Genomic DNA, 71,689 nt, shown 5'->3' on the forward strand with positions numbered 1-71,689 from the left:
GAAGCACTAACAGGAGGCTTTAAAATTTTCATTCTAGTGTCCTTCGTTTGGGAGAAAAATGCAAAGGTACAATACAGCTTTTCCTTGCCAATATCTCTCTTTTGCAAAGAGCTAGGCATTGGAAAATTCAGGGCTATAACGTGTAGATGAAGCACTAACAGGAGGCTTTAAAATTTTCATTCTAGTGTCTTTCGTTTGGGAGAAAAATGCAAAGGTACAATACAGCTTTTCCTTGCCGATATCTCTCTTTTGCAAAGAGATAGGCATTTGAAAATTCAGGGCTATAACGTGTAGATGAAGCATTAACAGAAGGCTTTAAAATTTTCATTCTAGTGTCCTTCGTTTGGGAGAAAAATGCAAAGGTACAATACAGCTTTTCCTTGCCGATATCTCTCTTTTGCAAAGAGATAGGCATTGGAAAATTCAGGGCTATAACGTGTAGATGAAGCACTAATAGGAGGCTTTAAAATTTTAATTCTAGTGTCCTTCGTTTGGGAGAAACATGCAAAGGTACAATACAGCTTTTCCTTGCCGATATCTCTCTTTTGCAAAGAGATAGGCATTGGAAAATTCAGGGCTATAACGTGTAGATGAAGCACTAACAGGAGGCTTTAAAATTTTCATTCTAGTGTCTTTCGTTTGGGAGAAAAATGCAAAGGTACAATACAGCTTTTCCTTGCCAATATCTCTCTTTTGCAAAGAGCTAGGCATTGGAAAATTCAGGGCTATAACGTGTAGATGAAGCACTAACAGGAGGCTTTAAAATTTTCATTCTAGTGTATTTCGTTTGGGAGAAAAATGCAAAGGTACAATACAGCATTTCCTTGCCGATATCTCTCTTTTGCAAAGAGATAGGCTTTGGAAAATTCAGGGCTATTACGTGTAGATGAAGCACTAAAAGGAGGCTTTAAAATTTTCATTCTAGTGTCTTTCGTTTGGGAGAAAAATGTAAAAGTACAATGCAGCTTTTCCTTGCCGATATCTCTCTTTTGCAAAGAGATAGGCATGAGAAAATTCAGGGCTATAACGTGTATATGAAGCACTAACAGGAGGCTTTAAAATTTTCATTCTAGTGTCTTTCGTTTGGGAGAAAAATGCAAAGGTACAATACAGCTTTTCCTTGCCGATATCTCTCTTTTGCTAAGAGATAGGCATTGGAAAATTCAGGGCTATAACGTGTAGATGAAGCACTAACAGGAGGCTTTAAAATTTTCATTCTAGTGTCCTTCGTTTGGGAGAAAAATGCAAAGGTACAATACAGCTTTTCCTTGCCGATATCTCTCTTTTGCAAAGAGATAGGCATTGGAAAATTCAGGGCAATAACGTGTAGATGAAGCACTAATAGGAGGCTTTAAAATTTTCATTCTAGTGTCCTTCGTTTGGGAGAAAAATGCAAAGGTACAATACAGCTTTTCCTTGCCGATATCTCTCTTTTGCAAAGAGATAGGCATTGGAAAATTCAGGGCTATAACGTGTAGATGAAGCACTAACAGGAGGCTTTAAAATTTTCATTCTAGTGTCTTTCGTTTGGGAGAAAAATGCAAAGGTACAATACAGCTTTTCCTTGCCGATATCTCTCTTTTGCAAAGAGCTAGGCATTGGAAAATTCAGGGCTATAACGTGTAGATGAAGCACTAACAGCAGACTTTAAAATTTTCATTCTAGTGTCTTTCGTTTGGGAGAAAACTGCAAAGGTACAATACAGCTTTTCCTTGCCAATATCTCTCTTTTGCAAAGAGCTAGGCATTGGAAAATTCAGGGCTATAACGTGTAGATGAAGCACTAACAGGAGGCTTTAAAATTTTCATTCTAGTGTCTTTCGTTTGGGAGAAAAATGCAAAGGTACAATACAGTTTTTCCTTGCCGATATCTCTCTTTTGCAAAGAGATAGGCATTGGAAAATTCAGGGCTATAACGTTTAGATGAAGCACTAACAGGAGGCTTTAAAATTTTCATTCAAGTGTCTTTCGTTTGGGAGAAAAATGCAAAGGTACAATACAGCTTTTCCTTGCCGATATCTCTCTTTTGCAAAGAGATAGGCATTTGAAAATTCAGGGCTATAACGTGTAGATGAAGCACTAACAGGAGGCTTTAAAATTTTCATTCTAGTGTCCTTCGTTTGGGAGAAAAATGCAAAGGTACATTACAGCTTTTCCTTGCCGATATCTCTCTTTTGCAAAGAGATAGGCATTGGAAAATTCAGGGCTATAACGTGTAGATGAAGCACTAACAGGAGGCTTTAAAATTTTCATTCTAGTGTCTTTCGTTTGGGAGAAAAATGCAAAGGTACAATACAGCTTTTCCTTGCCAATATCTCTCTTTTGCAAAGAGCTAGGCATTGGAAAATTCAGGGCTATAACGTGTAGATGAAGCACTAACAGGAGGCTTTAAAATTTTCATTCTAGTGTCTTTCGTTTGGGAGAAAAATGCAAAAGTACAATGCTGCTTTTCCTTGCCGATATCTCTCTTTTGCAAAGAGATAGGCATTGGAAAATTCAGGGCTATAACGTGTAGATGAAGCACTAACAGGAGGCTTTAAAATTTTCATTCTAGTGTCTTTCGTTTGGGAGAAAAATGCAAAAGTACAATGCTGCTTTTCCTTGCCGATATCTCTCTTTTGCAAAGAGATAGGCATTGGAAAATGCAGAGCTATAACATGTAGATGAAGCACTAACAGGAGGCTTTAAAATTTTCATTCTAGTGTCTTTCGTTTGGGAGAAAAATGCAAAAGTACAATGCTGCTTTTCCTTGCCGATATCTCTCTTTTGCAAAGAGATAGGCATTGGAAAATGCAGGGCTATAACGTGCAGATGAAGCACTAACAGGAGGCTTTAACATTTTCATTCTAGTGTCTTTCGTTTGGGAGAAAAATGCAAAGGTACAATACAGCTTTTCCTTGCCAATATCTCTCTTTTGCAAAGAGCTAGGCATTGGAAAATGCAGGGCTATAACGTGTAGATGAAGCACTAACAGGAGGCTTTACAATTTTCATTCTAGTGTCTTTCGTTTGGGAGAAAAATGCAAAGGTACAATGCTGCTTTTCCTTGCCGTTATCTCTCTTTTGCAAAGAGATAGGCATTGGAAAATGCAGGGCTATAACGTGTAGATGAAGCACTAACAGGAGGCTTTTAAATTTTCATTCTAGTGTCCTTCGTTTGGGAGAAAAATGCAAAGGTACAATACAGTTTTTCCTTGCCGATATCTCTCTTTTGAAAAGAGATAGGCATTGGAAAATTCAGGGCTATAACGTGTAGATGAAGCACTAACAGGAGGCTTTAAAATTTTCATTCTAGTGTCTTTCGTTTGGGAGAAAAATGCAAAGGTACAATACAGCTTTTCCTTACCAATATCTCTCTTTTGCAAAGAGCTAGGCATTGGAAAATTCAGGGCTATAACGTGTAGATGAAGCACTAACAGGAGGCTTTAAAATTTTCATTCTAGTGTCTTTCGTTTGGGAGAAAAATGCAAAAGTACAATGCAGCTTTTCCTTGCCGATATCTCTCTTTTGCAAAGAGATAGGCATTGGAAAATGCAGGGCTATAACGTGTAGATGAAGCACTAACAGTAGGCTTTAAAAATTTCATTCTAGTGTCTTTCGTTTGGGAGAAAAATGCAAAAGTACAATGCAGCTTTTCCTTGAAGATATCTCTCTTTTGCAAAGAGATAGGCATTGGAAAATGCAGGGCTATAACGTGTAGATGAAGCACTAACAGTAGGCTTTAAAAATTTCATTCTAGTGTCTTTCGTTTGGGAGAAAAATGCAAAGGTACAATACAGCTTTTCCTTGCCGATATCTCTCTTTTGCAAAGAGATAGGCATTGGAAAATTCAGGGCTATAACGTGTAGATGAAGCACTAACAGGAGGCTTTAAATTTTTCATTCTAGTGTCTTTCGTTTGGGAGAAAAATGCAAAGGTACAATACAGTTTTTCCTTGCCGATATCTCTCTTTTGCAAAGAGATAGGCATTGGAAAATTCAGGGCTATAACGTGTAGATGAAGCACTAACAGGAGGCTTTAAAATTTTCATTCTAGTGTCTTTCGTTTGGGAGAAAAATGCAAAGGTACAATACAGCATTTCCTTGCCGATATCTCTCTTTTGCAAAGAGATAGGCATTGGAAAATTCAGGGCTATTACGTGTAGATGAAGCACTAAAAGGAGGCTTTAAAATTTTCATTCTAGTGTCTTTCGTTTGGGAGAAAAATGTAAAAGTACAATGCAGCTTTTCCTTGCCGATATCTCTCTTTTGCAAAGAGATAGGCATTGGAAAATTCAGGGCTATAACGTGTAGATGAAGCACAAACAGGAGGCTTTAAAATTTTCATTCTAGTGTCTTTCGTTTGGGAGAAAAATGCAAAAGTACAATGCAGCTTTTCCTTGCCGATATCTCTCTTTTGCAAAGAGATAGGCATTGGAAAATTCAGGGCTATAACGTGTATATGAAGCACTAACAGGAGGCTTTAAAATTTTCATTCTAGTGTCTTTCGTTTGGGAGAAAAATGCAAAGGTACAATACAGCTTTTCCTTGCCGATATCTCTCTTTTGCTAAGAGATAGGCATTGGAAAATTCAGGGCTATAACGTGTAGATGAAGCACTAAAAGGAGGCTTTAAAATTTTCATTCTAGTGTCCTTCGTTTGGGAGAAAAATGCAATGGTACAATACATCTTTTCCTTGCCGATATCTCTCTTTTGCAAAGAGATAGGCATTGGAAAATTCAGGGCTATAACGTGTAGATGAAGCACTAACAGGAGGCTTTAAAATTTTCATTCTAGTGTCTTTCGTTTGGGAGAAAAATGCAAAGGTACAATACAGCATTTCCTTGCCGATATCTCTCTTTTGCAAAGAGATAGGCATTGGAAAATTCAGGGGTATTACGTGTAGATGAAGCACTAAAAGGAGGCTTTAAAATTTTCATTCTAGTGTCTTTCGTTTGGGAGAAAAATGTAAAAGTACAATGCAGCTTTTCCTTGCCGATATCTCTCTTTTGCAAAGAGATATGCATTGGAAAATTCAGGGCTATAACGTGTAGATGAAGCACTAACAGGAGGCTTTAAAATTTTCATTCTAGTGTCTTTCGTTTGGGAGAAAAATGTAAAAGTACAATGCAGCTTTTCCTTGCCGATATCTCTCTTTTGCAAAGAGATAGGCATTGGAAAATTCAGGGCTATAACGTGTATATGAAGCACTAACAGGAGGCTTTAAAATTTTCATTCTAGTGTCTTTCGTTTGGGAGAAAAATGCAAAGGTACAATACAGCTTTTCCTTGCCAATATCTCTCTTTTGCAAAGAGCTAGGCATTGGAAAATTCAGGGCTATAACGTGTAGATGAAGCACTAACAGGAGGCTTTAAAATTTTCATTCTAGTGTCTTTCGTTTGGGAGAAAAATGCAAAGGTACAATACAGCATTTCCTTGCCGATATCTCTCTTTTGCAAAGAGATAGGCATTGGAAAATTCAGGGCTATTACGTGTAGATGAAGCACTAAAAGGAGGCTTTAAAATTTTCATTCTAGTGTCTTTCGTTTGGGAGAAAAATGTAAAAGTACAATGCAGCTTTTCCTTGCCGATATCTCTCTTTTGCAAAGAGATAGGCATTGGAAAATTCAGGGCTATAACGTGTAGATGAAGCACTAACAGGAGGCTTTAAAATTTTCATTCTAGTGTCCTTCGTTTGGGAGAAAAATGCAAAGGTACAATACAGCTTTTCCTTGCCAATATCTCTCTTTTGCAAAGAGCTAGGCATTGGAAAATTCAGGGCTATAACGTGTAGATGAAGCACTAACAGGAGGCTTTAAAATTTTCATTCTAGTGTCTTTCGTTTGGGAGAAAAATGCAAAGGTACAATACAGCATTTCCTTGCCGATATCTCTCTTTTGCAAAGAGATAGGCATTGGAAAATTCAGGGCTATTACGTTTAGATGAAGCACTAAAAGGAGGCTTTAAAATTTTCATTCTAGTGTCTTTCGTTTGGGAGAAAAATGTAAAAGTACAATGCAGCTTTTCCTTGCCGATATCTCTCTTTTGCAAAGAGATAGGCATTGGAAAATTCAGGGCTATAACGTGTAGATGAAGCACTAACAGGAGGCTTTAAAATTTTCATTCTAGTGTCTTTCGTTTGGGAGAAAAATGCAAAGGTACAATACAGCTTTTCCTTGCCAATATCTCTCTTTTGCAAAGAGCTAGGCATTGGAAAATGCAGGGCTATAACGTGTAGATGAAGCACTAACAGGAGGCTTTACAATTTTCATTCTAGTGTCTTTCGTTTGGGAGAAAAATGCAAAGGTACAATGCTGCTTTTCCTTGCCGATATCTCTCTTTTGCAAAGAGATAGGCATTGGAAAATGCAGGGCTATAACGTGTAGATGAAGCACTAACAGGAGGCTTTAAAATTTTCATTCTAGTGTCTTTCGTTTGGGAGAAAAATGCAAAGGTACAATACAGCTTTTCCTTGCCAATATCTCTCTTTTGCAAAGAGCTAGGCATTGGAAAATTCAGGGCTATAACGTGTAGATGAAGCACTAACAGGAGGCTTTAAAATTTTCATTCTAGTGTCTTTCGTTTGGGAGAAAAATGCAAAAGTACAATGCAGCTTTTCCTTGCCGATATCTCTCTTTTGCAAAGAGATAGGCATTGGAAAATTCAGGGCTATAACGTGTAGATGAAGCACTAATAGGAGGCTTTAAAATTTTCATTCTAATGTCCTTCGTTTGGGAGAAAAATGCAAAGGTACAATACAGCTTTTCCTTGCCGATATCTCTCTTTTGCAAAGAGATAGGCATTGGAAAATTCAGGGCTATAACATGTAGATGAAGCACTAACAGGAGGCTTTAAAATTTTCATTCTAGTGTCTTTCGTTTGGGAGAAAAATGCAAAGGTACAATACAGCTTTTCCTTGCCGATATCTCTCTTTTGCAAAGAGATAGGCATTGGAAAATTCAGGGCTATAACGTGTAGATGAAGCACTAACAGGAGGCTTTAAAATTTTCATTCTAGTGTCCTTCGTTTGGGAGAAAAATGCAAAGGTACAATACAGCTTTTCCTTGCCGATATCTCTCTTTTGCAAAGAGATAGGCATTGGACAAATTCAGGGCTATAACGTGTAGATGAAGCACTAACAGGAGGCTTTAAAATTTTCATTCTAGTGTCTTTCGTTTGGGAGAAAAATGCAAAGGTACAATACAGCTTTTCCTTGCCAATATCTCTCTTTTGCAAAGAGCTAGGCATTGGAAAATTCAGGGCTATAACGTGTAGATGAAGCACTAACAGGAGGCTTTAAAATTTTCATTCTAGTGTCTTTCGTTTGGGAGAAAAATGCAAAGGTACAATACAGCTTTTCCTTGCCAATATCTCTCTTTTGCAAAGAGCTAGGCATTGGAAAATTCAGGGCTATAACGTGTAGATGAAGCACTAACAGGAGGCTTTAAAATTTTCATTCTAGTGTCTTTCGTTTGGGAGAAAAATGCAAAAGTACAATGCAGCTTTTCCTTGCCGATATCTCTCTTTTGCAAAGAGATAGGCATTGGAAAATGCAGGGCTATAACGTGTAGATGAAGCACTAACAGTAGGCTTTAAAAATTTCATTCTAGTGTCTTTCGTTTGGGAGAAAAATGCAAAAGTACAATGCAGCTTTTCCTTGCCGATATCTCTCTTTCGCAAAGAGATAGGCATTGGAAAATTCAGGGCTATACCGTGTAGATGAAGCACTAACAGGAGGCTTTTACATTTTCATTCTAGTGTCCTTCGTTTGGGAGAAAAATGCAAAGGTACAATACAGCTTTTCCTTGCCGATATCTCTCTTTTGCAAAGAGCTAGGCATTGGAAAATTCAGGGCTATAACGTGTAGATGAAGCACTAACAGGAGGCTTTAAAATTTTCATTCTAGTGTCTTTCGTTTGGGAGAAAAATGCAAAGGTACAATACAGTTTTTCCTTGCCGATATCTCTCTTTTGCAAAGAGATAGGCATTGGAAAATTCAGGGCTATAACGTGTAGATGAAGCACTAACAGGAGGCTTTAAAATTTTCATTCTAGTGTCCTTCGTTTGGGAGAAAAATGCAAAGGTACAATACAGCTTTTCCTTGCCAATATCTCTCTTTTGCAAAGAGCTAGGCATTGGAAAATTCAGGGCTATACCGTGTAGATGAAGCACTAACAGGAGGCTTTTACATTTTCATTCTAGTGTCCTTCGTTTGGGAGAAAAATGCAAAGGTACAATACAGCTTTTCCTTGCCGATATCTCTCTTTTGCAAAGAGATAGGCATTGGAAAATTCAGGGCTATAACGTGTAGATGAAGCACTAACAGGAGGCTTTAAAATTTTCATTCTAGTGTCTTTCGTTTGGGAGAAAAATGCAAAGGTACAATACAGCTTTTCCTTACCGATATCTCTCTTTTGCAAAGAGATAGGCATTTGAAAATTCAGGGCTATAACGTATAGATGAAGCACTAACAGGAGGCTTTAAAATTTTCATTCTAGTGTCCTTCGTTTGGGAGAAAAATGCAAAGGTACAATACAGCTTTTCCTTGCCGATATCTCTCTTTTGCAAAGAGATAGGCATTGGAAAATTCAGGGCTATAACGTGTAGATGAAGCACTAATAGGAGGCTTTAAAATTTTCATTCTAGTGTCCTTCGTTTGGGAGAAAAATGCAAAGGTACAATACAGCTTTTCCTTGCCGATATCTCTCTTTTGCAAAGAGATAGGCATTGGAAAATTCAGGGCTATAACGTGTAGATGAAGCACTAACAGGAGGCTTTAAAATTTTCATTCTAGTGTCTTTCGTTTGGGAGAAAAATGCAAAGGTACAATACAGCTTTTCCTTGCCGATATCTCTCTTTTGCAACGAGCTAGGCATTGGAAAATTCAGGGCTATAACGTGTAGATGAAGCACTAATAGGAGGCTTTAAAATTTTCATTCTAATGTCCTTCGTTTGGGAGAAAAATGCAAAGGTACAATACAGCTTTTCCTTGTCGATATCTCTCTTTTGCAAAGAGATAGGCATTGGAAAATTCAGGGCTATAACGTGTATATGAAGCACTAACAGGAGGCTTTAAAATTTTCATTCTAGTGTCTTTCGTTTGGGAGAAAAATGCAAAGGTACAATACAGCTTTTCCTTGCCGATATCTCTCTTTTGCAAAGAGCTAGGCATTGGAAAATTCAGGGCTATAACGTGTAGATGAAGCACTAACAGTAGACTTTAAAATTTTCATTCTAGTGTCTTTCGTTTGGGAGAAAAATGCAAAGGTACAATACAGCTTTTCCTTGCCAATATCTCTCTTTTGCAAAGAGCTAGGCATTGGAAAATTCAGGGCTATAACGTGTAGATGAAGCACTAACAGGAGGCTTTAAAATTTTCATTCTAGTGTCTTTCGTTTGGGAGAAAAATGCAAAGGTACAATACAGCTTTTCCTTGCCGATATCTCTCTTTTGCAAAGAGATAGGCATTGGAAAATTCAGGGCTATAACGTGTAGATGAAGCACTAACAGGAGGCTTTAAAATTTTCATTCTAGTGTCTTTCGTTTGGGAGAAAAATCAGCTTGAATGCTTCAGGGGCTGGGGCATAGCCAACATGAGCCCCACACCGAAGGAGGGTGGAGGTGTTTAATGCAAACTAGGGGTCAGACAAGCGCCGCAAAAGGCCACCATGCCCTGCACGCCCCTTTTCTGTTTTCATATGCAGACGAGGGTTGAAGCCAACTTTGACCCACTGCTTGGATGACATCACCATATGCAAATCCATCTGCGGCAGGCCTTCCCCCAGGAATGCTTGCACTAGTTGTTGCATTTGGTTTGTTGTTTGGGGGTGCTTCAGTATTAGGCAGCCTTCTGCCCTCCCATGTTCATCTGAAAATGTGTTCTCCCTGCAGTTGTTGTCCCCAGATGAGAGTTCCCTTGTGCTGCCTCAGTTGAATCTCCTTAACTTGACAGAGATGTGCCTGAGCAGCGGCCCTCCCCAGCTCTATCCCAAATCATACTTATTTTGCATAGGAGATACCATGGTCATAAGGATTATTCTCCCAGGGTGAGGTTCATTCATTGCATTCTGGGTATGCTGACCCCTGTGATTTCCCCAAATGTGGGAAACTCGACTGCTTTATTTGTGGTAGTGGGGGACTGTGTTTGTGTTTTCTTCTGGTCAGCTCTGGTAAAAGTCAGATTTCTTTGTTTCAGAGCCTTGTTCTTCTTTTGAGAGTTCCCTTGTGCTAGTTCTTCAGAACGAACAAATCTTTTGCCTTTTACTAAAGATTTCCGTGGAGAGGAGCAAAACTGAGTTTTATCTCAATTTTTGCATGCCCCGTCTTATTGGGGTTTCTTTTATCAGTTTAAAGATAGAACGAGTGTGCTTTAATGTAAGCTCATTTGCGTAGAAATGACAGTAAATGTTTGTTTCTTTTCAAACAGAACTTTCTTGACTATACTAATTGCTTGAAAGATCTGGGAGCACATGGAAAAGAGTACAAACCATGTTTATAGCAAGGGGAAGCCTGGTGAGAAATCTGCTTTCTTTCTTTCAAATTGGGTGCTCACTTTGAGCTGAATGAGGACTGCTGGCATGGCACTCAGGCGACAGGTAGAATCTTGGTCATGCTGTGGTTTCTCTTCAGAACGAACAAATCTTTCGCCTTTTACTAAAGATTTCCGTGGAGAGGAGCAAAACTGAGTTTTATCTCAATTTTTACATGCCCCATCTTATTGGGGTTTTATTTTATTGGTTTAAAGATAGAACGAGTGTGCTTTAATGTAAGCTCATTTGCATAGAAATGACAGTAAATGTTTGTTTCTTTTCAAACAGAACTTTCTTGACCACACTAATTGTTTGAAAGATCTGGGAGCACATGGAAAAGAGTACAAACCATGTTTATAGCAAGGGGAAGCCTGGTGAGAAATCTGCTTTCTTTCATTCAAATTGGGTGCTCACTTTGAGCTGAATGAGAACTGCTGGCATGGCACTCAGGCGACAGGTGGAATCTTGGTCATGCTCTGGTTTCTCTTCAGAACTAACAAATATTTCGCCTTTTATTAAAGATTTCCGTGGAGAGGAGCAAAACTGAGTTTTATCTCAATTTTTGCATGCCCCATATTATTGGGGTTTCTTTTATCAGTTTAAAGACAGAACGAGTGTGCTTTCTTGTTAGCTTTAATGTAAGTTTATTTGCATAACAATGACAGTAAATGTTTGTTTCTTTTCAAACAGAACTTTCTTGACCATGCTACTTGCTTGAAAGATCTGGGAGCACATGGAAAACAGTACAAACCATGCAGTATCACAAGAGCCTTTATTTGATCTTTCATGAAGATAGAGCAGAATTGAGGACACGTCAACAATTTCTGCCGAAGGTGGTTCATCTTTCCACATGGTGCCTTTGGCCACTGACACCTTCGTTGAGTCAAAGTCTCTGGCTGTGGTCAGAACTTTGAAAATTTATGTCACCAGAACGGTTCAGATTAGGAAAACAGAGGCTCTGTTTGTCCTGTATGCTCCCAACATGATTGGGTGTCCTGCTTCCATGCAGACCATTATGCGCTGGATCTGTGGTAAAATTCAGCATGCTCATTCCACGGCAGGATTGCCGTTACTGAATTAGGTGAAGACCCATTCTACTAGAAAGGTGGGTTCATCCTGGGCAGCTGGTCGGGGAGTCTCGGCATTGCAACTTTGCCGAGCAGCTATTTAGTAAACACTTTTGCTAAGTTTTACAAGTTTGATACCTTGGCTGATGATAACCTCAAGTTGGGTCATTCGGTGCTGCAGAGTCGTACGCACTCTCCCACCCGTTCAAGAGCTTTGGTATAACCCCATGGTTCTTAATGTGACCCCAGCATCCTCTAGGTCGTATGAGAAAATAGGATTTTAATACCTACCGGTAAATCCTTTTCTCTTAGTACGTAGAGGATGCTGGGCACCCGTCCCAGTCCATACTGTGTCTGCAGTTATTACTTGTGGTTATACACATGTTGTGTTACGGTTCTGGTCAGCTTTTTGCTGCAATTGTTCATGCCGTTGGCTTGTGTTCTGTTGAATGCCACGTTCTGCGGCATGCTTAAGGTGTGAGCTGGTAAGATGCTCACCTTAGTTTAACAATAAATCCTTTCCTCGAAATGTCCGTCTCCCTGGGCACAGTTCCTATAACTGGAGTCTGGAGGAGGGGCATAGAGGGAGGAGCCAGTTCACACCCTTTGAAAGTCTTAAAGTGCCCATGTCTCTTGCGGATCCCGTCTATACCCCATGGTTCTTAATGTGACCCCAGCATCCTCTACGGACTAAGAGAAAAGGATGCCCTTGTGTACTATCCTGACTTCTCCTCCCGTCTGCTTACTTTGTGCCTTCCAACGCACAATGCGAACTACAGGTGGTGCTGCAGGGCCCACACCCTTTTACTTGCCTTACAGAGTAGCTCTGGAGCTGTTACAGTGCCCAGCTGCTGCAAGAAATCAGCATGAATGCTTCAGGGGATGGGGCATGGCCAACATGAGCCCCACACCAAAGGAGGGTGGGGGTGTTTAATGCGAACTAGGGGTCATCCAAGCACTGCAAAAGGCCGCCATGCCCTGCATGCCCCTTTTCTCTTTTTATATGCAGATGAGGGTTCCAGCCAACTTTGGCCCACTGCTTGGATGACATCACCGTATGCAAATCCGTCTGCTGCAGACCTTCCCCCAGGAATGCTGTTACTAGTTGTTGGATATGGTTTGATATTTGATGGTGCTTCAGTATTAGGCAGCCTTCCGCCATCCCATGTTCATCTGAAAAGATGTGGTCTCCCTGCAGTTGTTGTCCCCAGACGAGAGTTCCCTTGTGCTTCCTCAGTTGAATCTCCTTAACTTGACGGGGGAGGGGCTGCCCGAGCTGCCACCCTCCCCAGCCCTATCCCAACTCATACTTATTTTACATATTAGATCTCTTGATCATGAAGATTGTTCTCACAGGGTGAGGTTCATCCATTATATTTTAAAATAGGAAGGTACAAATTACATATTTGAATTGCATCTATGTGCTGGATTCAAATGTCCCCCCCCCTTCCTTTCTCAATTGTGCCCGTCAGCAGCTATTCTAAGGTTGCTGCCAATGGGTGTGACACATTAATTTCTTCTGTGGGGTACACTGGACTCCACAAGGATTCACATTGGGGTGTAGAGTAGGATCTTGATCTGAGGCACCAACCGGCTCAAAGCTTTTGACTGTTCCCAAGAAGCTCAGTGCATTCTCCTCTATAACCCCGCTTCCATGAACAGGGAGCTCAGTTTGTAGTTGGTGCCTTCAGTAGCAGGCCAATTAACAGGGGCCTGCCTCAGGCAGCCTATTCTTAGCTATTAATTTTGACAAGAAAAGAAGAACTTGTTTTATGAGAATCTACAAGGGCTGCAGCAGGCTAGGTCTAATAGACATCTTTACTGCAGCTTCATCACTCCCAGCGGCGCTATATACTCCCGTGCCCTGGTTGCTGGGTCACTGCAGCGGAGGCTCCGGTTTCATCCTAAGGTCAGTCACACACACACCACCCTTCCGGATCACGAGGCCGCTGATGAAGGGGAGCGAGGCCGTAGGGGGTGGGCCGTGTGCGCACTGCGGTGGACACTGATTACTGGGCAGCCGCTCCACTAGCCACCAGGTACAGTTAAGGAGCACAGGTCTGGGGGTTTTTCTCCTATATTAACCCAATTTTGTACTGCCCGCAGCGCATTGTGATAGGTAATAGGGCCTGATTCAGGTTGGATTGCAATCACAATAAGCGATCCAACTGCAAAAATTGCTAAGAGCATACGCATGTGCCTGCATTTTCTGCGGCACCCCGCAGAGAATGTGATCGCCTCTGCCTGTCAATCGGGGTGGGGAAGGGGGGGAGAGGTGGGTCAGCAACACTCCATTTCCAAGTCAGGGATGGAGCGGTGCGGGGGCAAGGCTTCAAAATGGGGTCTGCAACGGAGGAGACACAGGGGGCGTGGTCACAGCGGCTGTATGACATCACATTCAGCCGCTGTGATCACAAAAATGGTGGCGGCTTCCTGCGCGCACATACAGTCTGCACCAGCAGGAGCCTACACCATTTTTTATGATCACGCTGAACTGCAGTGCGACTGCAATTACAGCATGGTCAAGAAGGGAGGCGTCATGCTGGGTGGCCATGCCCTGTCACTGTGCAGGAGCCAGCACCGCTCACACACTAGTCCCCGGGTGCAGCCCCCAACCCCCGGGACACCCGGAGCAACAAAATGTAGATTCAGGCCACCAGGCCACGCCCCTACCTATGAAACCATGCCTCCTTTTTACCATTGCGCTGCTTATCTGCGCGCACTGCATTACAATCTCCCTCGCCACCTCTCTGTGTGTCACCAGTGATAGTGACACCTCTGCCATGCTTGTAGCAGCTGGTCCTAAGATCTACGCCTCAAACCCTGAGTGTTTGCCCTTGTGACTTGTTAATCATCATAGCGAAGCAGATGCTTACAGAAAACTGCAGGGGCTTAGATTGAAAATAAAAAAATTGATGGGTATAAGGTAGAGAGGAGCGGGTTCGGTTCTCCGAGAACCGAATTCCCCACGAACTCCACGTGGTTTACACTGGTCCGAGGCAGGCTCGGTTGTTCCCGCCTGACTCGGAAAACCTGAACAAGGGAAAATGTCATCATCCCGCTGTCGGATTCTCGCGAGATTCGGATTCCATATAAAGAGCTGCGCGTTGCTGCCATTTTTACTCGTGCATTGAAGAGAGAGCGGAGAGGACGTGGCTATGTTCTCTCAGTGGAAATCTCAATATCAGTGCTCAGTATCAGTGGTTACTTATTGCTGCTCAGTAATACTAGTAGTGTGTCTCTCCTGCTCAGTGTCAGTTCTCAGTAGTATCCTCATCAGTGCTCAGTATCACTGCTCATTGTCTTGTGCTGCATTGTGGTGCTCAGCATACTACAGTACATTACTAATAGTCCAGTGCTGCATCTTGCTGCTCAGTGTCAGTTCTAGTATCCTCATCAGTGCTCACTATCACTGCTCATTGCATTGTGGTGTTCTGTATACTACAATAACATAGTAATATAGTAACATAGTTTTTGAGGTTGATTAGAGGCAAATTGCCCATCGTGTTCAACCTGTTTTAAGTTGTGATGATTCTACATACTTGCTGAATAATGTTTTATGACTAGTTAGCTACTATAACTCATGTTACCCCCGGATTAACCATGTTGATATTTTAAGTATTATAACCTTGGATAGCTTTTTCATTCAGAAATGTATCCATTCCTTTTTTAAATCCAATTACAGAGTCCGCCATTACCACCTTCCCTGGCAGGGAATTCCACATCCTGATTGCCCTAACAGTGAAGAAACCTTTCCTCCATTGCGTTCTGAACTTTCCTCCAGTCGCAGCGAGTGACCACGTGTTCTTTTAATAAATAATTCCTCTGATAACTCTTTGTTATGTATCTTTACATATTTGAAGATATTAATAATATCTCCTCTTAGGCACCTCTTTTCTAGTGTATAAATATTCAGCCTAGTAAGTCTTTCCTTATAGTCCAGTACTTTTAGGCCTTTAATCAATTTAGTCTTCAGGATCTCTTACACTTCCATGAGCAGCAGAGTAGTGCAATGGAAGCATGCTGGGCCCATAACCCAGAGGTCGATTGATCGAAACTATCCTCTGCTATGTGCATTTTTTTTTTTTATAATTAAAGTAATCAAAAACTGGGATTGATATTTTGGCTCTTTTATTTTTACTTAAAGTACAATAACTTTTATCATTTTAATTTGTTTTAATAGTATATTGACAGCATTGTTTTCTTTAAAAAATCCACTTAATTTTCTTTACCCTATTACTGAAATGGTAATTGACAAAAACAAACTACATTGTCACCAGAAGAGCAATGCAAAATGTACAAGTGATATATGAAAATCATCTTCCATCTTGAATTTCAATGATGCATTGGGACAACAATTTGTGAGAAACATCTTCACCCACAAAGAAAGATTTTCTTAATTCCTTACCTGTGTGCTGATTAGATATCACCTTGTTTTCACATTAAACAGACTTCCCCGTGAGGAAGCAGCAAGGATGCAGTGACGTTTCCTGGTGTCAACCTGTATTATTTCAGTAGACATTGAAATGAGGATGCATCTTTGATGCCTTTCCAATGAAGCAAGTTTATTTCAGTAATAGGTGAAAAACCATTCCTACAAAGGTGTTAATCAGAGACTTGGCTTTGTGGACACTTTTCAGAGAGCAAATTTGTTAGCATAAACATAAAATCAGAAAATGAAGAGCTGTTTAATCACTCAATTGGACTTTTCTGCCAGCATATTTTTTTTCTCTGCAACCCACTGCTAAATTGTGCTTCCTAGCTGTTTTTTTATAAAATCACTTAATCAAATCTAACTCTGATTACATCAGAGAAGGCCAGGTACCCTACACCATAAGGGGGGTTTTTGAAATTTTGACTTGTCTACTTAAAGATCACCAAAATCTGATTACAAGGTCAATTACATCCCTGGGTGGGATTGAACCACCAACCTTTTGGTTAATAGCCAAACATGCTAACCGATTGCGCCACAGAGACACCTTGCAAAAGTCAATACTGACAAAGGCTAATAATCATTCATCTAGAACGTTTCCTAGAAAAACTTTAAAAAGTCAATAATCTGGAGAATTTTTGTAAGAAACACATTGGTACTTTCCCATGATGAGTGAGTGCTTCAGGATTTCTTGCACTTACATGGGCTATTAACCAAAAGGTTGGTGGTTCAATCCCACCCAGGGATGTAATTGACCTTGTCATCAGATTTTGGTGATCTTTAAGTAGACAAGTCAAAATTTCAAACCCCCTCTTATGGTGTAGGGTACCTGGCCTTCTCTGACGTAATCAGAGTTAGATTTAATTAAGTGATTTTATAAAAAACAGCTAGGAAGCACAATTTAGCAGTGGGTTGCAGAGAAAAAAATAACATTTTAAACCTACCGGTAATTTTTTTTTCTCGTAGTCCGTAGAGGATGATGGGGACTCCGTAAGGACCATGGGGGATAGACGGGCTCCGCAGCAGACATGGGCACTTTAAGAAAGACTTTAGATCTGGGTGTGCACTGGCTCCTCCCTCTATGCCCCTCCTCCATACCTCAGTTAGAGAAACTGTGCCCAGAGGAGACAGACAGTTCGAGGAAAGGATTTTTGTTAATCCAAGGTCAAGATTCATACCAGCCACACCAATCACACCGTATAACTTGTGATATACTACCCAGTTAACAGTATGAATCAAATCTAACTCTGATTACATCAGAGAAGGCCAGGTACCCTACACCATAACAGGGGTTTTCGAAATTTTGACTTGTCTACTTAAAGATCAACAAAATCTGATTACAAGTTCAATTACGTCCCTGGGTGGGATTGAACCACCAACCTTTTGGTTAATAGCCGTACACACTAACTGATTGCGCCACAGCGAAACTTTGCAAAAGTACATACTGACAAAGGCTAATAAGCATTCATCTAGAACGATTCCTAGAAAAACTTTAAAAAGTCAATAATCTGGAGAGTTTTTGTAAGATGTTTCTTCCAGCAACCAATGAAGAAACACATTGGTACTTTCGCATGATGAGTGAGTGCTTCAGGATCTCTTGCACTTACATGTGCAGCAGAGTACTGTAATGGAAGCATGCTGGGTCCATAACCCAGAGGTAGGCAGATTGAAACTATCCTCTGCTATATGACTTGTCTACTTAAATATTACCAAAATTTGATGACAAGGTCAATTACGTCCCTGGATGGGATTGAACCACCAACCTTTTGATTAATAGCTGAACACACTAACCGATTGCGCCACAGAGACACTTTGCAAAAAGTACATACTGACAAAGACTAATAAGCATTCATCTAGAACGTTTCCTAGAAAAACTTTAAAAAGTCAATAATCTGGAGAGTTTTTGTAAGATGTTTCTTCCAGCAACCAATGAAGAAACACATTGGTACTTTCCCATGATGAGTGAGTGCTTCAGGATCTCTTGCACTTACATGTGCAGCAGAGTACTGCAATGGAAGCATGCTGGGCCCATAACCCAGAGGTAGGCAGATTGAAACTATCCTTTGCTATATGCATTTTTTTTTTGTTCATTAAAGTAATCCAAAACTGGGATTGATATTTTAGCTTTTATTTTTACTTAAAGTACAATAACTTTTACCATTTTAATTTGTTTTAATAGTATATTGACAGTGTTGTTTTCTTTCAAAAATCCAATTAATTTTCTTTACCCGATTATTAAAATGGTAATTGACAAAAACAAACTACATTGTCACCAGAAGAGCAATACAAAATGTACAAGTGATATATTAAAATCATCTTTCCAGCTTGAATTTCAATGATGCATTGGGGCAACGATTTTGTGAGAAACATCTTCACCCTTAAATAAAGATTTTCTTTATTCCTTACCTGTGTGCTAATTAGATATCACCTTGTTTTCACATTAAACAGACTTCCACATGAGAAAGCAGCAAGGATGCAGTGGCGTTAATGTTTCCTGGTGTCAACCTGTATTATTTCAGTAGATATTGAAATGAGGATGCATCTTGCTGCCTTTCCAATGAAGCAAGTTTAATTTAGTAATAGGTGAAAAACCATCCCTACAAATATGTTAATCAGATACTTGGCTTTGTGGACACTTTTCAGAGAACAAATTAGTTAGCATAAAAATAAAGCCAGAAAATGAAGAGCTGTTTAATCACTCAATTGGATTTTTCTGCCAGCATATTTCTTTTTCTCTGCAACCCACTGCTAAATTGTGCTTCCTAGCTGTTTTTTTATAAAATCACTGATTCAAATCTAACTCTGATTACATCAGAGTAGGCCAGGTACCCTACACCATAAGAAGGGGGTTTGAAATTTTGACTTGTCTACTTAAAGATCACCAAAATCTGATAACAAGGTCAATTACATCGTTGGGTGGGATTGAACCACCAACCCTTTGATTAATAACCAAACACACTAACCGATTGCGCCACAGAGACACTTTACAAACATACATACTGACAAAGGCTAATAAGCATTCATCTAGAACGTTTCCTAGAAAAACTTTAAAAAGTCAATAATCTGGAGAGTTTTTGTAAGATGTTTCTTCCATCAACCAACGAAGAAACACATTGGTACTTTCCCATGATGAGTGAGTGCTTCAGGATCTCTTGCACTTACATGTGCAGCAGAGTACTGCAATGGAAACATGCTGGGCCCATAACCCAGAGGTAGGCAGATTGAAACTATCCTCTGCTATATGCATTTTTTTTTGTTAATTAAAGTAATCCAAAACTGGGATTGATATTTTTGCTCTTTTATTTTTACTTAAAGTACAATAACTTTTACCATTTTAATTTGTTTTAATAGTATATTGACAGTATTGTTTTCTTTCAAAAATCCACTTAATTTTCTTTACCCTATTATTAAAATGGTAATTGACAAAAACAAACTACATTGTCACCAGAAGAGCAATACAAAATGTACAAGTGATATATTAAAATCATCTTTCCAGCTTGAATTTCAATGATGCATTGGGGCAACGATTTTGTGAGAAACACCTTCACCCTTAAATAAAGATTTTCTTAATTCCTTACCTGTGTGCTAATTAGATATCACCTTGTTTTCACATTAAACAGACTTCCACATGCGAAAGCAGCAAGGATGCAGTGGCGTTTATGTTTCCTGGTGTCAACCTGTATTATTTCAGTAGACATTGAAATGAGGATGCATCTTGCTGCCTTTCCAATGAAGCAAGTTTAATTCAGTAATAGGTGAAAAACCATTCCTACAAAGGTGTTAATCAGAGACTTGGCTTTGTGGACACTTTTCAGAGAGCAAATTTGTTAGCATAAACATAAAATCAGAAAATGAAGAGCTGTTTAAACAGCTACTGCCTGAGGGTCTCTTGACCTGGTGCAATACCTCTGTAGCTTTTTGTTGAGGCGGGACGCCATCATGTCTATCTGGAACAGTCCCCACCGACTTGCAATCTGTGCGAAGACTTCCTGATGGAGTCCCCACTCTCCTGGATGTAGGTCGTGTCTGCTGAGGAAGTCTGCTTCCCAGTTGTCCACTCCCGGAATGAACACTGCTGACAGTGCGCTTACATGATTCTCCGCCCAGCGAAGAATTCTGGTGGCTTCCGCCATCGCCACTCTGCTCCTTGTGCCGCCTTGGCGGTTTACATGAACTACTGCGGTGACGTTGTCTGACTGGATCAGAACTGGTTGGTCGCGAAGTAAGGTCTCCGCTTGACATAGGGCGTTGTATATGGCCCTTAGCTCCAGGATGTTGATGTGAAGACAAGTCTCCTGACTTGACCAAAGACCTTGGAAATTTCTTCCCTGTGTGGCTGCTCCCCAACCTCGGAGGCTCGCGTTCGTGGTCACCAGGATCCAGTCCTGAATGCCGAACCTGCGGCCCTCTAGAAGGTGAGCACTCTGCAGCCACCACAGGAGAGATACCCTGGCCCTAGGGGACAGGGTGATCAACTGATGAATCTGTAGATGTGACCCGGACCACTTGTCCAGTAGGTCCCATTGCAAGATCCTCGCATGGAACCTGCCGAAGGGAATGGCCTCGTATGATGCCACCATCATTCCCAGGACTCGAGTGCAGTGATGCACTGACACCTGTTTTGGTTTCAATAGGTTCCTGACCAGAGTCATGAGTTCCTGGGCCTTTTCTATCGGAAGATAAACCCTTTTCTGGTCCGTATCCAGAATAATGCCCAAGCAAAGTCAGACGAGTCGTAGGAACCAACTGCGACTTCGGGATATTGAGAATCCAGCCGTTTTGCTGTAACACCTTCAATGAAAGTTATACGCTGTTCAGCAACTGCTCTCTTGATCTCGCTTTTATGAGGAGATCGTTCAAGTACGGGATAATTGTGACACCTTGCTTTCGCAGGAGCACCATAATTTCCGTCATTACCTTGGTGAAAATTCTCGGAGAAAATTCTGGAGAGACCAAACGGCAACGTCTGAAATTGGTAATGACAATACTGTACCGCAAATCTTAGGTACGCCTGATGAGGTGGATAAATGAGTACATGAAGGTATGCATCCTTTATGTCCAGAGATATCATAAAATCCCCCCCTTCTAGGCTGGCGATGACCGCTCTTAGCGATTCCATCTTGAACTTGAACCTTTTCAAGTATAGGTTCAGGGATTTTAAATTTAATATGGGTCTGACCAAACCGTCCGGTTTTGGGACTACAAACAGGGTCGAATAATTTCCCTTTCCTTGTTGAAGCAGGGGAACCTTGACCACCACCTGTTGAAGATACAATTTGTGAATTGCATTTAACACTATCTCCCTTTCCTGGGGAGAAGATGGTAGGGCCGATTTGAAAAACCGGCGAGGAGGCACCTCTTCGAATTTCAGCTTGTAACCCTGAGAAACAATTTCTATTGCCTAGGGATCCACCTGCGAATGAACCCAGATGTGGCTGAAAACACGAAGACGTGCCCCCAACTGGGCGGACTCCTTTAGCGGAGCCCCAGCGTCATGCGGTGGATTTTGTAGAGGCCGGGGAGGACTTCTGTTCCTGGGAACTAGCTGTGTTGTGCAGCTTCTTCCCTCTGCCCTTACCTCTGGCAAGAAAGGACGCACCTCGTACTTTCTTGTTTCTCTGTGATCGAAAGGACTGCATTTGATAATGTGGTGCTTTCTTAGGCTGTGAGGGAATATAAGGCAAAAAATTTGATTTACCAGCTGTAGCTGTGGAGACAAGGTCCGAGAGACCTTCCCCAAACAATTCCTCACACCTGTAAGGTAAAACCTCCATATGCCTTTTTGAGTCGGCATCACCTGTCCATTGCCGGGTCCATAGGACTCGTCTAGCAGAAATCGACATAGCGTTTATTCTAGAACCCAGTAGACTAATGTCACTTTGAGCATCTCTCATATATAGGACAGCATCTTTTATATGCCCTATGGTCAATAACATAGCATCCTTATCTAGGGTCTCAATCTCTGCTGATAAGGTATCTGTCCATGCTGCCACCGCGCTACAACCTCGGCCGACGCAATTGCCGGTCTGAGTAAGGTACCAGAATGTGTGTAAATGGACTTTAGGGTAACCTCCTGCTTGCGGTCAGCAGGGTCCCTGATGGTAGCCGTATCCTGGGATGGCAGCGCTACCTTTTTGGATAAGCGTGTCAATGCTTTATCCACCCTAGGGGAGGATTCCCACCGTATCCTGTCCATTGGCGGGAAAGGATACGCCATAAGAATCCTTTTGGGAATCTGCAGCTTTTTGTCTGGAGATTCCCAAGCTTTTTCACATAATTCGTTCAACTCATGTGAGGGGGGAAAGGTTATCTCAGGTTTCTTTCCCTTATACATGTGTACCCTCGTGTCAGGGACAGGGGACTCTGTGATGTGCAAAACATCTTTTATTGCAATAATCATATATCGAATACATTTAGCCAATTTTGGTTGTAACTTTGCATCATCGTAGTCGACACTGGAGTCAGAATCTGTGTCGGTATCTGTGTCAACTATTTGGGATAGTGGGCGCTTTTGAGACCCCGAAGGTCCCTGCGACATAGGGACAGGCATGGGTTGACTCCCTGACTGTTCCCTAGCTTCAGCTTTGTCTAATCTCTTGTGTAATAAGTTTACATTAGCACTTAAAACATTCCACATATCCATCCAGTCAGGTGTCGGCGTTGTCGATGGAGACACCACATTAATTTGCTCCTGCTCCTCTCTAGGAGAGCCTTCTACCTCAGACATGTCGACACACGTGTACCGACACACCATACACTCAGGGAATCCTCTTATCTGAGGACAGTTCCCCAACAAGGCCCTTTGGAGAGACAGAGAGAGAAAGTATGCCAGCACACACCCCAGCGCTATATGACCCAGGAAAAAAACACAATCATTTTATGTTTACCCAGTAGCGCTGTATTTCCATATATATATGCGCCTAATTATGTGCCCCCTCTTCTTTAAGACCCTCTTTCTACCGTGGTATAAGCAGGGGAGAGTCCATGGAGCTTCCCCTCAGCGGTGCTGTGGAGAAAATGGCGCTGGGGAGTGCTGAGGGAGAAGCCCCACCCCCTCAGCGACGGGCTTCTGTCCCGCTCAAATAGCCCCCCCCATAAAAAAATGGCGGGGGCTCTTATATATATATACAGTGCCTAGCTGCATATATATTTATTTTGCCAAAGAGAGGTCTATATTGCTGCCCAGGGCGTCCCCCCTGCGCCCTTCACCCTTACACTGACTGCCGTGTGTGAGGTGTATGGGAGCAATGGAGCACAGCTTTACTGCTGTGCGTTACCTCAGTGAAGATCATGAAGTCTTCCGCCGCCTCTGAAGTCTTCTTTTCTTCTCATACTCACCCGGCTTCTATCTTCCGGCTCTGCGAGGGGGACGGCGGCGCGGCTCTGGGACGGACGGCGAGGGTGAGACCTGCGTACCGATCCCTCTGGAGCTAATGCTGTACAGTAGCCTAAGAAGCAGAGCCTATCAACTCACAGAAGTAGGTGTGCATCTCTCCCCTCCGCCCCTCGATGCAGGGAGTCTGTTGCCAGCAGGCTCCCTGAAAATAAAAAAATCTAACAAATATACTTTCTGTCAGGAAACTCAGGAGAGCTCCCTGAAAAGCACCCAGTCTCCTCTGGGCACAGTAGTAAACTGAGGTCTGGAGGAGGGGCATAGAGGGAGGAGCCAGTGCACACCCAGATCTAAAGTCTTTCTTAAAGTGCCCATGTCTCCTGCGGAGCCCGTCTATCCCCCATGGTCCTTACGGAGTCCCCAGCATCCTCTAGGACGTAAGAGAAAAATTATGCTGGCAGAAAAATCCAATTGAGTGATTAAACAGCTCCAGAGCTGCTCTGTAAGGCAAGTAAAAGGGTGTGGGCCCTGCAGCACTACCTGTAGTTTGCATTGTGCATTGGAAGCCTAGTTTGCTGTCTGTTTCCACTTCTTTTTTCTTGATCCCCTCCCGTCTATACCCTTGTGCACTATCCTGACTTCTCCTCCCGTCTGCTTACTTTGTGCCTTCCAATGCACAATGCAAACTACAGGTAGTGCTGCAGGGCCCACACCCTTTTACTTGCCTTACAGAGCAGCTCTTGAGCTGTTACAGTGCCCAGCTGCTGCAAGAAATCAGCGTGAATGCTTCAGGGGCTGGGGCATGGCCAACATGAGCCCCACACCGAAGGAGGGTGGGGGTGTTTAATGCGAACTAGGGGTCTTGCACAATGCGAACTACAGGTAGTGCTGCAGGGCCCACACCCTTTTACTTGCCTTACAGAGCAGCTCTGGAGCTGTTACAGTGCCCAGCTGCTGCAAGAAATCAGCTTGAATCCTTCAGGGGCTGGGGCATAGCCAACATGAGCCCCACACCGACAGAGGGTGGAGGTGTTTAATGCGAACTAGGGGTCATCCAAGTGCCGCAAAAGGCCGCCATGCCCTGCACGCCCCTTTTCTCTTTTCATATGCAGACGAGGGTTGAAGCCAACTTTGACCCACTGCTTGGATGACATCGCCATATGCAAATCCATCTGCTGCAGGCCTTCCCCCAGGAATGCTTGCACTAGTTGTTGCATTTGGTTTGTTGTTTGGGGGTGCTTCAGTATTAGGCAGCCTTCTGCCCTCCCATGTTCATCTGAAAATATGTGTTCTCCCTGCAGTTGTTGTCCCCAGATGAGAGTTCCCTTGTGCTGCCTCAGTTGAATCTCCTTTACTTGACAGAGATGTGCCTGAGCAGCGGCCCTCCCCAGCCCTATCCCAAATCATACTTATTTTGCATAGGAGATACCATGGTCATGAAGACTGTTCTCCCAGGGTGCGGTTCATTCATTGCATTCTGGGTATGCTGACCCCTGTGATTTCCCCAAATGTGGGAAACTCGACTGCATTATTTAATGCGAACTAGGGGTCATCCAAGCACCGCAAAAGGCCGCCATGCCCTGCATACCCCTTTTCTCTTTTCATAAGCAGACGAGGTTTGAAGCCAACCTTGACCCACTGCTTGGATGACATCACTTGCTGCCTTTCCAATGAAGCAAGTTTAATTTAATAATAGGTGAAAAACCATCCCTACAAAGGTGTTAATAAGATACTTGGCTTTGTGGACACTTTTCAGAGCACAAATTTGTTAGCATAAAAATAAAGCCAGAAAATGAAGAGCTGTTTAATCACTCAATTGGATTTTTCTGCCAGCATATTTCTTTTTCTCTGCAACCCACTGCTAAATTGTGCTTCGTGGCTGTTTTTTTTATAAAATCACTTAATCAAATCTAACTCTGATTACATCAGAGAAGGCCAGGTACCCTACACCATAACAGGGGTTTTCGAAATTTTGACTTGTCTACTTAAAGATCACCAAAATCTGATAACAAGGTCAATTACGTCCCTAGGTGGGATTGAACCACCAACCTTTTGGTTAACAACTGAACACGCTAACTGTTTGTGCCTCAGAGACACTTTGCGAAAGTACATACTGACAAAGGCTAATAAGCATTCATCTAGAACGTTTCCTAGAAAAACTTTAAAAAGTCAATAATCTGGAGAGTTTTTGTAAGATGTTTCTTCCATCAACCAATGAAGAAACACATTGGTACTTTCCCATGATGAGTGAGTGCTTCAGGATCTCTTGCACTTACATGTGCAGCAGAGTACTGTAATGGAAGCATGCTGGGTCCATAACCCAGAGGTAGGCAGATTGAAACTATCCTCTGCTATATGCATTGTTTTTTGTTAATTAAAGTAATCCAAAACTGGGATTGATATTTTTGCTCTTTTATTTTTACTTAAAGTACAATAACTTTTACCATTTTAATTTGTTTTAATAGTATATTGACAGTATTGTTTTCTTTCAAAAATCCACTTAATTTTCTTTACCCTATTATTAAAATGGTAATTGACAAAAACAAACTACATTGTCACCAGAAGAGCAGTACAAAATATACAAGTGATATATTAAAATCATCTTTCCAGCTTTAATTTCAATGATGCCTTGGTGCAACAATTTTGTGAGAAACATCTTCACCCATAAAGAAAGATTTTCTTAATTCCTTACCTGTGTGCTGATTAGATATCACCTTGTTTTCACATTAAACAGACTTCCCCATGAGGAAGCAGCAAGGATGCAGTGACGTTTATGTTTCCTGGTGTCAACCTGTATTATTTCAGTAGACATTGAAATGAGGATGCATCTTGCTTCCTTTCCAATGAAGCAAGTTTAATTCAGTAATAGGTGGATAATCATTCCTACAAAGGTGTTAATCAGAGACTTGGCTTTGTGGACACTTTTCAGAGAGCAAATTTGTTAGCATAAACATAAAATCAGAAAATGAAGAGCTGTTTAATCACTCAATTGGACTTTTCTGCCAGCATAATTTTTTTTCTCTGCAACCCACTGCTAAATTGTGCTTCCTAGCTGTTTTTTATAAAATCACTTAATCAAATCTAACTCTGATTACATCAGAGAAGGCCGGGTACCCTACACCATAAGAGGGGGTTTGAAATTTTGACTTGTCTACTTAAAGATCACCAAAATCTGATAACAAGGTCAATTACGTCCCTGGGTGGGATTGAATCACCAACCTTTAGGTTAAAAGCCATACACACTGACTGATTGCGCCACAGCGACACTTTGCAAAAGTACATACTGACAAAGGCTAATAAGCATTCATCTAGAACGTTTCCTAGAAAAACTTTAAAAAGTCAATAATCTGGAGAATTTTTGTAAGAAACACATTGGTACTTTCCCATGATGAGTGAGTGCTTCAGGATCTCTTGCACTTACATGGGCTATTAACCAAAAGGTTCCCACCCAGTGATGTAATTGACCTTGTGATCAGATTTTGGTGATCTTTAAGTAGACAAGTCAAAATTTCAAACCCCCTCTTATGGTGTAGGGTACCTGGCCTTCTCTGACGTAATCAGAGTTAGATTTAATTAAGGTGCGCAAGGACATAGAAGGGAGCGGTTTAAGAAAAGAGAAGTGGAAACAGACAGCAAACTAGGCTGGAGAGAGACCTGAGACAAAGAGATCTGAATTATACGAGAGCCGACCAGGGGAAACACAAATTATGCAGTCAAGTTTCCCACATTTGGGGAAATCGCAGGAGCAGCACACCCAGAGTGCAATGGGTGAGCCTTGCCCTGGGAGAAGCACCTTCATGATCATAGTATCTCACCTGGCAGGTAAGTAGGAGTTGGGCTAGTGCTGGGGAGGGTCGCTGCTCGGGTACGCCCCTGTCAAGTGAAGGAGATCCAACTGAGGCAGCACAAGGGAACTCTCGAAAGAACAACAAGGCTAGAGGAAGATCTGAGACAAAGAAATCTGACTTTTACCAGAGCTGACCAGAGGAAAGCACAAACACAGTCCCCCACTACCACCAGGAAACATTAACGCCACTGCATCCTTGCTGCTTTCTCATGTGGAAGTCTATTTAATGTGAAAACAAGGTGCTATCTAATTAGCACACAGAAAAGAAAATTAAGTGAATTTTTGAAAGAAAACAATACTGTCAATATACTATTAAAACAAATTAAAATGGTAAAAGTTATTGTACTTTAAGTAAAAATAAAAGAGCAAAAATATCAATCCCAGTTTTGGATTACTTTAATTAACAAAAAAAAATGCATATAGCAGAGGATAGTTTCAATCTGCCTACCTCTGGGTTATGGACCCAGCATGCTTCCATTACAGTACTCTGCTGCACATGTAAGTGCAAGAGGTCCTGAAGCACTCACTTATCATGGGAAAGTACCAATGTGTTTCTTCATTGGTTGATGGAAGAAACATCTTACAAAAACTCTCCACATTATTGACTTTTTAAAATGTTTCTAGGAAGCGTTCTAGATGAATGCTTATTAGCCTTTGTCAGTATGTACTTTTGCAAAGTGTCGCTGTGGCGCAATCAGTTAGTGTGTATGGTTATTAACCAAAAGGTTGGTGGTTCAATCCCACCCAGGGACGTAATTGACCTTGTTATCAGATTTTGGTGATCTTTAAGTAGACAAGTCAAAATTTCAAACCCCCTGTTATGGTGTAGGGTACCTGGCCTTCTCTGATGTAATCAGAGTTAGATTTGATTCAGTGATTTTATAAAAACAGCTAGGAAGCACAATTTAGCAGTGGGTTGCAGAGAAAAAGAAATATGCTGGCAAAAAAATCCAATTGAGTGATTAAACAGCTCTTCATTTTCTGGCTTTATTTTTATGCTAACAAATTTGTTCTCTGAAAAGTGTCCACAAAGCCAAGTCTCTGATTAACACCTTTGTAGGGATGGTTTTTCACCTATTACTAAATTAAACTTGCTTCATTGGAAAGGCAGCAAGATGCATCCTCATTTCAATGTCTACTGAAATAATACAGGTTGACACCAGGAAACATTAACGCCACTGCATCCTTGCTGCTTTCGCATGTTGAAGTCTGTTTAATGTGAAAACAAGGTGATATCTAATTAGCACACAGGTAAGGAATTAAGAAAATCTTTATTCAAGGGTGAAGGTGTTTCTCACAAAATCGTTACCCCAATGCATCATTGAAATTCAAGCTGGAAAGATGATTTTAATATATCACTTGTACATTTTGTATTGCTCTTCTGGTGACAATGTAGTTTGTTTTTGTCAATTACCATTTTAATAATAGGGTAAAGAAAATTAAGTGGATTTTTGAAAGAAAACAATACTGTCAATATACTATTAAAACAAATTAAAAAGGTAAAAGTTATTGCACTTTAAGTAAAAATAAAAGAGCAAAAATATCAATCCCAGTTTTGGATTACTTTAATTAACAAAAAAAAATGCATATAGCAGAGGATAGTTTCAATCTGCCTACCTCTGGGTTATGGGCCCAGCATTTTTCCATTGCAGTACTCTGCTGCACATGTAAGTGCAAGAGATCCTGAAGCACTCACTCATCATGGGAAAGTACCAATGTGTTTCTTCGTTGGTTGATGGAAGAAACATCTTACAAAAACTCTCCAGATTATTGACTTTTTAAAGTTTTTCTAGGAAACGTTCTAGATGAATGCTTATTAGCCTTTGTCAGTATGTACGTTTGTAAAGTGTCTCTGTGGCGCAATCTGTTGGTGTGTTTGGTTATTAATCACAGGGTTGGTGGTTCAATCCCACGCAGGGATGTAATTGACCTTGTTATCAGATTTTGGTGATCTTTAAGTAGACAAGTCAAAATTTCAAACCCCCTTCTTATGGTGTAGGGTACCTGGCCTACTCTGATGTAATCAGAGTTAGATTTGAATCAGTGATTTTATAAAAAAAACAGCTAGGAAGCACAATTTAGCAGTGGGTTGCAGAGAAAAAGAAATATGCTGGCAGAAAAATCCAATTGAGTGATTAAACAGCTCTTCATTTTCTGGCTTTATTTTTATGCTAACGAATTTGTTCTCTGAAAAGTGTCCACAAAGCCAAGTATCTGATTAACATATTTGTAGGGATGGTTTTTCACCTATTACTAAATTAAACTTGCTTCATTGGAAAGGCAGCAAGATGCATCCTCATTTCAATATCTACTGAAATAATACAGGTTGACACCAGGAAACATTAACGCCACTGCATCCTTGCTGCTTTCTCATGTGGAAGTCTGTTTAATTTGAAAACAAGGTGATATCTAATTAGCACACAGGTAAGGAATTAAGAAAATCTTTATTTAAGGGTGAAGATGTTTCTCACAAAATCGTTGCCCCAATGCATCATTGAAATTCAAGCTGGAAAGATGATTTTAATATATCACTTGTACATTTTGTATTGCTCTTCTGGTGACAATGTAGTTTGTTTTTGTCAATTACCATTTTAATAATCGGGTAAAGAAAATTAATAGGATTTTTGAAAGAAAACAATACTGTCAATATACTATTAAAACAAATTAAAATGGTAAAAGTTATTGTACTTTAAGTAAAAATAAAAGCTAAAATATCAATCCCAGTTTTGGATTACTTTAATGAACAAAAAAAAAATGCATATAGCAAAGGATAGTTTCAATCTGCCTACCTCTGGGTTATGGGCCCAGCATGCTTCCATTGCAGTACTCTGCTGCACATGTAAGTGCAAGAGATCCTGAAGCACTCACTCATCATGCGAAAGTACCAATGTGTTTCTTCATTGGTTGCTGGAAGAAACATCTTACAAAAACTCTCCAGATTATTGACTTTTTAAAGTTTTTCTAGGAAACGTTCTAGATGAATGCTTATTAGTCTTTGTCAGTATGTACTTTTCGCAAAGTGTCTCTGTGGCGCAATCGGTTAGTGTGTTCAGCTATTAATCAAAAGGTTGGTGGTTCAATCCCATCCAGGGACGTAATTGACCTTGTGATCAGATTTTGGTAATATTTAAGTAGACAAGTCAAAATTGCAAACCCCCTCTTATGGTGTAGGGTACCTGGCCTTCTCTGATGTAATCAGAGTTAGATTTGATTAAGTGATTTTATAAAAAAACAGCTAGGAAGCACAATTTAGCAGTGGGTTGCAGAGAAAAAGAAAAATGCTGGCAGAAAAATCCAATTAAGTGATTAAACAGCTCTTCATTTTCTGGCTTTATTTTTATGATTACAAATTTGTTCTCTGAAAAGTGTCCACAAAGCCAAGTATCTGATTAACATCTTTGTAGGGATGGTTTTTCACCTATTACTAAATTAAACTTGCTTCATTGGAAAGGCAGCAAGATGCATCCTCATTTCAATATCTACGGAAATAATACAGGTTGACACCAGGAAACATTAACGCCACTGCATCTTTGCTGTTTTCTCATGTGGAAGTCTGTTTAATGTGAAAACAAGGTGATATCTAATTAGCACACAGGTAAGGAATTAAGAAAATCTTTATTTAAGGGTGAAGATGTTTCTCACAAAATCGTTGCCCCAATGCATCATTGAAATTCAAGCTGGAAAGATGATTTTAATATATCACTTGTACATTTTGTATTGCTCTTCTGGTGACAATGTAGTTTGTTTTTGTCAATTACCATTTTAATAATCGTGTAAAGAAAATTAAGTGGATTTTTGAAAGAAAACAATACTGTCAATATACTCTTAAAACAAATTAAAATGGTAAAAGTTATTGTACTTTAAGTAAAAATAAAAGAGCAAAAATATCAATCCCAGTTTTGGATTACTTTAATTAACAAAAAAAAATGCATATAGCAGAGGATAGTTTCAATCTGCCTACCTCTGGGTTATGGACCCAGCATGCTTCCATTACAGTACTCTGCTGCACATGTAAGTGCAAGAGGTCCTGAAGCACTCACTTATCATGGGAAAGTACCAATGTGTTTCTTCATTGGTTGATGGAAGAAACATCTTACAAAAACTCTCCACATTATTGACTTTTTAAAATGTTTCTAGGAATCGTTCTAGATGAATGCTTATTAGCCTTTGTCAGTATGTACTTTTGCAAAGTGTAGCTGTGGCGCAATCAGTTAGTGTGTAAGGCTATTAACCAAAAGGTTGGTTGTTCAATCCCACCCAGGGACTTAATTGACCTTGTTATCAGATTTTGGTGATCTTTAAGTAGACAAGTCAAAATTTCAAACCCCCTGTTATGGTGTAGGGTACCTGGCCTTCTCTGATGTAATCAGAGTTAGATTTGATTCAGTGATTTTATAAAAACAGCTAGGAAGCACAATTTGGCAGTGGGTTGCAGAGAAAAAGAAATATGCTGGCAGAAAAATCCAATTGAGTGATTAAACAGCTCTTCATTTTCTGGCTTTATTTTTATACTAACTAATTTGTTCTCTGAAAAGTGTCCACAAAGCCAAGTATCTGATTAACATATTTGTAGGGATGGTTTTTCACCTATTACTAAATTAAACTTGCTTCATTGGAAAGGCAGCAAGATGCATCCTCATTTCAATATCTACTGAAATAATACAGGTTGATACCAGGAAACATTAACGCCACTGCATCCTTGCTGCTTTCTCATGTGGAAGTCTGTTTAATGTGAAAACAAGGTGATATCTAATTAGCACACAGGTAAGGAATTAAGAAAATCTTTATTTAAGGGTGAAGATGTTTCTCACAAAATCGTTGCCCCAATGCATCATTGAAATTCAAGCTGGAAAGATGATTTTAATATATCACTTGTACATTTTGTATTGCTCTTATGGTGACAATGTAGTTTGTTTTTGTCAATTACCATTTTAATAATAGGGTAAAGAAAATTAAGTGGATTTTTGAAAGAAAACAATACTGTCAATATACTATTAAAACAAATTAAAATGGTAAAAGTTATTGTACTTTAAGTAAAAATAAAAGCTAAAATATCAATCCCAGTTTTGGATTACTTTAATTAACAAAAAAAAATGCATATAGCAGAGGATAGTTTCAATCTGCCTACCTCTGGGTTATGGACCCAGCATGCTTCCATTACAGTACTCTGCTGCACATGTAAGTGCAAAAGATCCTGAAGCACTCACTCATCATGGGAAAGTACCAATGTGTTTCTTCATTGGTTGATGGAAGAAACATCTTACAAAAACTCTCCACATTATTGACTTTTTAAAATGTTTCTAGGAATCGTTCTAGATGAATGCTTATTAGCCTTTGTCAGTATGTACTTCTGCAAAGTGTCGCTGTGGCGCAATCAGTTAGTGTGTAAGGCTGTTAACCAAAAGGTTGGTGGTTCAATCCCACCCAGGGACTTAATTGACCTTGTTATCAGATTTTGGTGATCTTTAAGTAGACAAGTCAAAATTTCAAACCCCCTGTTATGGTGTAGGGTACCTGGCCTTCTCTGATGTAATCAGAGTTAGATTTGATTCAGTGATTTTATAAAAACAGCTAGGAAGCACAATTTAGCAGTGGGTTGCAGAGAAAAAGAAATATGCTGGCAGAAAAATCCAATTGAGTGATTAAACAGCTCTTCATTTTCTGGCTTTATTTTTATGCTAACTAATTTGTTCTCTGAAAAGTGTCCACAAAGCCAAGTATCTGATTAACATATTTGTAGGGATGGTTTTTCACCTATTACTAAATTAAACTTGCTTCATTGGAAAGGCAGCAAGATGCATCCTCATTTCAATATCTACTGAAATAATACAGGTTGACACCAGGAAACATTAACGCCACTGCATCCTTGCTGCTTTCGCATGTGGAAGTCTGTTTAATGTGAAAACAAGGTGATATCTAATTAGCACACAGGTAAGGAATTAAGAAAATCTTTATTTAAGGGTGAAGGTGTTTCTCACAAAATCGTTGCCCCAATGCATCATTGAAATTCAAGCTGGAAAGATGATTTTAATATATCACTTGTACATTTTGTATTGCTCTTCTGGTGACAATGTAGTTTGTTTTTGTCAATTACCATTTTAATAATAGGGTAAAGAAAATTAAGTGGATTTTTGAAAGAAAACAATACTGTCAATATACTATTAAAACAAATTAAAATGGTAAAAGTTATTGTACTTTAAGTAAAAATAAAAGAGCAAAAATATCAATCCCAGTTTTGGATTACTTTAATTAACAAAAAAAAATGCATATAGCAGAGGATAGTTTCAATCTGCCTACCTCTGGGTTATGGGCCCAGCATGTTTCCATTGCAGTACTCTGCTGCACATGTAAGTGCAAGAGATCCTGAAGCACTCACTCATCATGGGAAAGTACCAATGTGTTTCTTCGTTGGTTGATGGAAGAAACATCTTACAAAAACTCTCCAGATTATTGACTTTTTAAAGTTTTTCTAGGAAACGTTCTAGATGAATGCTTATTAGCCTTTGTCAGTATGTACTTTCGCAAAGTGTCTCTGAGGCACAAACAGTTAGCGTGTTCAGTTGTTAACCAAAAGGTTGGTGGTTCAATCCCACCTAGGGACGTAATTGACCTTGTTATCAGATTTTGGTGATCTTTAAGTAGACAAGTCAAAATTTCGAAAACCCCTGTTATGGTGTAGGGTACCTGGCCTTCTCTGATGTAATCAGAGTTAGATTTGATTAAGTGATTTTATAAAAAAAACAGCCACGAAGCACAATTTAGCAGTGGGTTGCAGAGAAAAAGAAATATGCTGGCAGAAAAATCCAATTGAGTGATTAAACAGCTCTTCATTTTCTGGCTTTATTTTTATGCTAACAAATTTGTGCTCTGAAAAGTGTCCACAAAGCCAAGTATCTTATTAACACCTTTGTAGGGATGGTTTTTCACCTATTATTAAATTAAACTTGCTTCATTGGAAAGGCAGCAAGTGATGTCATCCAAGCAGTGGGTCAAGGTTGGCTTCAAACCTCGTCTGCTTATGAAAAGAGAAAAGGGGTATGCAGGGCATGGCGGCCTTTTGCGGTGCTTGGATGACCCCTAGTTCGCATTAAATAATGCAGTCGAGTTTCCCACATTTGGGGAAATCACAGGGGTCAGCATACCCAGAATGCAATGAATGAACCGCACCCTGGGAGAACAGTCTTCATGACCATGGTATCTCCTATGCAAAATAAGTATGATTTGGGATAGGGCTGGGGAGGGCCGCTGCTCAGGCACATCTCTGTCAAGTAAAGGAGATTCAACTGAGGCAGCACAAGGGAACTCTCATCTGGGGACAACAACTGCAGGGAGAACACATATTTTCAGATGAACATGGGAGGGCAGAAGGCTGCCTAATACTGAAGCACCCCCAAACAACAAACCAAATGCAACAACTAGTGCAAGCATTCCTGGGGGAAGGCCTGCAGCAGATGGATTTGCATATGGCGATGTCATCCAAGCAGTGGGTCAAAGTTGGCTTCAACCCTCGTCTGCATATGAAAAGAGAAAAGGGGCGTGCAGGGCATGGCGGCCTTTTGCGGCACTTGGATGACCCCTAGTTCGCATTAAACACCTCCACCCTCTGTCGGTGTGGGGCTCATGTTGGCTATGCCCCAGCCCCTGAAGGATTCAAGCTGATTTCTTGCAGCAGCTGGGCACTGTAACAGCTCCAGAGCTGCTCTGTAAGGCAAGTAAAAGGGTGTGGGCCCTGCAGCACTACCTGTAGTTCGCATTGTGCAAGACCCCTAGTTCGCATTAAACACCCCCACCCTCCTTCGGTGTGGGGCTCATGTTGGCCATGCCCCAGCCCCTGAAGCATTCACGCTGATTTCTTGCAGCAGCTGGGCACTGTAACAGCTCAAGAGCTGCTCTGTAAGGCAAGTAAAAGGGTGTGGGCCCTGCAGCACTACCTGTAGTTTGCATTGTGCATTGGAAGGCACAAAGTAAGCAGACGGGAGGAGAAGTCAGGATAGTGCACAAGGGTATAGACGGGAGGGGATCAAGAAAAAAGAAGTGGAAACAGACAGCAAACTAGGCTTCCAATGCACAATGCAAACTACAGGTAGTGCTGCAGGGCCCACACCCTTTTACTTGCCTTACAGAGCAGCTCTGGAGCTGTTTAATCACTCAATTGGATTTTTCTGCCAGCATAATTTTTCTCTTACGTCCTAGAGGATGCTGGGGACTCCGTAAGGACCATGGGGGATAGACGGGCTCCGCAGGAGACATGGGCACTTTAAGAAAGACTTTAGATCTGGGTGTGCACTGGCTCCTCCCTCTATGCCCCTCCTCCAGACCTCAGTTTACTACTGTGCCCAGAGGAGACTGGGTGCTTTTCAGGGAGCTCTCCTGAGTTTCCTGACAGAAAGTATATTTGTTAGATTTTTTTATTTTCAGGGAGCCTGCTGGCAACAGACTCCCTGCATCGAGGGGCGGAGGGGAGAGATGCACACCTACTTCTGTGAGTTGATAGGCTCTGCTTCTTAGGCTACTGTACAGCATTAGCTCCAGAGGGATCGGTACGCAGGTCTCACCCTCGCCGTCCGTCCCAGAGCCGCGCCGCCGTCCCCCTCGCAGAGCCGGAAGATAGAAGCCGGGTGAGTATGAGAAGAAAAGAAGACTTCAGAGGCGGCGGAAGACTTCATGATCTTCACTGAGGTAACGCACAGCAGTAAAGCTGTGCTCCATTGCTCCCATACACCTCACACACGGCAGTCAGTGTAAGGGTGAAGGGCGCAGGGGGGACGCCCTGGGCAGCAATATAGACCTCTCTTTGGCAAAATAAATATATATGCAGCTAGGCACTGTATATATATATAAGAGCCCCCGCCATTTTTTTATGGGGGGGGCTATTTGAGCGGGACAGAAGCCCGTCGCTGAGGGGGTGGGGCTTCTCCCTCAGCACTCCCCAGCGCCATTTTCTCCACAGCACCGCTGAGGGGAAGCTCCATGGACTCTCCCCTGCTTATACCACGGTAGAAAGAGGGTCTTAAAGAAGAGGGGGCACATAATTAGGCGCATATATATATGGAAATACAGCGCTACTGGGTAAACATAAAATGATTGTGTTTTTTTCCTGGGTCATATAGCGCTGGGGTGTGTGCTGGCATACTTTCTCTCTCTGTCTCTCCAAAGGGCCTTGTTGGGGAACTGTCCTCAGATAAGAGGATTCCCTGAGTGTATGGTGTGTCGGTACACGTGTGTCGACATGTCTGAGGTAGAAGGCTCTCCTAGAGAGGAGCAGGAGCAAATTAATGTGGTGTCTCCATCGACAACGCCGACACCTGACTGGATGGATATGTGGAATGTTTTAAGTGCTAATGTAAACTTATTACACAAGAGATTAGACAAAGCTGAAGCTAGGGAACAGTCAGGGAGTCAACCCATGCCTGTCCCTATGTCGCAGGGACCTTCGGGGTCTCAAAAGCGCCCACTATCCCAAATAGTTGACACAGATACCGACACAGATTCTGACTCCAGTGTCGACTACGATGATGCAAAGTTACAACCAAAATTGGCTAAATGTATTCGATATATGATTATTGCAATAAAAGATGTTTTGCACATCACAGAGTCCCCTGTCCCTGACACGAGGGTACACATGTATAAGGGAAAGAAACCTGAGATAACCTTTCCCCCCTCACATGAGTTGAACGAATTATGTGAAAAAGCTTGGGAATCTCCAGACAAAAAGCTGCAGATTCCCAAAAGGATTCTTATGGCGTATCCTTTCCCGCCAATGGACAGGATACGGTGGGAATCCTCCCCTAGGGTGGATAAAGCATTGACACGCTTATCCAAAAAGGTAGCGCTGCCATCCCAGGATACGGCTACCATCAGGGACCCTGCTGACCGCAAGCAGGAGGTTACCCTAAAGTCCATTTACACACATTCTGGTACCTTACTCAGACCGGCAATTGCGTCGGCCGAGGTTGTAGCGCGGTGGCAGCATGGACAGATACCTTATCAGCAGAGATTGAGACCCTAGATAAGGATGCTATGTTATTGACCATAGGGCATATAAAAGATGCTGTCCTATATATGAGAGATGCTCAAAGTGACATTAGTCTACTGGGTTCTAGAATAAACGCTATGTCGATTTCTGCTAGACGAGTCCTATGGACCCGGCAATGGACAGGTGATGCCGACTCAAAAAGGCATATGGAGGTTTTACCTTACAGGTGTGAGGAATTGTTTGGGGAAGGTCTCTCGGACCTTGTCTCCACAGCTACAGCTGGTAAATCAAATTTTTTGCCTTATATTCCCTCACAGCCTAAGAAAGCACCACATTATCAAATGCAGTCCTTTCGATCACAGAGAAACAAGAAAGTACGAGGTGCGTCCTTTCTTGCCAGAGGTAAGGGCAGAGGGAAGAAGCTGCACAACACAGCTAGTTCCCAGGAACAGAAGTCCTCCCCGGCCTCTACAAAATCCACCGCATGACGCTGGGGCTCCGCTAAAGGAGTCCGCCCAGTTGGGGGCACGTCTTCGTGTTTTCAGCCACATCTGGGTTCATTCGCAGGTGGATCCCTAGGCAATAGAAATTGTTTCTCAGGGTTACAAGCTGAAATTCGAAGAGGTGCCTCCTCGCCGGTTTTTCAAATCGGCCCTACCATCTTCTCCCCAGGAAAGGGAGATAGTGTTAAATGCAATTCACAAATTGTATCTTCAACAGGTGGTGGTCAAGGTTCCCCTGCTTCAACAAGGAAAGGGAAATTATTCGACCCTGTTTGTAGTCCCAAAACCGGACGGTTTGGTCAGACCCATATTAAATTTAAAATCCCTGAACCTATACTTGAAAAGGTTCAAGTTCAAGATGGAATCGCTAAGAGCGGTCATCGCCAGCCTAGAAGGGGGGGATTTTATGATATCTCTGGACATAAAGGATGCATACCTTCATGTACTCATTTATCCACCTCATCAGGCGTACCTAAGATTTGCGGTACAGTATTGTCATTACCAATTTCAGATGTTGCCGTTTGGTCTCTCCAGAATTTTCTCCGAGAATTTTCACCAAGGTAATGACGGAAATTATGGTGCTCCTGCGAAAGCAAGGTGTCACAATTATCCCGTACTTGAACGATCTCCTCATAAAAGCGAGATCAAGAGAGCAGTTGCTGAACAGCGTATAACTTTCATTGAAGGTGTTACAGCAAAACGGCTGGATTCTCAATATCCCGAAGTCGCAGTTGGTTCCTACGACTCGTCTGACTTTGCTTGGGCATTATTCTGGATACGGACCAGAAAAGGGTTTATCTTCCGATAGAAAAGGCCCAGGAACTCATGACTCTGGTCAGGAACCTATTGAAACCAAAACAGGTGTCAGTGCATCACTGCACTCGAGTCCTGGGAATGATGGTGGCATCATACGAGGCCATTCCCTTCGGCAGGTTCCATGCGAGGATCTTGCAATGGGACCTACTGGACAAGTGGTCCGGGTCACATCTACAGATTCATCAGTTGATCACCCTGTCCCCCAGGGCCAGGGTATCTCTCCTGTGGTGGCTGCAGAGTGCTCACCTTCTAGAGGGCCGCAGGTTCGGCATTCAGGACTGGATCCTGGTGACCACGAACGCGAGCCTCCGAGGTTGGGGAGCAGCCACACAGGGAAGAAATTTCCAAGGTCTTTGGTCAAGTCAGGAGACTTGTCTTCACATCAACATCCTGGAGCTAAGGGCCATATACAACGCCCTATGTCAAGCGGAGACCTTACTTCGCGACCAACCAGTTCTGATCCAGTCAGACAACGTCACCGCAGTAGTTCATGTAAACCGCCAAGGCGGCACAAGGAGCAGAGTGGCGATGGCGGAAGCCACCAGAATTCTTCGCTGGGCGGAGAATCATGTAAGCGCACTGTCAGCAGTGTTCATTCCGGGAGTGGACAACTGGGAAGCAGACTTCCTCAGCAGACACGACCTACATCCAGGAGAGTGGGGACTCCATCAGGAAGTCTTCGCACAGATTGCAAGTCGGTGGGGACTGTTCCAGATAGACATGATGGCGTCCCGCCTCAACAAAAAGCTACAGAGGTATTGCACCAGGTCAAGAGACCCTCAGGCAGTAGCTGTTTAAACAGCTCTTCATTTTCTGATTTTATGTTTATGCTAACAAATTTGCTCTCTGAAAAGTGTCCACAAAGCCAAGTCTCTGATTAACACCTTTGTAGGAATGGTTTTTCACCTATTACTGAATTAAACTTGCTTCATTGGAAAGGCAGCAAGATGCATCCTCATTTCAATGTCTACTGAAATAATACAGGTTGACACCAGGAAACATAAACGCCACTGCATCCTTGCTGCTTTCGCATGTGGAAGTCTGTTTAATGTGAAAACAAGGTGATATCTAATTAGCACACAGGTAAGGAATTAAGAAAATCTTTATTTAAGGGTGAAGGTGTTTCTCACAAAATCGTTGCCCCAATGCATCATTGAAATTCAAGCTGGAAAGATGATTTTAATATATCACTTGTACATTTTGTATTGCTCTTCTGGTGACAATGTAGTTTGTTTTTGTCAATTACCATTTTAATAATAGGGTAAAGAAAATTAAGTGGATTTTTGAAAGAAAACAATACTGTCAATATACTATTAAAACAAATTAAAATGGTAAAAGTTATTGTACTTTAAGTAAAAATAAAAGAGCAAAAATATCAATCCCAGTTTTGGATTACTTTAATTAACAAAAAAAAATGCATATAGCAGAGGATAGTTTCAATCTGCCTACCTCTGGGTTATGGGCCCAGCATGTTTCCATTGCAGTACTCTGCTGCACATGTAAGTGCAAGAGATCCTGAAGCACTCACTCATCATGGGAAAGTACCAATGTGTTTCTTCGTTGGTTGATGGAAGAAACATCTTACAAAAACTCTCCAGATTATTGACTTTTTAAAGTTTTTCTAGGAAACGTTCTAGATGAATGCTTATTAGCCTTTGTCAGTATGTATGTTTGTAAAGTGTCTCTGTGGCGCAATCGGTTAGTGTGTTTGGTTATTAATCAAAGGGTTGGTGGTTCAATCCCACCCAACGATGTAATTGACCTTGTTATCAGATTTTGGTGATCTTTAAGTAGACAAGTCAAAATTTCAAACCCCCTTCTTATGGTGTAGGGTACCTGGCCTACTCTGATGTAATCAGAGTTAGATTTGAATCAGTGATTTTATAAAAAAACAGCTAGGAAGCACAATTTAGCAGTGGGTTGCAGAGAAAAAGAAATATGCTGGCAGAAAAATCCAATTGCTTTATTTTTATGCTAACTAATTTGTTCTCTGAAAAGTGTCCACAAAGCCAAGTATCTGATTAACATATTTGTAGGGATGGTTTTTCACCTATTACTAAATTAAACTTGCTTCATTGGAAAGGCAGCAAGATGCATCCTCATTTCAATATCTACTGAAATAATACAGGTTGACACCAGGAAACATTAACGCCACTGCATCCTTGCTGCTTTCTCATGTGGAAGTCTGTTTAATGTGAAAACAAGGTGATATCTAATTAGCACACAGGTAAGGAATAAAGAAAATCTTTATTTAAGGGTGAAGATGTTTCTCACAAAATCGTTGCCCCAATGCATCATTGAAATTCAAGCTGGAAAGATGATTTTAATATATCACTTGTACATTTTGTATTGCTCTTCTGGTGACAATGTAGTTTGTTTTTGTCAATTACCATTTTAATAATCGGGTAAAGAAAATTAATTGGATTTTTGAAAGAAAACAACACTGTCAATATACTATTAAAACAAATTAAAATGGTAAAAGTTATTGTACTTTAAGTAAAAATAAAAGCTAAAATATCAATCCCAGTTTTGGATTACTTTAATGAACAAAAAAAAAATGCATATAGCAAAGGATAGTTTCAATCTGCCTACCTCTGGGTTATGGGCCCAGCATGCTTCCATTGCAGTACTCTGCTGCACATGTAAGTGCAAGAGATCCTGAAGCACTCACTCATCATGGGAAAGTACCAATGTGTTTCTTCATTGGTTGCTGGAAGAAACATCTTACAAAAACTCTCCAGATTATTGACTTTTTAAAGTTTTTCTAGGAAACGTTCTAGATGAATGCTTATTAGTCTTTGTCAGTATGTACTTTTTGCAAAGTGTCTCTGTGGCGCAATCGGTTAGTGTGTTCAGCTATTAATCAAAAGGTTGGTGGTTCAATCCCATCCAGGGACGTAATTGACCTTGTCATCAAATTTTGGTAATATTTAAGTAGACAAGTCATATAGCAGAGGATAGTTTCAATCTGCCTACCTCTGGGTTATGGACCCAGCATGCTTCCATTACAGTACTCTGCTGCACATGTAAGTGCAAGAGATCCTGAAGCACTCACTCATCATGCGAAAGTACCAATGTGTTTCTTCATTGGTTGCTGGAAGAAACATCTTACAAAAACTCTCCAGATTATTGACTTTTTAAAGTTTTTCTAGGAATCGTTCTAGATGAATGCTTATTAGCCTTTGTCAGTATGTACTTTTGCAAAGTTTCGCTGTGGCGCAATCAGTTAGTGTGTACGGCTATTAACCAAAAGGTTGGTGGTTCAATCCCACCCAGGGACGTAATTGAACTTGTAATCAGATTTTGTTGATCTTTAAGTAGACAAGTCAAAATTTCGAAAACCCCTGTTATGGTGTAGGGTACCTGGCCTTCTCTGATGTAATCAGAGTTAGATTTGATTCATACTGTTAACTGGGTAGTATATCACAAGTTATACGGTGTGATTGGTGTGGCTGGTATGAATCTTGACCTTGGATTAACAAAAATCCTTTCCTCGAACTGTCTGTCTCCTCTGGGCACAGTTTCTCTAACTGAGGTATGGAGGAGGGGCATAGAGGGAGGAGCCAGTGCACACCCAGATCTAAAGTCTTTCTTAAAGTGCCCATGTCTGCTGCGGAGCCCGTCTATCCCCCATGGTCCTTACGGAGTCCCCATCATCCTCTACGGACTACGAGAAAAAAAAATTACCGGTAGGTTTAAAATGTTATTTTTTTCTCTGCAACCCACTGCTAAATTGTGCTTCCTAGCTGTTTTTTATAAAATCACTTAATTAAATCTAACTCTGATTACGTCAGAGAAGGCCAGGTACCCTACACCATAAGAGGGGGTTTGAAATTTTGACTTGTCTACTTAAAGATCACCAAAATCTGATGACAAGGTCAATTACATCCCTGGGTGGGATTGAACCACCAACCTTTTGGTTAATAGCCCATGTAAGTGCAAGAAATCCTGAAGCACTCACTCATCATGGGAAAGTACCAATGTGTTTCTTACAAAAATTCTCCAGATTATTGACTTTTTAAAGTTTTTCTAGGAAACGTTCTAGATGAATGATTATTAGCCTTTGTCAGTATTGACTTTTGCAAGGTGTCTCTGTGGCGCAATCGGTTAGCATGTTTGGCTATTAACCAAAAGGTTGGTGGTTCAATCCCACCCAGGGATGTAATTGACCTTGTAATCAGATTTTGGTGATCTTTAAGTAGACAAGTCAAAATTTCAAAAACCCCCCTTATGGTGTAGGGTACCTGGCCTTCTCTGATGTAATCAGAGTTAGATTTGATTAAGTGATTTTATAAAAAAACAGCTAGGAAGCACAATTTAGCAGTGGGTTGCAGAGAAAAAAAATATGCTGGCAGAAAAGTCCAATTGAGTGATTAAACAGCTCTTCATTTTCTGATTTTATGTTTATGCTAACAAATTTGCTCTCTGAAAAGTGTCCACAAAGCCAAGTCTCTGATTAACACCTTTGTAGGAATGGTTTTTCACCTATTACTGAAATAAACTTGCTTCATTGGAAAGGCATCAAAGATGCATCCTCATTTCAATGTCTACTGAAATAATACAGGTTGACACCAGGAAACGTCACTGCATCCTTGCTGCTTCCTCACGGGGAAGTCTGTTTAATGTGAAAACAAGGTGATATCTAATCAGCACACAGGTAAGGAATTAAGAAAATCTTTCTTTGTGGGTGAAGATGTTTCTCACAAATTGTTGTCCCAATGCATCATTGAAATTCAAGATGGAAGATGATTTTCATATATCACTTGTACATTTTGCATTGCTCTTCTGGTGACAATGTAGTTTGTTTTTGTCAATTACCATTTCAGTAATAGGGTAAAGAAAATTAAGTGGATTTTTTAAAGAAAACAATGCTGTCAATATACTATTAAAACAAATTAAAATGATAAAAGTTATTGTACTTTAAGTAAAAATAAAAGAGCCAAAATATCAATCCCAGTTTTTGATTACTTTAATTATAAAAAAAAAAAATGCACATAGCAGAGGATAGTTTCGATCAATCGACCTCTGGGTTATGGGCCCAGCATGCTTCCATTGCACTACTCTGCTGCTCATGGAAGTGTAAGAGATCCTGAAGACTAAATTGATTAAAGGCCTAAAAGTACTGGACTATAAGGAAAGACTTACTAGGCTGAATATTTATACACTAGAAAAGAGGTGCCTAAGAGGAGATATTATTAATATCTTCAAATATGTAAAGATACATAACAAAGAGTTATCAGAGGAATTATTTATTAAAAGAACACGTGGTCACTCGCTGCGACTGGAGGAAAGTTCAGAACGCAATGGAGGAAAGGTTTCTTCACTGTTAGGGCAATCAGGATGTGGAATTCCCTGCCAGGGAAGGTGGTAATGGCGGACTCTGTAATTGGATTTAAAAAAGGAATGGATACATTTCTGAATGAAAAAGCTATCCAAGGTTATAATACTTAAAATATCAACATGGTTAATCCGGGGGTAACATGAGTTATAGTAGCTAACTAGTCATAAAACATTATTCAGCAAGTATGTAGAATCATCACAACTTAAAACAGGTTGAACACGATGGGCAATTTGCCTCTATTCAACCTCAAAAACTATGTTACTATATTACTATGTTATTGTAGTATACAGAACACCACAATGCAATGAGCAGTGATAGTGAGCACTGATGAGGATACTAGAACTGACACTGAGCAGCAAGATGCAGCACTGGACTATTAGTAATGTACTGTAGTATGCTGAGCACCACAATGCAGCACAAGACAATGAGCAGTGATACTGAGCACTGATGAGGATACTACTGAGAACTGACACTGAGCAGGAGAGACACACTACTAGTATTACTGAGCAGCAATAAGTAACCACTGATACTGAGCACTGATATTGAGATTTCCACTGAGAGAACATAGCCACGTCCTCTCCGCTCTCTCTTCAATGCACGAGTAAAAATGGCAGCAACGCGCAGCTCTTTATATGGAATCCGAATCTCGCGAGAATCCGACAGCGGGATGATGACATTTTCCCTTGTTCAGGTTTTCCGAGTCAGGCGGGAACAACCGAGCCTGCCTCGGACCAGTGTAAACCACGTGGAGTTCGTGGGGAATTCGGTTCTCGGAGAACCGAACCCGCTCCTCTCTACCTTATACCCATCAATTTTTTTATTTTCAATCTAAGCCCCTGCAGTTTTCTGTAAGCATCTGCTTCGCTATGATGATCAACAAGTCACAAGGGCAAACACTCAGGGTTTGAGGCGTAGATCTTAGGACCAGCTGCTACAAGCATGGCAGAGGTGTCACTATCACTGGTGACACACAGAGAGGTGGCGAGGGAGATTGTAATGCAGTGCGCGCAGATAAGCAGCGCAATGGTAAAAAGGAGGCATGGTTTCATAGGTAGGGGCGTGGCCTGGTGGCCTGAATCTACATTTTGTTGCTCCGGGTGTCCCGGGGGTTGGGGGCTGCACCCGGGGACTAGTGTGTGAGCGGTGCTGGCTCCTGCACAGTGACAGGGCATGGCCACCCAGCATGACGCCTCCCTTCTTGACCATGCTGTAATTGCAGTCGCACTGCAGTTCAGCGTGATCATAAAAAATGGTGTAGGCTCCTGCTGGTGCAGACTGTATGTGCGCGCAGGAAGCCGCCACCATTTTTGTGATCACAGCGGCTGAATGTGATGTCATACAGCCGCTGTGACCACGCCCCCTGTGTCTCCTCCGTTGCAGACCCCATTTTGAAGCCTTGCCCCCGCACCGCTCCATCCCTGACTTGGAAATGGAGTGTTGCTGACCCACCTCTCCCCCCCTTCCCCACCCCGATTGACAGGCAGAGGCGATCACATTCTCTGCGGGGTGCCGCAGAAAATGCAGGCACATGCGTATGCTCTTAGCAATTTTTGCAGTTGGATCGCTTATTGTGATTGCAATCCAACCTGAATCAGGCCCTATTACCTATCACAATGCGCTGCGGGCAGTACAAAATTGGGTTAATATAGGAGAAAAACCCCCAGACCTGTGCTCCTTAACTGTACCTGGTGGCTAGTGGAGCGGCTGCCCAGTAATCAGTGTCCACCGCAGTGCGCACACGGCCCACCCCCTACGGCCTCGCTCCCCTTCATCAGCGGCCTCGTGATCCGGAAGGGTGGTGTGTGTGTGACTGACCTTAGGATGAAACCGGAGCCACCGCTGCAGTGACCCAGCAACCAGGGCACGGGAGTATATAGCGCCGCTGGGAGTGATGAAGCTGCAGTAAAGATGTCTATTAGACCTAGCCTGCTGCAGCCCTTGTAGATTCTCATAAAACAAGTTCTTCTTTTCTTGTCAAAATTAATAGCTAAGAATAGGCTGCCTGAGGCAGGCCCCTGTTAATTGGCCTGCTACTGAAGGCACCAACTACAAACTGAGCTCCCTGTTCATGGAAGCGGGGTTATAGAGGAGAATGCACTGAGCTTCTTGGGAACAGTCAAAAGCTTTGAGCCGGTTGGTGCCTCAGATCAAGATCCTACTCTACACCCCAATGTGAATCCTTGTGGAGTCCAGTGTACCCCACAGAAGAAATTAATGTGTCACACCCATTGGCAGCAACCTTAGAATAGCTGCTGACGGGCACAATTGAGAAAGGAAGGGGGGGGGACATTTGAATCCAGCACATAGATGCAATTCAAATATGTAATTTGTACCTTCCTATTTTAAAATATAATGGATGAACCTCACCCTGTGAGAACAATCTTCATGATCAAGAGATCTAATATGTAAAATAAGTATGAGTTGGGATAGGGCTGGGGAGGGTGGCAGCTCGGGCAGCCCCTCCCCCGTCAAGTTAAGGAGATTCAACTGAGGAAGCACAAGGGAACTCTCGTCTGGGGACAACAACTGCAGGGAGACCACATCTTTTCAGATGAACATGGGATGGCGGAAGGCTGCCTAATACTGAAGCACCATCAAATATCAAACCATATCCAACAACTAGTAACAGCATTCCTGGGGGAAGGTCTGCAGCAGACGGATTTGCATACGGTGATGTCATCCAAGCAGTGGGCCAAAGTTGGCTGGAACCCTCATCTGCATATAAAAAGAGAAAAGGGGCATGCAGGGCATGGCGGCCTTTTGCAGTGCTTGGATGACCCCTAGTTCGCATTAAACACCCCCACCCTCCTTTGGTGTGGGGCTCATGTTGGCCATGCCCCATCCCCTGAAGCATTCATGCTGATTTCTTGCAGCAGCTGGGCACTGTAACAGCTCCAGAGCTGCTCTGTAAGGCAAGTAAAAGGGTGTGGGCCCTGCAGCACCACCTGTAGTTCGCATTGTGCGTTGGAAGGCACAAAGTAAGCAGACGGGAGGAGAAGTCAGGATAGTACACAAGGGCATCCTTTTCTCTTAGTCCGTAGAGGATGCTGGGGTCACATTAAGAACCATGGGGTATAGACGGGATCCGCAAGAGACATGGGCACTTTAAGACTTTCAAAGGGTGTGAACTGGCTCCTCCCTCTATGCCCCTCCTCCAGACTCCAGTTATAGGAACTGTGCCCAGGGAGACGGACATTTCGAGGAAAGGATTTATTGTTAAACTAAGGTGAGCATCTTACCAGCTCACACCTTAAGCATGCCGCAGAACGTGGCATTCAACAGAACACAAGCCAACGGCATGAACAATTGCAGCAAAAAGCTGACCAGAACCGTAACACAACATGTGTATAACCACAAGTAATAACTGCAGACACAGTATGGACTGGGACGGGTGCCCAGCATCCTCTACGTACTAAGAGAAAAGGATTTACCGGTAGGTATTAAAATCCTATTTTCTCATACGACCTAGAGGATGCTGGGGTCACATTAAGAACCATGGGGTTATACCAAAGCTCTTGAACGGGTGGGAGAGTGCGTACGACTCTGCAGCACCGAATGACCCAACTTGAGGTTATCATCAGCCAAGGTATCAAACTTGTAAAACTTAGCAAAAGTGTTTACTAAATAGCTGCTCGGCAAAGTTGCAATGCCGAGACTCCCCGACCAGCTGCCCAGGATGAACCCACCTTTCTAGTAGAATGGGTCTTCACCTAATTCAGTAACGGCAATCCTGCCGTGGAATGAGCATGCTGAATTTTACCACAGATCCAGCGCATAATGGTCTGCATGGAAGCAGGACACCCAATCATGTTGGGAGCATACAGGACAAACAGAGCCTCTGTTTTCCTAATCTGAACCGTTCTGGTGACATAAATTTTCAAAGTTCTGACCACAGCCAGAGACTTTGACTCAACGAAGGTGTCAGTGGCCAAAGGCACCATGTGGAAAGATGAACCACCTTCGGCAGAAATTGTTGACGTGTCCTCAATTCTGCTCTATCTTCATGAAAGATCAAATAAAGGCTCTTGTGATACTGCATGGTTTGTACTGTTTTCCATGTGCTCCCAGATCTTTCAAGCAAGTAGCATGGTCAAGAAAGTTCTGTTTGAAAAGAAACAAACATTTACTGTCATTGTTATGCAAATAAACTTACATTAAAGCTAACAAGAAAGCACACTCGTTCTGTCTTTAAACTGATAAAAGAAACCCCAATAATATGGGGCATGCAAAAATTGAGATAAAACTCAGTTTTGCTCCTCTCCACGGAAATCTTTAATAAAAGGCGAAATATTTGTTAGTTCTGAAGAGAAACCAGAGCATGACCAAGATTCCACCTGTCGCCTGAGTGCCATGCCAGCAGTTCTCATTCAGCTCAAAGTGAGCACCCAATTTGAATGAAAGAAAGCAGATTTCTCACCAGGCTTCCCCTTGCTATAAACATGGTTTGTACTCTTTTCCATGTGCTCCCAGATCTTTCAAACAATTAGTGTGGTCAAGAAAGTTCTGTTTGAAAAGAAACAAACATTTACTGTCATTTCTATGCAAATGAGCTTACATTAAAGCACACTCGTTCTATCTTTAAACCAATAAAATAAAACCCCAATAAGATGGGGCATGCAAAAATTGAGATAAAACTCAGTTTTGCTCCTCTCCACGGAAATCTTTAGTAAAAGGCGAAAGATTTGTTCGTTCTGAAGAGAAACCACAGCATGACCAAGATTCTACCTGTCGCCTGAGTGCCATGCCAGCAGTCCTCATTCAGCTCAAAGTGAGCACCCAATTTGAAAGAAAGAAAGCAGATTTCTCACCAGGCTTCCCCTTGCTATAAACATGGTTTGTACTCTTTTCCATGTGCTCCCAGATCTTTCAAGCAATTAGTATAGTCAAGAAAGTTCTGTTTGAAAAGAAACAAACATTTACTGTCATTTCTACGCAAATGAGCTTACATTAAAGCACACTCGTTCTATCTTTAAACTGATAAAAGAAACCCCAATAAGACGGGGCATGCAAAAATTGAGATAAAACTCAGTTTTGCTCCTCTCCACGGAAATCTTTAGTAAAAGGCAAAAGATTTGTTCGTTCTGAAGAACTAGCACAAGGGAACTCTCAAAAGAAGAACAAGGCTCTGAAACAAAGAAATCTGACTTTTACCAGAGCTGACCAGAGGAAAACACAAACACAGTCCCCCACTACCACAAATAAAGCAGTCGAGTTTCCCACATTTGGGGAAATCACAGGGGTCAGCATACCCAGAATGCAATGAATGAACCTCACCCTGGGAGAATAATCTTCATGACCATGGTATCTCCTATGCAAAATAAGTATGATTTGGGATAGAGCTGGGGAGGGCCGCTGCTCAGGCACATCTCTGTCAAGTTAAGGAGATTCAACTGAGGCAGCACAAGGGAACTCTCATCTGGGGACAACAACTGCAGGGAGAACACATATTTTCAGATGAACATGGGAGGGCAGAAGGCTGCCTAATACTGAAGCACCCCCAAACAACAAACCAAATGCAACAACTAGTGCAAGCATTCCTGGGGGAAGGCCTGCCGCAGATGGATTTGCATATGGTGATGTCATCCAAGCAGTGGGTCAAAGTTGGCTTCAACCCTCGTCTGCATATGAAAACAGAAAAGGGGCGTGCAGGGCATGGTGGCCTTTTGCGGCGCTTGTCTGACCCCTAGTTTGCATTAAACACCTCCACCCTCCTTCGGTGTGGGGCTCATGTTGGCTATGCCCCAGCCCCTGAAGCATTCAAGCTGATTTTTCTCCCAAACGATAGACACTAGAATGAAAATTTTAAAGCCTCCTGTTAGTGCTTCATCTACACGTTATAGCCCTGAATTTTCCAATACCTATCTCTTTGCAAAAGAGAGATATCGGCAAGGAAAAGCTGTATTGTACCTTTGCATTTTTCTCCCAAACGAAAGACACTAGAATGAAAATTTTAAAGCCTCCTGTTAGTGCTTCATCTACACGTTATAGCCCTGAATTTTCCAATGCCTAGCTCTTTGCAAAAGAGAGATATTGGCAAGGAAAAGCTGTATTGTACCTTTGCATTTTTCTCCCAAACGAAAGACACTAGAATGAAAATTTTAAAGTCTACTGTTAGAGCTTCATCTACACGTTATAGCCCTGAATTTTCCAATGCCTAGCTCTTTGCAAAAGAGAGATATCGGCAAGGAAAAGCTGTATTGTACCTTTGCATTTTTCTCCCAAACGAAAGACACTAGAATGAAAATTTTAAAGCCTCCTGTTAGTGCTTCATATACACGTTATAGCCCTGAATTTTCCAATGCCTATCTCTTTGCAAAAGAGAGATATCGACAAGGAAAAGCTGTATTGTACCTTTGCATTTTTCTCCCAAACGAAGGACATTAGAATGAAAATTTTAAAGCCTCCTATTAGTGCTACATCTACACGTTATAGCCCTGAATTTTCCAATGCCTAGCTCTTTGCAAAAGAGAGATATCGGCAAGGAAAAGCTGTATTGTACCTTTGCATTTTTCTCCCAAACGAAAGACACTAGAATGAAAATTTTAAAGCCTCCTGTTAGTGCTTCATCTACACGTTATAGCCCTGAATTTTCCAATGCCTATCTCTTTGCAAAAGAGAGATATCGGCAAGGAAAAGCTGTATTGTACCTTTGCATTTTTCTCCCAAACGAAGGACACTAGAATGAAAATTTTAAAGCCTCCTATTAGTGCTTCATCTACACGTTATAGCCCTGAATTTTCCAATGCCTATCTCTTTGCAAAAGAGAGATATCGGCAAGGAAAAGCTGTATTGTACCTTTGCATTTTTCTCCCAAACGAAGGACACTAGAATGAAAATTTTAAAGCCTCCTGTTAGTGCTTCATCTATACGTTATAGCCCTGAATTTTCAAATGCCTATCTCTTTGCAAAAGAGAGATATCGGCAAGGAAAAGCTGTATTGTACCTTTGCATTTTTCTCCCAAACGAAAGACACTAGAATGAAAATTTTAAAGCCTCCTGTTAGTGCTTCATCTACACGTTATAGCCCTGAATTTTCCAATGCCTATCTCTTTGCAAAAGAGAGATATCGGCAAGGAAAAGCTGTATTGTACCTTTGCATTTTTCTCCCAAACGAAGGACACTAGAATGAAAATGTAAAAGCCTCCTGTTAGTGCTTCATCTACACGGTATAGCCCTGAATTTTCCAATGCCTAGCTCTTTGCAAAAGAGAGATATTGGCAAGGAAAAGCTGTATTGTACCTTTGCATTTTTCTCCCAAACGAAGGACACTAGAATGAAAATTTTAAAGCCTCCTGTTAGTGCTTCATCTACACGTTATAGCCCTGAATTTTCCAATGCCTATCTCTTTGCAAAAGAGAGATATCGGCAAGGAAAAACTGTATTGTACCTTTGCATTTTTCTCCCAAACGAAAGACACTAGAATGAAAATTTTAAAGCCTCCTGTTAGTGCTTCATCTACACGTTATAGCCCTGAATTTTCCAATGCCTAGCTCTTTGCAAAAGAGAGATATCGGCAAGGAAAAGCTGTATTGTACCTTTGCATTTTTCTCCCAAACGAAGGACACTAGAATGAAAATGTAAAAGCCTCCTGTTAGTGCTTCATCTACACGGTATAGCCCTGAATTTTCCAATGCCTAGCTCTTTGCAAAAGAGAGATATTGGCAAGGAAAAGCTGTATTGTACCTTTGCATTTTTCTCCCAAACGAAGGACACTAGAATGAAAATTTTAAAGCCTCCTGTTAGTGCTTCATCTACACGTTATAGCCCTGAATTTTCCAATGCCTATCTCTTTGCAAAAGAGAGATATCGGCAAGGAAAAACTGTATTGTACCTTTGCATTTTTCTCCCAAACGAAAGACACTAGAATGAAAATTTTAAAGCCTCCTGTTAGTGCTTCATCTACACGTTATAGCCCTGAATTTTCCAATGCCTAGCTCTTTGCAAAATCGAGATATTGGCAAGGAAAAGCTGTATTGTACCTTTGCATTTTTCTCCCAAACGAAAGACACTAGAATGAAAATTTTAAAGCCTCCTGTTAGTGCTTCATCTACACGTTATAGCCCTGAATTTTCCAATGCCTAGCTCTTTGCAAAAGAGAGATATCGGCAAGGAAAAGCTGTATTGTACCTTTGCATTTTTCTCCCAAACGAAAGACACTAGAATGAAAATTTTAAAGCCTCCTGTTAGTGCTTCATCTACACGTTATAGCCCTGAATTTGTCCAATGCCTATCTCTTTGCAAAAGAGAGATATCGGCAAGGAAAAGCTGTATTGTACCTTTGCATTTTTCTCCCAAACGAAGGACACTAGAATGAAAATTTTAAAGCCTCCTGTTAGTGCTTCATCTACACGTTATAGCCCTGAATTTTCCAATGCCTATCTCTTTGCAAAAGAGAGATATCGGCAAGGAAAAGCTGTATTGTACCTTTGCATTTTTCTCCCAAACGAAAGACACTAGAATGAAAATTTTAAAGCCTCCTGTTAGTGCTTCATCTACATGTTATAGCCCTGAATTTTCCAATGCCTATCTCTTTGCAAAAGAGAGATATCGGCAAGGAAAAGCTGTATTGTACCTTTGCATTTTTCTCCCAAACGAAGGACATTAGAATGAAAATTTTAAAGCCTCCTATTAGTGCTTCATCTACACGTTATAGCCCTGAATTTTCCAATGCCTATCTCTTTGCAAAAGAGAGATATCGGCAAGGAAAAGCTGCATTGTACTTTTGCATTTTTCTCCCAAACGAAAGACACTAGAATGAAATTTTTAAAGCCTACTGTTAGTGCTTCATCTACACGTTATAGCCCTGCATTTTCCAATGCCTATCTCTTTGCAAAAGAGAGATATCGGCAAGGAAAAGCTGCATTGTACTTTTGCATTTTTCTCCCAAACGAAAGACACTAGAATGAAAATTTTAAAGCCTCCTGTTAGTGCTTCATCTACACGTTATAGCCCTGAATTTTCCAATGCCTAGCTCTTTGCAAAAGAGAGATATTGGCAAGGAAAAGCTGTATTGTACCTTTGCATTTTTCTCCCAAACGAAAGACACTAGAATGAAAATTTTAAAGCCTCCTGTTAGTGCTTCATCTACACGTTATAGCCCTGAATTTTCCAATGCCTATCTCTTTTCAAAAGAGAGATATCGGCAAGGAAAAACTGTATTGTACCTTTGCATTTTTCTCCCAAACGAAGGACACTAGAATGAAAATTTAAAAGCCTCCTGTTAGTGCTTCATCTACACGTTATAGCCCTGCATTTTCCAATGCCTATCTCTTTGCAAAAGAGAGATATCGGCAAGGAAAAGCAGCATTGTACCTTTGCATTTTTCTCCCAAACGAAAGACACTAGAATGAAAATTGTAAAGCCTCCTGTTAGTGCTTCATCTACACGTTATAGCCCTGCATTTTCCAATGCCTAGCTCTTTGCAAAAGAGAGATATTGGCAAGGAAAAGCTGTATTGTACCTTTGCATTTTTCTCCCAAACGAAAGACACTAGAATGAAAATTTTAAAGCCTCCTGTTAGTGCTTCATCTACATGTTATAGCCCTGCATTTTCCAATGCCTATCTCTTTGCAAAAGAGAGATATCGGCAAGGAAAAGCAGCATTGTACTTTTGCATTTTTCTCCCAAACGAAAGACACTAGAATGAAAATTTTAAAGCCTCCTATTAGTGCTTCATCTACACGTTATAGCCCTGAATTTTCCAATGCCTAGCTCTTTGCAAAAGAGAGATATCGGCAAGGAAAAGCTGTATTGTACCTTTGCATTTTTCTCCCAAACGAAAGACACTAGAATGAAAATTTTAAAGCCTCCTGTTAGTGCTTCATCTACACGTTATAGCCCTGAATTTTCCAATGCCTATCTCTTTGCAAAAGAGAGATATCGGCAAGGAAAAGCTGTATTGTACCTTTGCATGTTTCTCCCAAACGAAGGACACTAGAATGAAAATTTTAAAGCCTCCTATTAGTGCTTCATCTACACGTTATAGCCCTGAATTTTCCAATGCCTATCTCTTTGCAAAAGAGAGATATCGGCAAGGAAAAGCTGTATTGTACCTTTGCATTTTTCTCCCAAACGAAGGACACTAGAATGAAAATTTTAAAGCCTCCTTTTAGTGCTTCATCTACACGTTATAGCCCTGAATTTTCCAATGCCTATCTCTTAGCAAAAGAGAGATATCGGCAAGGAAAAGCTGCATTGTACTTTTACATTTTTCTCCCAAACGAAAGACACTAGAATGAAAATTTTAAAGCCTCCTGTTAGTGCTTCATCTACACGTTATAGCCCTGCATTTTCCAATGCCTATCTCTTTGCAAAAGAGAGATATCGGCAAGGAAAAGCTGCATTGTACTTTTACATTTTTCTCCCAAACGAAAGACACTAGAATGAAAATTTTAAAGCCTCCTTTTAGTGCTTCATCTACACGTAATAGCCCTGAATTTTCCAATGCCTATCTCTTTGCAAAAGAGAGATATCGGCAAGGAAATGCTGTATTGTACCTTTGCATTTTTCTCCCAAACGAAAGACACTAGAATGAAAATTTTAAAGCCTCCTGTTAGTGCTTCATCTACACGTTATAGCCCTGAATTTTCCAATGCCTAGCTCTTTGCAAAAGAGAGATATTGGCAAGGAAAAGCTGTATTGTACCTTTGCATTTTTCTCCCAAACGAAGGACACTAGAATGAAAATTTTAAAGCCTCCTGTTAGTGCTTCATCTACACGTTATAGCCCTGAATTTTCCAATGCCTATCTCTTTGCAAAAGAGAGATATCGGCAAGGAAAAGCAGCATTGTACTTTTGCATTTTTCTCCCAAACGAAAGACACTAGAATGAAAATTTTAAAGCCTCCTGTTAGTGCTTTATCTACACGTTATAGCCCTGAATTTTCCAATGCCTAGCTCTTTGCAAAAGAGAGATATTGGCAAGGAAAAGCTGTATTGTACCTTTGCATTTTTCTCCCAAACGAAAGACACTAGAATGAAAATTTTAAAGTCTACTGTTAGTGCTTCATCTACACGTTATAGCCCTGAATTTTCCAAAGCCTAGCTCTTTGCAAAAGAGAGATATCGGCAAGGAAAAGCTGTATTGTACCTTTGCATTTTTCTCCCAAACGAAAGACACTAGAATGAAAATTTTAAAGCCTCCTGTTAGTGCTTCATCTACACGTTATAGCCCTGAATTTTCCAATGCCTATTTCTTTGCAAAAGAGAGATATCGGCAAGGAAAAACTGTATTGTACCTTTGCATTTTTCTCCCAAACGAAAGACACTAGAATGAAAAATTTAAAGCCTCCTGTTAGTGCTTCATCTACACGTTATAGCCCTGAATTTTCCAATGCCTATCTCTTTGCAAAAGAGAGATATCGGCAAGGAAAAGCTGTATTGTACCTTTGCATTTTTCTCCCAAACGAAAGACACTAGAATGAAATTTTTAAAGCCTACTGTTAGTGCTTCATCTACACGTTATAGCCCTGCATTTTCCAATGCCTATCTCTTTGCAAAAGAGAGATATCGGCAAGGAAAAGCTGTATTGTACCTTTGCATTTTTCTCCCAAACGAAAGACACTAGAATGAAATTTTTAAAGCCTCCTGTTAGTGCTTCATCTACACGTTATAGCCCTGAATTTTCCAATGCCTAGCTCTTTGCAAAAGAGAGATATTGGTAAGGAAAAGCTGTATTGTACCTTTGCATTTTTCTCCCAAACGAAAGACACTAGAATGAAAATTTTAAAGCCTCCTGTTAGTGCTTCATCTACACGTTATAGCCCTGAATTTTCCAATGCCTATCTCTTTTCAAAAGAGAGATATCGGCAAGGAAAAACTGTATTGTACCTTTGCATTTTTCTCCCAAACGAAGGACACTAGAATGAAAATTTAAAAGCCTCCTGTTAGTGCTTCATCTACACGTTATAGCCCTGCATTTTCCAATGCCTATCTCTTTGCAAAAGAGAGATAACGGCAAGGAAAAGCAGCATTGTACCTTTGCATTTTTCTCCCAAACGAAAGACACTAGAATGAAAATTGTAAAGCCTCCTGTTAGTGTTTCATCTACACGTTATAGCCCTGCATTTTCCAATGCCTAGCTCTTTGCAAAAGAGAGATATTGGCAAGGAAAAGCTGTATTGTACCTTTGCATTTTTCTCCCAAACGAAAGACACTAGAATGAAAATTTTAAAGCCTCCTGTTAGTGCTTCATCTGCACGTTATAGCCCTGCATTTTCCAATGCCTATCTCTTTGCAAAAGAGAGATATCGGCAAGGAAAAGCAGCATTGTACTTTTGCATTTTTCTCCCAAACGAAAGACACTAGAATGAAAATTTTAAAGCCTCCTGTTAGTGCTTCATCTACATGTTATAGCCCTGCATTTTTCAATGCCTATCTCTTTGCAAAAGAGAGATATCGGCAAGGAAAAGCAGCATTGTACTTTTGCATTTTTCTCCCAAACGAAAGACACTAGAATGAAAATTTTAAAGCCTCCTGTTAGTGCTTCATCTACACGTTATAGCCCTGAATTTTCCAATGCCTATCTCTTTGCAAAAGAGAGATATCGGCAAGGAAAAGCAGCATTGTACTTTTGCATTTTTCTCCCAAACGAAAGACACTAGAATGAAAATTTTAAAGCCTCCTGTTAGTGCTTCATCTACACGTTATAGCCCTGAATTTTCCAATGCCTAGCTCTTTGCAAAAGAGAGATATTGGCAAGGAAAAGCTGTATTGTACCTTTGCATTTTTCTCCCAAACGAAAGACACTAGAATGAAAATTTTAAAGCCTCCTGTTAGTGCTTCATCTACACGTTATAGCCCTGAATTTTCCAATGCCTATCTCTTTGCAAAAGAGAGATATCGGCAAGGAAAAGCTGTAATGTACCTTTGCATTTTTCTCCCAAACGAAGGACACTAGAATGAAAATTTTAAAGCCTCCTGTTAGTGCTTCATCTACACGTTATAGCCCTGAATTTTCAAATGCCTATCTCTTTGCAAAAGAGAGATATCGGCAAGGAAAAGCTGTATTGTACCTTTGCATTTTTCTCCCAAACGAAAGACACTAGAATGAAAATTTTAAAGCCTCCTGTTAGTGCTTCATCTAAACGTTATAGCCCTGAATTTTCCAATGCCTATCTCTTTGCAAAAGAGAGATATCGGCAAGGAAAAACTGTATTGTACCTTTGCATTTTTCTCCCAAACGAAAGACACTAGAATGAAAATTTTAAAGCCTCCTGTTAGTGCTTCATCTACACGTTATAGCCCTTAATTTTCCAATGCCTAGCTCTTTGCAAAAGAGAGATATTGGCAAGGAAAAGCTGTATTGTACTTTTGCATTTTTCTCCCAAACGAAAGACACTAGAATGAAAATTTTAAAGCCTCCTGTTAGTGCTTCATCTACACGTTATAGCCCTGAATTTTCCAATGCCTATCTCTTTGCAAAAGAGAGATATCGGCAAGGAAAAGCTGTATTGTACCTTTGCATTTTTCTCCCAAACGAAGGACACTAGAATGAAAATTTTAAAGCCTCCTATTAGTGCTTCATCTACACGTTATAGCCCTGAATTTTCCAATGCCTATCTCTTTGCAAAAGAGAGATATCGGCAAGGAAAAGCTGTATTGTACCTTTGCATTTTTCTCCCAAACGAAGGACACTAGAATGAAAATTTTAAAGCCTCCTGTTAGTGCTTCATCTACACGTTATAGCCCTGAATTTTCCAATGCCTATCTCTTTTCAAAAGAGAGATATCGGCAAGGAAAAACTGTATTGTACCTTTGCATTTTTCTCCCAAACGAAGGACACTAGAATGAAAATTTAAAAGCCTCCTGTTAGTGCTTCATCTACACGTTATAGCCCTGCATTTTCCAATGCCTATCTCTTTGCAAAAGAGAGATAACGGCAAGGAAAAGCAGCATTGTACCTTTGCATTTTTCTCCCAAACGAAAGACACTAGAATGAAAATTGTAAAGCCTCCTGTTAGTGTTTCATCTACACGTTATAGCCCTGCATTTTCCAATGCCTAGCTCTTTGCAAAAGAGAGATATTGGCAAGGAAAAGCTGTATTGTACCTTTGCATTTTTCTCCCAAACGAAAGACACTAGAATGAAAATTTTAAAGCCTCCTGTTAGTGCTTCATCTGCACGTTATAGCCCTGCATTTTCCAATGCCTATCTCTTTGCAAAAGAGAGATATCGGCAAGGAAAAGCAGCATTGTACTTTTGCATTTTTCTCCCAAACGAAGGACACTAGAATGAAAATTTTAAAGCCTCCTGTTAGTGCTTCATCTACACGTTATAGCCCTGAATTTTCCAATGCCTATCTCTTTTCAAAAGAGAGATATCGGCAAGGAAAAACTGTATTGTACCTTTGCATTTTTCTCCCAAACGAAGGACACTAGAATGAAAATTTAAAAACCTCCTGTTAGTGCTTCATCTACACGTTATAGCCCTGCATTTTCCAATGCCTATCTCTTTGCAAAAGAGAGATAACGGCAAGGAAAAGCAGCATTGTACCTTTGCATTTTTCTCCCAAACGAAAGACACTAGAATGAAAATTGTAAAGCCTCCTGTTAGTGTTTCATCTACACGTTATAGCCCTGCATTTTCCAATGCCTAGCTCTTTGCAAAAGAGAGATATTGGCAAGGAAAAGCTGTATTGTACCTTTGCATTTTTCTCCCAAACGAAAGACACTAGAATGAAAATTTTAAAGCCTCCTGTTAGTGCTTCATCTACACGTTATAGCCCTGAATTTTCCAATGCCTATCTCTTTGCAAAAGAGAGATATCGGCAAGGAAAAGCTGTAATGTACCTTTGCATTTTTCTCCCAAACGAAGGACACTAGAATGAAAATTTTAAAGCCTCCTGTTAGTGCTTCATCTACACGTTATAGCCCTGAATTTTCAAATGCCTATCTCTTTGCAAAAGAGAGATATCGGCAAGGAAAAGCTGTATTGTACCTTTGCATTTTTCTCCCAAACGAAAGACACTAGAATGAAAATTTTAAAGCCTCCTGTTAGTGCTTCATCTAAACGTTATAGCCCTGAATTTTCCAATGCCTATCTCTTTGCAAAAGAGAGATATCGGCAAGGAAAAACTGTATTGTACCTTTGCATTTTTCTCCCAAACGAAAGACACTAGAATGAAAATTTTAAAGCCTCCTGTTAGTGCTTCATCTACACGTTATAGCCCTTAATTTTCCAATGCCTAGCTCTTTGCAAAAGAGAGATATTGGCAAGGAAAAGCTGTATTGTACCTTTGCAGTTTTCTCCCAAACGAAAGACACTAGAATGAAAATTTTAAAGTCTACTGTTAGTGCTTCATCTACACGTTATAGCCCTGAATTTTCCAATGCCTATCTCTTTGCAAAAGAGAGATATCGGCAAGGAAAAGCTGTATTGTACCTTTGCATTTTTCTCCCAAACGAAGGACACTAGAATGAAAATTTTAAAGCCTCCTATTAGTGCTTCATCTACACGTTATAGCCCTGAATTTTCCAATGCCTATCTCTTTGCAAAAGAGAGATATCGGCAAGGAAAAGCTGTATTGTACCTTTGCATTTTTCTCCCAAACGAAGGACACTAGAATGAAAATTTTAAAGCCTCCTGTTAGTGCTTCATCTACACGTTATAGCCCTGAATTTTCCAATGCCTATCTCTTTTCAAAAGAGAGATATCGGCAAGGAAAAACTGTATTGTACCTTTGCATTTTTCTCCCAAACGAAGGACACTAGAATGAAAATTTAAAAGCCTCCTGTTAGTGCTTCATCTACACGTTATAGCCCTGCATTTTCCAATGCCTATCTCTTTGCAAAAGAGAGATAACGGCAAGGAAAAGCAGCATTGTACCTTTGCATTTTTCTCCCAAACGAAAGACACTAGAATGAAAATTGTAAAGCCTCCTGTTAGTGTTTCATCTACACGTTATAGCCCTGCATTTTCCACTGCCTAGCTCTTTGCAAAAGAGAGATATTGGCAAGGAAAAGCTGTATTGTACCTTTGCATTTTTCTCCCAAACGAAAGACACTAGAATGAAAATTTTAAAGCCTCCTGTTAGTGCTTCATCTGCACGTTATAGCCCTGCATTTTCCAATGCCTATCTCTTTGCAAAAGAGAGATATCGGCAAGGAAAAGCAGCATTGTACTTTTGCATTTTTCTCCCAAACGAAGGACACTAGAATGAAAATTTTAAAGCCTCCTGTTAGTGCTTCATCTACACGTTATAGCCCTGAATTTTCCAATGCCTATCTCTTTTCAAAAGAGAGATATCGGCAAGGAAAAACTGTATTGTACCTTTGCATTTTTCTCCCAAACGAAGGACACTAGAATGAAAATTTAAAAGCCTCCTGTTAGTGCTTCATCTACACGTTATAGCCCTGCATTTTCCAATGCCTATCTCTTTGCAAAAGAGAGATAACGGCAAGGAAAAGCAGCATTGTACCTTTGCATTTTTCTCCCAAACGAAAGACACTAGAATGAAAATTGTAAAGCCTCCTGTTAGTGTTTCATCTACACGTTATAGCCCTGCATTTTCCAATGCCTAGCTCTTTGCAAAAGAGAGATATTGGCAAGGAAAAGCTGTATTGTACCTTTGCATTTTTCTCCCAAACGAAAGACACTAGAATGAAAATTTTAAAGCCTCCTGTTAGTGCTTCATCTACACGTTATAGCCCTGAATTTTCCAATGCCTATCTCTTTGCAAAAGAGAGATATCGGCAAGGAAAAGCTGTAATGTACCTTTGCATTTTTCTCCCAAACGAAGGACACTAGAATGAAAATTTTAAAGCCTCCTGTTAGTGCTTCATCTACACGTTATAGCCCTGAATTTTCAAATGCCTATCTCTTTGCAAAAGAGAGATATCGGCAAGGAAAAGCTGTATTGTACCTTTGCATTTTTCTCCCAAACGAAAGACACTAGAATGAAAATTTTAAAGCCTCCTGTTAGTGCTTCATCTAAACGTTATAGCCCTGAATTTTCCAATGCCTATCTCTTTGCAAAAGAGAGATATCGGCAAGGAAAAACTGTATTGTACCTTTGCATTTTTCTCCCAAACGAAAGACACTAGAATGAAAATTTTAAAGCCTCCTGTTAGTGCTTCATCTACACGTTATAGCCCTTAATTTTCCAATGCCTAGCTCTTTGCAAAAGAGAGATATTGGCAAGGAAAAGCTGTATTGTACCTTTGCAGTTTTCTCCCAAACGAAAGACACTAGAATGAAAATTTTAAAGTCTACTGTTAGTGCTTCATCTACACGTTATAGCCCTGAATTTTCCAATGCCTATCTCTTTGCAAAAGAGAGATATCGGCAAGGAAAAGCTGTATTGTACCTTTGCATTTTTCTCCCAAACGAAGGACACTAGAATGAAAATTTTAAAGCCTCCTATTAGTGCTTCATCTACACGTTATAGCCCTGAATTTTCCAATGCCTATCTCTTTGCAAAAGAGAGATATCGGCAAGGAAAAGCTGTATTGTACCTTTGCATTTTTCTCCCAAACGAAGGACACTAGAATGAAAATTTTAAAGCCTCCTGTTAGTGCTTCATCTACACGTTATAGCCCTGAATTTTCCAATGCCTATCTCTTAGCAAAAGAGAGATATCGGCAAGGAAAAGCTGTATTGTACCTTTGCATTTTTCTCCCAAACGAAAGACACTAGAATGAAAATTTTAAAGCCTCCTGTTAGTGCTTCATATACACGTTATAGCCCTGAATTTTCTCATGCCTATCTCTTTGCAAAAGAGAGATATCGGCAAGGAAATGCTGCATTGTACTTTTACATTTTTCTCCCAAACGAAAGACACTAGAATGAAAATTTAAAAGCCTCCTTTTAGTGCTTCATCTACACGTTATAGCCCTGCATTTTCCAATGCCTATCTCTTTGCAAAAGAGAGATATCGGCAAGGAAAAGCAGCATTGTACCTTTGCATTTTTCTCCCAAACGAAAGACACTAGAATGAAAATTGTAAAGCCTCCTGTTAGTGCTTCATCTACACGTTATAGCCCTGCATTTTCCAATGCCTAGCTCTTTGCAAAAGAGAGATATTGGCAAGGAAAAGCTGTATTGTACCTTTGCATTTTTCTCCCAAACGAAAGACACTAGAATGAAAATTTTAAAGCCTCCTGTTAGTGCTTCATCTACATGTTATAGCCCTGCATTTTCCAATGCCTATCTCTTTGCAAAAGAGAGATATCGGCAAGGAAAAGCAGCATTGTACTTTTGCATTTTTCTCCCAAACGAAAGACACTAGAATGAAAATTTTAAAGCCTCCTATTAGTGCTTCATCTACACGTTATAGCCCTGAATTTTCCAATGCCTAGCTCTTTGCAAAAGAGAGATATCGGCAAGGAAAAGCTGTATTGTACCTTTGCATTTTTCTCCCAAACGAAAGACACTAGAATGAAAATTTTAAAGCCTCCTGTTAGTGCTTCATCTACACGTTATAGCCCTGAATTTTCCAATGCCTATCTCTTTGCAAAAGAGAGATATCGGCAAGGAAAAGCTGTATTGTACCTTTGCATGTTTCTCCCAAACGAAGGACACTAGAATGAAAATTTTAAAGCCTCCTATTAGTGCTTCATCTACACGTTATAGCCCTGAATTTTCCAATGCCTATCTCTTTGCAAAAGAGAGATATCGGCAAGGAAAAGCTGTATTGTACCTTTGCATTTTTCTCCCAAACGAAGGACACTAGAATGAAAATTTTAAAGCCTCCTTTTAGTGCTTCATCTACACGTTATAGCCCTGAATTTTCCAATGCCTATCTCTTAGCAAAAGAGAGATATCGGCAAGGAAAAGCTGCATTGTACTTTTACATTTTTCTCCCAAACGAAAGACACTAGAATGAAAATTTTAAAGCCTCCTGTTAGTGCTTCATCTACACGTTATAGCCCTGCATTTTCCAATGCCTATCTCTTTGCAAAAGAGAGATATCGGCAAGGAAAAGCTGCATTGTACTTTTACATTTTTCTCCCAAACGAAAGACACTAGAATGAAAATTTTAAAGCCTCCTTTTAGTGCTTCATCTACACGTAATAGCCCTGAATTTTCCAATGCCTATCTCTTTGCAAAAGAGAGATATCGGCAAGGAAATGCTGTATTGTACCTTTGCATTTTTCTCCCAAACGAAAGACACTAGAATGAAAATTTTAAAGCCTCCTGTTAGTGCTTCATCTACACGTTATAGCCCTGAATTTTCCAATGCCTAGCTCTTTGCAAAAGAGAGATATTGGCAAGGAAAAGCTGTATTGTACCTTTGCATTTTTCTCCCAAACGAAGGACACTAGAATGAAAATTTTAAAGCCTCCTGTTAGTGCTTCATCTACACGTTATAGCCCTGAATTTTCCAATGCCTATCTCTTTGCAAAAGAGAGATATCGGCAAGGAAAAGCAGCATTGTACTTTTGCATTTTTCTCCCAAACGAAAGACACTAGAATGAAAATTTTAAAGCCTCCTGTTAGTGCTTTATCTACACGTTATAGCCCTGAATTTTCCAATGCCTAGCTCTTTGCAAAAGAGAGATATTGGCAAGGAAAAGCTGTATTGTACCTTTGCATTTTTCTCCCAAACGAAAGACACTAGAATGAAAATTTTAAAGTCTACTGTTAGTGCTTCATCTACACGTTATAGCCCTGAATTTTCCAAAGCCTAGCTCTTTGCAAAAGAGAGATATCGGCAAGGAAAAACTGTATTGTACCTTTGCATTTTTCTCCCAAACGAAAGACACTAGAATGAAAATTTTAAAGCCTCCTGTTAGTGCTTCATCTACACGTTATAGCCCTGAATTTTCCAATGCCTATTTCTTTGCAAAAGAGAGATATCGGCAAGGAAAAACTGTATTGTACCTTTGCATTTTTCTCCCAAACGAAAGACACTAGAATGAAAAATTTAAAGCCTCCTGTTAGTGCTTCATCTACACGTTATAGCCCTGAATTTTCCAATGCCTATCTCTTTGCAAAAGAGAGATATCGGCAAGGAAAAGCTGTATTGTACCTTTGCATTTTTCTCCCAAACGAAAGACACTAGAATGAAAATTTTAAAGCCTCCTGTTAGTGCTTCATCTAAACGTTATAGCCCTGAATTTTCCAATGCCTATCTCTTTGCAAAAGAGAGATATCGGCAAGGAAAAACTGTATTGTACCTTTGCATTTTTCTCCCAAACGAAAGACACTAGAATGAAAATTTTAAAGCCTCCTGTTAGTGCTTCATCTACACGTTATAGCCCTTAATTTTCCAATGCCTAGCTCTTTGCAAAAGAGAGATATTGGCAAGGAAAAGCTGTATTGTACTTTTGCATTTTTCTCCCAAACGAAAGACACTAGAATGAAAATTTTAAAGCCTCCTGTTAGTGCTTCATCTACACGTTATAGCCCTGAATTTTCCAATGCCTATCTCTTTGCAAAAGAGAGATATCGGCAAGGAAAAGCTGTATTGTACCTTTGCATTTTTCTCCCAAACGAAGGACACTAGAATGAAAATTTTAAAGCCTCCTATTAGTGCTTCATCTACACGTTATAGCCCTGAATTTTCCAATGCCTATCTCTTTGCAAAAGAGAGATATCGGCAAGGAAAAGCTGTATTGTACCTTTGCATTTTTCTCCCAAACGAAGGACACTAGAATGAAAATTTTAAAGCCTCCTGTTAGTGCTTCATCTACACGTTATAGCCCTGAATTTTCCAATGCCTATCTCTTTTCAAAAGAGAGATATCGGCAAGGAAAAACTGTATTGTACCTTTGCATTTTTCTCCCAAACGAAGGACACTAGAATGAAAATTTAAAAGCCTCCTGTTAGTGCTTCATCTACACGTTATAGCCCTGCATTTTCCAATGCCTATCTCTTTGCAAAAGAGAGATAACGGCAAGGAAAAGCAGCATTGTACCTTTGCATTTTTCTCCCAAACGAAAGACACTAGAATGAAAATTGTAAAGCCTCCTGTTAGTGTTTCATCTACACGTTATAGCCCTGCATTTTCCAATGCCTAGCTCTTTGCAAAAGAGAGATATTGGCAAGGAAAAGCTGTATTGTACCTTTGCATTTTTCTCCCAAACGAAAGACACTAGAATGAAAATTTTAAAGCCTCCTGTTAGTGCTTCATCTGCACGTTATAGCCCTGCATTTTCCAATGCCTATCTCTTTGCAAAAGAGAGATATCGGCAAGGAAAAGCAGCATTGTACTTTTGCATTTTTCTCCCAAACGAAGGACACTAGAATGAAAATTTTAAAGCCTCCTGTTAGTGCTTCATCTACACGTTATAGCCCTGAATTTTCCAATGCCTATCTCTTTTCAAAAGAGAGATATCGGCAAGGAAAAACTGTATTGTACCTTTGCATTTTTCTCCCAAACGAAGGACACTAGAATGAAAATTTAAAAACCTCCTGTTAGTGCTTCATCTACACGTTATAGCCCTGCATTTTCCAATGCCTATCTCTTTGCAAAAGAGAGATAACGGCAAGGAAAAGCAGCATTGTACCTTTGCATTTTTCTCCCAAACGAAAGACACTAGAATGAAAATTGTAAAGCCTCCTGTTAGTGTTTCATCTACACGTTATAGCCCTGCATTTTCCAATGCCTAGCTCTTTGCAAAAGAGAGATATTGGCAAGGAAAAGCTGTATTGTACCTTTGCATTTTTCTCCCAAACGAAAGACACTAGAATGAAAATTTTAAAGCCTCCTGTTAGTGCTTCATCTACACGTTATAGCCCTGAATTTTCCAATGCCTATCTCTTTGCAAAAGAGAGATATCGGCAAGGAAAAGCTGTAATGTACCTTTGCATTTTTCTCCCAAACGAAGGACACTAGAATGAAAATTTTAAAGCCTCCTGTTAGTGCTTCATCTACACGTTATAGCCCTGAATTTTCAAATGCCTATCTCTTTGCAAAAGAGAGATATCGGCAAGGAAAAGCTGTATTGTACCTTTGCATTTTTCTCCCAAACGAAAGACACTAGAATGAAAATTTTAAAGCCTCCTGTTAGTGCTTCATCTAAACGTTATAGCCCTGAATTTTCCAATGCCTATCTCTTTGCAAAAGAGAGATATCGGCAAGGAAAAACTGTATTGTACCTTTGCATTTTTCTCCCAAACGAAAGACACTAGAATGAAAATTTTAAAGCCTCCTGTTAGTGCTTCATATACACGTTATAGCCCTTAATTTTCCAATGCCTAGCTCTTTGCAAAAGAGAGATATTGGCAAGGAAAAGCTGTATTGTACCTTTGCAGTTTTCTCCCAAACGAAAGACACTAGAATGAAAATTTTAAAGTCTACTGTTAGTGCTTCATCTACACGTTATAGCCCTGAATTTTCCAATGCCTATCTCTTTGCAAAAGAGAGATATCGGCAAGGAAAAGCTGTATTGTACCTTTGCATTTTTCTCCCAAACGAAGGACACTAGAATGAAAATTTTAAAGCCTCCTATTAGTGCTTCATCTACACGTTATAGCCCTGAATTTTCCAATGCCTATCTCTTTGCAAAAGAGAGATATCGGCAAGGAAAAGCTGTATTGTACCTTTGCATTTTTCTCCCAAACGAAGGACACTAGAATGAAAATTTTAAAGCCTCCTGTTAGTGCTTCATCTACACGTTATAGCCCTGAATTTTCCAATGCCTATCTCTTTTCAAAAGAGAGATATCGGCAAGGAAAAACTGTATTGTACCTTTGCATTTTTCTCCCAAACGAAGGACACTAGAATGAAAATTTAAAAGCCTCCTGTTAGTGCTTCATCTACACGTTATAGCCCTGCATTTTCCAATGCCTATCTCTTTGCAAAAGAGAGATAACGGCAAGGAAAAGCAGCATTGTACCTTTGCATTTTTCTCCCAAACGAAAGACACTAGAATGAAAATTGTAAAGCCTCCTGTTAGTGTTTCATCTACACGTTATAGCCCTGCATTTTCCACTGCCTAGCTCTTTGCAAAAGAGAGATATTGGCAAGGAAAAGCTGTATTGTACCTTTGCATTTTTCTCCCAAACGAAAGACACTAGAATGAAAATTTTAAAGCCTCCTGTTAGTGCTTCATCTGCACGTTATAGCCCTGCATTTTCCAATGCCTATCTCTTTGCAAAAGAGAGATATCGGCAAGGAAAAGCAGCATTGTACTTTTGCATTTTTCTCCCAAACGAAGGACACTAGAATGAAAATTTTAAAGCCTCCTGTTAGTGCTTCATCTACACGTTATAGCCCTGAATTTTCCAATGCCTATCTCTTTTCAAAAGAGAGATATCGGCAAGGAAAAACTGTATTGTACCTTTGCATTTTTCTCCCAAACGAAGGACACTAGAATGAAAATTTAAAAGCCTCCTGTTAGTGCTTCATCTACACGTTATAGCCCTGCATTTTCCAATGCCTATCTCTTTGCAAAAGAGAGATAACGGCAAGGAAAAGCAGCATTGTACCTTTGCATTTTTCTCCCAAACGAAAGACACTAGAATGAAAATTGTAAAGCCTCCTGTTAGTGTTTCATCTACACGTTATAGCCCTGCATTTTCCAATGCCTAGCTCTTTGCAAAAGAGAGATATTGGCAAGGAAAAGCTGTATTGTACCTTTGCATTTTTCTCCCAAACGAAAGACACTAGAATGAAAATTTTAAAGCCTCCTGTTAGTGCTTCATCTACACGTTATAGCCCTGAATTTTCCAATGCCTATCTCTTTGCAAAAGAGAGATATCGGCAAGGAAAAGCTGTAATGTACCTTTGCATTTTTCTCCCAAACGAAGGACACTAGAATGAAAATTTTAAAGCCTCCTGTTAGTGCTTCATCTACACGTTATAGCCCTGAATTTTCAAATGCCTATCTCTTTGCAAAAGAGAGATATCGGCAAGGAAAAGCTGTATTGTACCTTTGCATTTTTCTCCCAAACGAAAGACACTAGAATGAAAATTTTAAAGCCTCCTGTTAGTGCTTCATCTAAACGTTATAGCCCTGAATTTTCCAATGCCTATCTCTTTGCAAAAGAGAGATATCGGCAAGGAAAAACTGTATTGTACCTTTGCATTTTTCTCCCAAACGAAAGACACTAGAATGAAAATTTTAAAGCCTCCTGTTAGTGCTTCATCTACACGTTATAGCCCTTAATTTTCCAATGCCTAGCTCTTTGCAAAAGAGAGATATTGGCAAGGAAAAGCTGTATTGTACCTTTGCAGTTTTCTCCCAAACGAAAGACACTAGAATGAAAATTTTAAAGTCTACTGTTAGTGCTTCATCTACACGTTATAGCCCTGAATTTTCCAATGCCTATCTCTTTGCAAAAGAGAGATATCGGCAAGGAAAAGCTGTATTGTACCTTTGCATTTTTCTCCCAAACGAAGGACACTAGAATGAAAATTTTAAAGCCTCCTATTAGTGCTTCATCTACACGTTATAGCCCTGAATTTTCCAATGCCTATCTCTTTGCAAAAGAGAGATATCGGCAAGGAAAAGCTGTATTGTACCTTTGCATTTTTCTCCCAAACGAAGGACACTAGAATGAAAATTTTAAAGCCTCCTGTTAGTGCTTCATCTACACGTTATAGCCCTGAATTTTCCAATGCCTATCTCTTAGCAAAAGAGAGATATCGGCAAGGAAAAGCTGTATTGTACCTTTGCATTTTTCTCCCAAACGAAAGACACTAGAATGAAAATTTTAAAGCCTCCTGTTAGTGCTTCATATACACGTTATAGCCCTGAATTTTCTCATGCCTATCTCTTTGCAAAAGAGAGATATCGGCAAGGAAATGCTGCATTGTACTTTTACATTTTTCTCCCAAACGAAAGACACTAGAATGAAAATTTTAAAGCCTCCTGTTAGTGCTTCATCTACACGTTATAGCCCTGAATTTTCCAATGCCTATCTCTTTGCAAAAGAGAGATATCGGCAAGGAAAAGCTGCATTGTACTTTTACATTTTTCTCCCAAACGAAAGACACTAGAATTAAAATTTTAAAGCCTCCTTTTAGTGCTTCATCTACACGTAATAGCCCTGAATTTTCCAAAGCCTATCTCTTTGCAAAAGAGAGATATCGGCAAGGAAATTCTGTATTGTACCTTTGCATTTTTCTCCCAAACGAAAGACACTAGAATGAAAATTTTAAAGCCTCCTGTTAGTGCTTCATCTACACGTTATAGCCCTGAATTTTCCAATGCCTAGCTCTTTGCACAAGAGAGATATTGGCAAGGAAAAGCTGTATTGTACCTTTGCATTTTTCTCCCAAACGAAAGACACTAGAATGAAAATTTTAAAGCCTCCTGTTAGTGCTTCATCTACACGTTATAGCCCTGAATTTTCCAATGCCTATCTCTTTGCAAAAGAGAGATATCGGCAAGGAAAAGCTGTATTGTACCTTTGCATGTTTCTCCCAAACGAAGGACACTAGAATGAAAATTTTAAAGCCTCCTATTAGTGCTTCATCTACACGTTATAGCCCTGAATTTTCCAATGCCTATCTCTTTGCAAAAGAGAGATATCGGCAAGGAAAAGCTGTATTGTACCTTTGCATTTTTCTCCCAAACGAAGGACACTAGAATGAAAATTTTAAAGCCTTCTGTTAGTGCTTCATCTACACGTTATAGCCCTGAATTTTCAAATGCCTATCTCTTTGCAAAAGAGAGATATCGGCAAGGAAAAGCTGTATTGTACCTTTGCATTTTTCTCCCAAACGAAAGACACTAGAATGAAAATTTTAAAGCCTCCTGTTAGTGCTTCATCTACACGTTATAGCCCTGAATTTTCCAATGCCTAGCTCTTTGCAAAAGAGAGATATTGGCAAGGAAAAGCTGTATTGTACCTTTGCATTTTTCTCCCAAACGAAGGACACTAGAATGAAAATTTTAAAGCCTCCTGTTAGTGCTTCATCTACACGTTATAGCCCTGAATTTTCCAATGCCTATCTCTTTGCAAAAGAGAGATATCGGCAAGGAAAAGCAGCATTGTACTTTTGCATTTTTCTCCCAAACGAAAGACACTAGAATGAAAATTTTAAAGCCTCCTATTAGTGCTTCATCTACACGTTATAGCCCTGAATTTTCCAATGCCTAGCTCTTTGCAAAAGAGAGATATCGGCAAGGAAAAGCTGTATTGTACCTTTGCATGTTTCTCCCAAACGAAGGACACTAGAATGAAAATTTTAAAGCCTCCTATTAGTGCTTCATCTACACGTTATAGCCCTGAATTTTCCAATGCCTATCTCTTTGCAAAAGAGAGATATCGGCAAGGAAAAGCTGTATTGTACCTTTGCATTTTTCTCCCAAACGAAGGACACTAGAATGAAAATTTTAAAGCCTTCTGTTAGTGCTTCATCTACACGTTATAGCCCTGAATTTTCAAATGCCTATCTCTTTGCAAAAGAGAGATATCGGCAAGGAAAAGCTGTATTGTACCTTTGCATTTTTCTCCCAAACGAAAGACACTAGAATGAAAATTTTAAAGCCTCCTGTTAGTGCTTCATCTACACGTTATAGCCCTGAATTTTCCAATGCCTATCTCTTTGCAAAAGAGAGATATCGGCAAGGAAAAACTGTATTGTACCTTTGCATTTTTCTCCCAAACGAAAGACACTAGAATGAAAATTTTAAAGCCTCCTGTTAGTGCTTAATCTACACGTTATAGCCCTGAATTTTCCAATGCCTAGCTCTTTGCAAAAGAGAGATATTGGCAAGGAAAAGCTGTATTGTACCTTTGCATTTTTCTCCCAAACGAAAGACACTAGAATGAAAATTTTAAAGTCTACTGTTAGTGCTTCATCTACACGTTATAGCCCTGAATTTTCCAATGCCTAGCTCTTTGCAAAAGAGAGATATCGGCAAGGAAAAGCTGTATTGTACCTTTGCATTTTTCTCCCAAACGAAAGACACTAGAATGAAAATTTTAAAGCCTCCTGTTAGTGCTTCATCTACACGTTATAGCCCTGAATTTTCCAATGCCTAGCTCTTTGCAAAAGAGAGATATCGGCAAGGAAAAGCTGTATTGTACCTTTGCATTTTTCTCCCAAACGAAGGACACTAGAATGAAAATGTAAAAGCCTCCTGTTAGTGCTTCATCTACACGGTATAGCCCTGAATTTTCCAATGCCTAGCTCTTTGCAAAAGAGAGATATTGGCAAGGAAAAGCTGTATTGTACCTTTGCATTTTTCTCCCAAACGAAGGACACTAGAATGAAAATTTTAAAGCCTCCTGTTAGTGCTTCATCTACACGTTATAGCCCTGAATTTTCCAATGCCTATCTCTTTGCAAAAGAGAGATATCGGCAAGGAAAAACTGTATTGTACCTTTGCATTTTTCTCCCAAACGAAAGACACTAGAATGAAAATTTTAAAGCCTCCTGTTAGTGCTTCATCTACACGTTATAGCCCTGAATTTTCCAATGCCTAGCTCTTTGCAAAATCGAGATATTGGCAAGGAAAAGCTGTATTGTACCTTTGCATTTTTCTCCCAAACGAAAGACACTAGAATGAAAATTTTAAAGCCTCCTGTTAGTGCTTCATCTACACGTTATAGCCCTGAATTTTCCAATGCCTAGCTCTTTGCAAAAGAGAGATATCGGCAAGGAAAAGCTGTATTGTACCTTTGCATTTTTCTCCCAAACGAAAGACACTAGAATGAAAATTTTAAAGCCTCCTGTTAGTGCTTCATCTACACGTTATAGCCCTGAATTTGTCCAATGCCTATCTCTTTGCAAAAGAGAGATATCGGCAAGGAAAAGCTGTATTGTACCTTTGCATTTTTCTCCCAAACGAAGGACACTAGAATGAAAATTTTAAAGCCTCCTGTTAGTGCTTCATCTACACGTTATAGCCCTGAATTTTCCAATGCCTATCTCTTTGCAAAAGAGAGATATCGGCAAGGAAAAGCTGTATTGTACCTTTGCATTTTTCTCCCAAACGAAAGACACTAGAATGAAAATTTTAAAGCCTCCTG

General features: G+C 40.5%; 9 non-coding genes and 2 pseudogenes across 9 annotated transcripts; 5 read left to right on the top strand and 6 right to left on the bottom strand.

Annotated features, from left to right (window-relative positions):
* Positions 1 to 9,971: 9,971 nt before the first annotated feature.
* Positions 9,972 to 10,135, top strand: LOC135005745 (U1 spliceosomal RNA). The gene has a single exon (XR_010206271.1). It is a non-coding gene; the product is annotated as a U1 spliceosomal RNA (small nuclear RNA).
* A 59-nt stretch (positions 10,136 to 10,194) lies between these two features.
* On the top strand, positions 10,195 to 10,311 carry LOC135006048 (U5 spliceosomal RNA). The gene has a single exon (XR_010206506.1). It is a non-coding gene; the product is annotated as a U5 spliceosomal RNA (small nuclear RNA).
* Positions 10,312 to 10,585: 274 nt separating this feature from the next.
* Positions 10,586 to 10,701, top strand: LOC135006034 (U5 spliceosomal RNA). Its single transcript, XR_010206492.1, has one exon. It is a non-coding gene; the product is annotated as a U5 spliceosomal RNA (small nuclear RNA).
* Positions 10,702 to 10,976: 275 nt separating this feature from the next.
* On the top strand, positions 10,977 to 11,092 carry LOC135006038 (U5 spliceosomal RNA). The gene has a single exon (XR_010206496.1). It is a non-coding gene; the product is annotated as a U5 spliceosomal RNA (small nuclear RNA).
* Positions 11,093 to 24,742: 13,650 nt separating this feature from the next.
* Positions 24,743 to 24,921, top strand: LOC135005990 (U1 spliceosomal RNA; annotated as a pseudogene).
* A 2,083-nt stretch (positions 24,922 to 27,004) lies between these two features.
* Positions 27,005 to 27,167, bottom strand: LOC135005802 (U1 spliceosomal RNA). The gene has a single exon (XR_010206326.1). It is a non-coding gene; the product is annotated as a U1 spliceosomal RNA (small nuclear RNA).
* A 7,056-nt stretch (positions 27,168 to 34,223) lies between these two features.
* Positions 34,224 to 34,402, bottom strand: LOC135005991 (U1 spliceosomal RNA; annotated as a pseudogene).
* Positions 34,403 to 48,024: 13,622 nt separating this feature from the next.
* LOC135006039 (U5 spliceosomal RNA) lies at positions 48,025 to 48,140 on the bottom strand. Its single transcript, XR_010206497.1, has one exon. It is a non-coding gene; the product is annotated as a U5 spliceosomal RNA (small nuclear RNA).
* Positions 48,141 to 48,415: 275 nt separating this feature from the next.
* On the bottom strand, positions 48,416 to 48,531 carry LOC135006023 (U5 spliceosomal RNA). Its single transcript, XR_010206482.1, has one exon. It is a non-coding gene; the product is annotated as a U5 spliceosomal RNA (small nuclear RNA).
* Positions 48,532 to 48,805: 274 nt separating this feature from the next.
* On the bottom strand, positions 48,806 to 48,922 carry LOC135006049 (U5 spliceosomal RNA). Its single transcript, XR_010206507.1, has one exon. It is a non-coding gene; the product is annotated as a U5 spliceosomal RNA (small nuclear RNA).
* Positions 48,923 to 48,981: 59 nt separating this feature from the next.
* LOC135005670 (U1 spliceosomal RNA) lies at positions 48,982 to 49,145 on the bottom strand. The gene has a single exon (XR_010206199.1). It is a non-coding gene; the product is annotated as a U1 spliceosomal RNA (small nuclear RNA).
* Between the last annotated feature and the right edge of the window lie 22,544 nt (positions 49,146 to 71,689).

The sequence above is a fragment of the Pseudophryne corroboree genome, unplaced genomic scaffold (genome assembly GCF_028390025.1).
Source record: "Pseudophryne corroboree isolate aPseCor3 unplaced genomic scaffold, aPseCor3.hap2 scaffold_207, whole genome shotgun sequence".
NCBI lineage: Eukaryota > Metazoa > Chordata > Amphibia > Anura > Myobatrachidae > Pseudophryne > Pseudophryne corroboree.